General features: G+C 43.7%; 1 protein-coding gene and 1 long non-coding RNA gene across 3 annotated transcripts; one reads left to right on the top strand and one right to left on the bottom strand.

The window, feature by feature from the left end:
* Positions 1–23,463: 23,463 nt before the first annotated feature.
* On the bottom strand, positions 23,464–48,385 carry SP3 (Sp3 transcription factor). Of its 2 annotated transcripts, XM_033167927.1 has the most exons (7): positions 48,259–48,385; positions 47,590–47,759; positions 47,204–47,308; positions 35,750–37,106; positions 26,581–26,773; positions 26,052–26,248; positions 23,464–25,191 (listed from the first exon to the last, which is right to left on the bottom strand). In XM_033167927.1, the coding sequence occupies exons 1-7, from the start codon at positions 48,263–48,265 to the stop codon at positions 24,875–24,877; spliced, it is 2,346 nt and encodes a 781-aa protein (XP_033023818.1). In that variant the 5' UTR covers positions 48,266–48,385; the 3' UTR covers positions 23,464–24,874. The 2 variants fall into 2 exon arrangements, with proteins under 2 accessions (XP_033023818.1, XP_033023808.1); XM_033167917.1 differs by lacking the exon at positions 48,259–48,385 and having other exon boundaries at positions 47,590–47,769.
* On the top strand, positions 46,981–55,049 carry LOC117057132. Its single transcript, XR_004427789.1, has 2 exons — positions 46,981–47,270; positions 53,716–55,049. It is a non-coding gene; the product is annotated as an uncharacterized LOC117057132 (long non-coding RNA).
* Positions 55,050–56,945: the final 1,896 nt, after the last annotated feature.

Below are 56,945 nucleotides of genomic sequence, written 5' to 3'. Positions count from 1 at the left end.
AATGCCCCTGCTTAAAGTTTTATTATCGTACATGACGTTCACGACATACCCTCTTTATTTACTTATTTCTCCTCTGTCAAGAACTTCCATGGCATTGATCTGAATACCAAGAATATAAAAGGAGCTAAATTGTTTCCCTAAAAAGAGGGGAGAAACACAGCAATCAGCAACAATTCTAATGCTGAATGCCATTTGATGCAAGTCTCAGCTGCTTGGCATCAACAACACCATGCAGGCAGTCGAGGGTTAAATTTGAATGGCTCTTCTTCTCTGGCTCTGCAATGCCAAGATACAGCAGGGATTCTGAACGCTGGATAATTTTGCATTCCATATGTGCTGCATTTCCTGTGCACGCAGGGACTTAAAAGCAGTTTCAGATTCGCAGCTAGACTCTGGCTTCCCTGCTTTCTGTCAGTTTAAGCCTGCCCTCTCCTGTTGTTCATTAGTTTTAAGAAGTTTGCAATTTCGTACGCAATCACACAGAAGACAAAGCCAACTCAAAAGGCAATGGAGGGAAGAAATGAAGATAGTTTTACCAGTTCCCTTCCTGACTCCCTATTTTATTGTACGGTCAGGCAGAGTCCCTCCCCGCAGACCCCGGGCAGCCCCTGACGGAAATAACGACACGTGACAACGTTCTATGGGATTAAAATTGGCCACAACTTTATTAATATTCAGATGTAGGGAGACCTTGGCACAGGCATTGGGCGTTTTCCTTCCCAGGAGGCTACGCACGGCCACGCAAAATGCACACCCCATTTGATGTAGGGAATGGTCATTTTCCCCTCTGCATAGTGCCCCCAATTGGAAAGAGTGGTTCCTAAGAGAAGGAGACGTACTGTATCTATTTATTTATTTTTAACAACACCTGGCTATTACCTGGCTTTTATAGAAGTTCTCTCTGTTGCTCATTTTTATTGCATGTGTAAAAAAAAGGTAAAGGGACCCCCCCCTGAGCATTAGGTCCAGTCGTGTCCGACTCTGGGGTTGCGACGTTCATCTTGCGTTACTGGCCGAGGGAGCCGGCATACAGGACCCTCATTGTTCAGCCCGGACACTGAAGGCCACCTCCGAAGGCCTTCTGGCGGTTCCCTCAATGCGAGAAGTGAAGGTAAAGGGAACCACATAGAGAGCCTTCTCAGTAGTGGCACCCACCCTGTGGAATGTCCTCCCATCAGATCTCAAGGAGATGAGTTAACTATTTAACGACCGTTAGAAGACATCTGAAGGCAGTCCTGTATAGGGAAGCCTTTCAAAGTGTAATTTTTTAAATTATGTTTTCATGTATGTTGGAAGCCACCCAGAGTGCCTGGGGCAACCCACTCAGATGGGTAGGGTAAAAAATATTATTATTATTATTATTATTATTATTATTATTATTATTATTATTATTATGAATGGTTGCCTACGCCTTAAAGCTAAAGGCACCCCTGACCGTTAGGTCCAGTCGTGTATGACTCTGGGGTTGCGGTGCTCATCTCGCTCTATAGGCCGAGGGAGCCGGCGTTTGTCTACAGACAGCTTCCGGGTCATGTGGCCAGCATGACAAAGCTGCTTCTGGCGAACCAGAGCAGCACACGGAAATGCTGTTTACCTTCCCGCCGGAGTGGTACCTTTTTTATCTACTTGCACTTTGACATGCTTTCAAACTGCTAGGTTGGCAGGAGCTGGAACCAAGCAACGGGAGCTCACCCTGTCGTGGGGATTCGAACCGCCGACCTTCTGATTGGCAAGCCCTAGGCTCAGTGGTTTAGACCACAGCACCACCCTCGTTCCTGCCTACGCGTTACAAATGGTATATAAATGTAATATTACATATCGGGTTGATGGGGAAATGGGTTGCTTGCCATTGATTGGAAGGCAAACTTGCTGCTGTCGAAGGCAAACTTGCTTGCTACCGTTGCTGTTGACTTTTTCACACCTGCTCACCTCACTTGTGGGTCTTGAACACCTCTGATATAATATCATAACAATGAGCCAAAGTGAAATAACAAGTGAGGTGAGCAGGTGTGAAAAAGCATAGATATCTTTGGCTCAGAATTTCACTTACCGGTATATGAAATTCTGAGCCAAAGATATCTATGCAATTGAAGAGGCCAATGTAGCTCAGCTCTGTGCATTTATGAAGTGATGGAGCAAGCCTCTGAGCTGCATGCCTCTCCCCACTAGAGACATCGCTGCTGGTCAGGTGGGGCTGGAGCTCTCTGTAGCATCCCGAGAGCCCTTCCACCACCCAGCGCTGAGCCAAGGACAGTTCCCTGACAGCTACCTATAACCTAGAGTGAGAGAATGGCACTCAGCTTTCAAACTCCAATTTTATAATGTAAAACCGGTATTCCAAAAAATGCAGAGGTTAAATATATTGGCTTTTGCTCATTGCAGGCAGTTGGCAAGTTGACTTGCTAGGACCCTATTGGATTTTATCCATCAAAGGTGTCCAAAATCATTTGTCACACTTGAAAATCTTGATCGTAAATCTCTCTATGGAGTTTAACATTTTTACACCTGTGCATTTATCTTGTTATTTATCTTTTATTATCATGAACTTATTTTTTTTTTAAAAAAAAAATCAGGTCAGATTACCAGATTTCCAACCACCTGTGCCGCAAGAATAGACAAGCTACTTTAATGAAAGCATTCCAATACTAAACGCACAAAAGTGATATATTGGCAGGTGGTACAAGCATTCTTTTTTTAAAAAGCAATGTTGGTTTTTCAGCGAGGCAAAGCACAACTTGGACCAGCAAAGAGGATATGATTAAATAGTTTGCGCACACTAACTGGGACCCATAAAGTGCAACTTAATATGGCAGATGTCAGTATTTAAATCCTTTATCAAAGAAACATATAACTTGCTAACTGAAATGTGTAAAGTACATTTTCCTTACCCTGTCAATTAGAAGATTGCAAAACTCCTGTAGCAGCACAACAATTCTGTTGGTGAAGCAGTAGTATTTGGAATGGGTCCAGATCAGACAGATGGTATGGAAAAGGGGAGCAATGAGTCGTTCAATATTGGAGAAGCTGGATTCTTCCAAGTAGGCAATATAGCATTTCAAAGGGCCCAGATACAAGCAAATATCTTGAGCTTCAGAAACAGCTGAAAATAGTTTAAAATACTTTCAACATCATCATCATTATTTTATAGGCCACTTATCATCAACAGATCTCAGTTTACATTTTAAGACATCATCCAGGTACATAAATATAGAATAAACATAATTTTAACCACTTTTAAAGAGAAAAGAAAACTCAAGAACATAGATACACAATACTACACAGTATCAACAGATGTAACAATAATAATCACAATATAAAATTCTAAGGCAGGCATAGGCAAACTCGGTCCTCCAGATGTTTTGGGACTACAAATCCCATCATCCCTAGCTAACAGGAACAGTGGTCAGGGATGGTGGGAATTATAGTCTCAAAACATCTGGAGGGCCGAGTTTGCCTATGCCTATTCTAAGGTATAGAGCATGGGTAGGCAAATGGGAAGGCCCAGGGGCTAGATCTGGCCCAATCGCCTTCTCAATCCAGTCCATGGATGGTCCAGGAATCAGCATGTTTTTACATGAGTAGAATGTGTCCTTTTATTTAAAATGGGTTATTTGTGGGGCCTGCCTGGTGTTTTTACATGAGCAGAATGTGTGCTTTTATTTAAAATGCTTCTCTGGGTTATTTGTGGGGCATAGGAATTTGTTCATTTTTCCCCCTTCAAAATATAGTCCGGCCCCCCACAAGGTCTGAGGGACAGTGGACCAGCCCCCTGCTGAAAAAGTTTGCTGACCCCTGGGTTAGAGTGATTGGGATGGGGGAGATACAGAAACCCAGAGATACACACACCTTATTAGACATAAATCAAGCTCTCAAAAACTTACACCCTCCCGGAAACTATTTTAACAGTCTCTCACTTTCATCAACCACTCACACAACCGTTACAACTTCAGCAGGGTTTACTTTAGCTCCTTACACACAATAGCCAGTGATCATCAAACACACCAATTGCAGTAACAGCAGTCAACAACCAATCATAATCAAACTCACCACACTCCAATACACCCAGTCCACCCCTACTGAACAGGTCTCTCCTGCCACTTCTCCCAGCTCAGGATCACAGCTGAAGCTAGTTCCTATCATCTACTTTCAGCTTCCCAGTTTGTCCAGGGAATGGGGGGAATCACTTCCACCTGTGTGAACCTTCGCTAGATCTCAAGCCCTTCTACAAAGCGAAGCTTGCCAGATCCAACCCAAATCAGTGTGCACTATGGTTGTCATCATCCTGTTACTGCTTGAGGTAGTGTGCTAAACTAAACACACTTATTGCCTGATTAATCAAAGCAAAATTAATAGTAACATTCCCACCAGGTGTCAAGGAGATAAGTAACTTAAGAAGACACCTGAAGGCAGCCCTGTACATAGGGAAGTTTCTAGTGTTTTATTATGCTTTTCTATATCCTGGAAGCCACCCAGAGTGGCTGGCGCAACCCATTCAGATGAGCAGGGTACAAATGATGATGATGTAGTAACCTCAGTGGCTAGGAGTACTTTTGACCAGCTTTGACTGGTAAGATGGCTATGGCCATTTCTGGACTGGGGTAACCTGACAACTGCATGCGCTGAAGCCACTGCGTCTCTCCCAGGAGACACACATGGCTCGGGCACGCTGCAGGCCCAATGGTGAGTGCCACCCGGCATTTTGTCACCCCCCTCAGAGGTGATACCCGGGGTGGCCCGCCCCACCGCACCCCACTTCCTCCCCACCCTGCAAGCTAGTAAACCTCCAGATGGGATAACTGCAATGCACTCTTTGTCCTTGAGAGGCTGTCCTTGAGGTTTAGTCCAGAAGATGCAGCTGGTACAAAATGTGGCGGCTCAACTGCTCTCTAGAGCAGCATATCGCCAACATGTTAGTCTACTCACTGTTGAAAGAATTGCACTTGCTGCCAGTTTGCTGATAAGCTAAGTTCAAAGTGCTGGTTTTGATGTTCAGCACTGTACAACTTTTGACTAGGTTACCTGGAAGATTGCCTCATGCCTTAGGTAACCCCTGGACGGTTAAGTCCAGTCAAAGGCAACTATGGGGTTGTGGCGCTCATCTCGCTTTCAGGCCAAGGGAGCTGGTGTTTGTCCACAGGCAGCTTTCTAGGTCATGTGGCCAGCATGTCTAAACCGTTTCTGGCACAACGGAAGACCGTGATGGAAGCCAGATAGCATGGAAATGCCGTTTACCTTCCCACTACAGCCAGTGTTGGAGCTTCATGTTCCGGCACCGGGCAGGGGGTGGAGAGCAGGCAGAGGTGTGGCCTGGCGCACGTCCTGGGGGCGTGGCATGGCACACCGCCTGCGGGGGTGTGGGGCCCAGCGCAGGGGGGCAGCCGCAATGGCACCCTACTGAGATAGCGCTGTTAGGGCCTGTGTGCTCCCCCCGCACTCCTCTTCCTCCGCCAGTGGCTACAACAGTACTTATTTATCTACTTGCACTGGTGTGCTTTCAAACTGCTAGGTTGGCAGGAGCTGGGACTGAGCAACAGGAGCTCATTCCATTGCAGGGATTCTAACCGCCGAACTCCTGATCAGCAAACCCAAAAGGCTCAGTGGTTTGGACTACAGCACCACCCGCATCCCAGCTGGTTTACAGGCAAGGGACTTCTGCAGATACCATCTTATTAGGGCACCCATCCCACACGCTAAAGGAATTGGGCCTTAAGTGTTGTGGCTCCCACCCTTTGGAATTCCCTCCTCTTTCATTTTTAAGGTGCCCTCCAGTAGGTTAAAAATATTTAAGAGATTTACATGCATATAAAGCCTCATACCTTCTTCAACTTTTAAGGTGAGCTGATTAAAACCAGGATAATAGCTGCTTCTTTTCCTGTTTAGAATCTCTGTTACTTTGTGAACCTTTGGGTTTTGCAGCTGCAAAGAGAGAGAGGAGATAACACTCAGTATAGATCCTGACTGCTCTGCTTAATTCTTTTCATAAGGAGCATCTGGATATTTCAGAACCATAGAATGCAGCTGCTTCAAGTTCCTCTCTGAAGATTCCCTGGCCCAACACTGTGTTGAAGTTACTTTAATTCTCAGAGCAAGCACTGGCTGAAGTGATGGCTGTCCAGTTTCAGATCATTTTTTTAATGAAGGGTTGCTGGGAAGCTGGATCCATAGCAGCTGGGATCTTCCTTTTTATAAGGAACATCCAGGCAGGGTGAGATCCAGTTTTGATGTAATGAACCACTTGGGATGGGTGAAATTAAAGAGTCCTCCTGAGAACCATTTGTCTCTTTATACCAGGGTTTCCCAAACTTGGGTCTCTAGCTGCTTTTGGACTACAGCTCCCATCATCCCTGACCTTTGGCCCTGCTAGCTAGGGATGGTGGGAGTTGTAGTCCAAAAACAGCTGGAGACTCTTCTTTTCCTGTCTCTGTGGCTGTGATATCCTTGGTGATCTGGGCGCTGTTAGGCAGCTGAATGCGCGTAAGTACTGCATCCATTTCCCTCCCTTCCACCAACCCCCTCCATGTGGCCCTGGGCACTGGCAACCTACACTATGTCACTGAGAGGAGACAACACCTGAGCAGTCTGACTTGGTCAACGGCAGCTTCCTACTTACCATACCATGCACATGCCTGAAGTTACCAATTGGTTTCAGTGTTTTAACATCTCCTGCTACATCTGTTTTACCTGCTCATAAATTCCCAGGAGATTTTCCTTTTGCTGCTGCCAAAATTGAATTTCTGCAGAAGGCCCCGGGTTTTCTCCCTGTAAAATCAGCTGAGCTGAATCCAGTCTTAGCACATCAGATATAAGATGGGTCCACTGAACTACCATGGTTTCAACTGTATACAGCAAAGCTGTTTCTGTGTAATGTGCCCTATGGTTAAAAAAAAAAAAAGAAAGGGAAAGAAGAAATAGAAATTCAACACTGATCCTGGAAACGTGTAGCCGTTTAATTTTATCTTCTATTATTTATACTTGGTGACAGTTCAGATTTCATTCCTCCAGTTACATGGGCATGAAAGTGAGACTTTCTATTAACCATTAACAGGGTAAATGCACACAATAGCAAATAATAAATTAGATAGACAGAGCCTCAATCTTATATCCATTTAGCAATTGAACTTAATAGGACTTATGAGTGGGCATGTATAGCCAGCAAGCAAGACATGTATAGGATTGCTCTATAAACTGCACTTCTCACTTACTGCATCTTGAAAGTGTGCTATTATAGATTGAAATGCTCAAAGCAAGACAAAACCTAGGGCTGGGTGTAGCCATCCAACCACATTGTAATAATTTCAAAGGCTTGAGCGTAAAGGCATGCATGCATCTGAATGCAGTTGTTCATTTACATTTGGCCCCAACCAGTCATGCCTAAGTACAAACTGAATTGGGACCAATGTTGTGCCATTCTGAGGCTCCTTTTTTTTTAATGGCTCACTGCTGGGGGACACAAATTGGACTAATAAAACCCAATAACAGCCCATCAATCTGGAATAATATGAGTAAGTAATCTGGCCTTGGCTGCAAGACAGAGAGTTGATAGCTATGCGCAGAAATAGTATGGGGTTCACATGAAGGCAACAACAATGCATTGAAAGCATGTGTGGGGAGATTGTGGGGCTATACCTCAGCCCAGTATACCTGAAGGAGTGTCTCCACCCCCAACGTTCAGCCCGGATACTGAGGTCCAGCTCCGAGGGCCTTCTGGCAGTTCCCTCCCTGTGAGAATTGAGGTTACAGGGAACCAGGCAGAGGGCCTTTTCGGTAGTGGTGCCTGCCCTGTGGAACGCCTTCCCATCAGGTGTCAAGGAAATAAACAACTATCTGACTTTTAGAAGACATCTGAAGGCAGCCCTGTTTAGGAAAGTTTTTTAATGTTTAATGTTTTATCGCTTTATTGATGATGATGATGGTGGTGGTGGTGGTGGTGGTGATATGTTGGGAGCCACCCAGAGTGGTTGGGGTATAAATAAGTTGTTGTTGTTGTTGTTGTTGTTGTTATATCCCAGCAACAACCCAGATGCTGACCATTCTCGCAGGTAGCAACCATGTGAAGATTCTCCCTCACTAGGGGAAGTCCTACATAGGTACCTCTGTAGAATCACTTCACACAGCTGCCAAATGTCCAGCTGTTGGGGAGACATGACTAAAATGTGTATTACTGATTGTTGCGGAGCTAGCCACCATGACCCCACAACCCCCTCAAAATGTGCTTTCAATATATGAAGACTATGGCAGTGCACACACTATAGCCTACCTTTTAAAGCACATTTAAAACACATTCTTTCCCTCAAAGAATTCTGGGCACTTGTAGTTAACCCCTCACAGAGTTACAATGCCCAGTGACCTTAACACAACTACAGCACCCAGAATTCTTTGAGGGAAAGGATGCGTTTCAAAAGTATGTTAAGGGTACATACACAGCCTAAATATGAACCCAACGCGAATACTTACATTGCCACGTCATCAAAATTTTCTGTCAGTGTGGGGAGCGGTAGGAATGTCCTCCTTGCCACGTGCCCTTGCAGAATGTACACTGTGTTTTTGAGCATCTCTACATGCTTCCTTGCATCCTCCAGCACAACTCTGGGCCAGCCGCAGAAATTTTCCGGGTTGGAAAGAATGACCAACAGAACCTGTCAACAAGTATAGAAGTAAATATGTCTGAGGTGTGGTCAGGGCCAGATTTAGGTTTGATGAGGCCCTAAGCTACGGAAGGTAATGGGGCCGTTTATATGTCCAGCTGTCCTTTGTCAACAACAAATTGTCGCTGTTTTTGTGTTGAATATATGCTATATGGTAATTTATGGACCTAATAGGTATCTAAAGCCTTTTGCCCATAACAAGATATGTATTTTATCAAAGTAATTGTTGAACTGAAATACAATTAAGAACCAGTGATATTTTAGGGAGCAGGCTAGCAGGCGGGGCCCATTACTTACATCATAGGATCCTATACAACACAAAACGCTGTTGCTGTATGTAGGTTTTATTTTATTTGTTTTTTATCTTGTACTTTGGAAATGTACATCCAGGGTTTTTTTCCTTTATTTTTTGGGGGCCCCCAAGAGAGTGGGGCCCGAAGCTATAGCTTGTTTAGCTTATATGTAAATCCAGCACTGGGTGTGGTCAGAAACCTGAAACCTGAGAGAGATTTTTCAGTGATGCGAAGTCCTACCAAATAATGTGCTGCTGCGGTTTTTATTTTTCCGTAAGATAAAGATAACTGCAAACCATTTCCCCCATCAGCTTTCTTTCTTTTTTGCAAATAAGCATTAAATTTGCTGAGCCACTTAATCAAACAAATCTCATTTTAACTATTCAGCAAAATATTTGCTAGCTGATGACATATATTTGCAGGTATAGCTAATTTTGGCAAGGTAGCTGGAAAGATGAGATGGCCCTCTCAGCACTCTTTATAATGAGCTCCTCTTATTTCACCAAAGACACCTCGAAAGAATTTAAAGAGCATTAAGTAGATAATGTAAGTTTCAGGGGACCCAATAGTTAGCCACTCACCTTCCTAGCCCTGCTACCCAATTAAATGCAGGTATGTGGAACATGGAAACACAGGGAAACAAAAGTCATGTTGAAATTTTTGAATATAATCATTGGCATTCAGTCACATCTTTGAGATTACCTGGCTGATGAGAATGGGAACTTGGTCAAGAAGTCGAGATGAGACCTCTCCCAATTCTGTCTCCTGCTGGTAGCCAAACTGGGATATTTTGGTTACTGTCCTTTTCCGCAAAACATAGAGAAGCTTTGTTTTCCAAGAAATTGGTGTCTGGGGGACAAATAAGGTAAGAAGCACCAGCCCTTAAAACTATTTAAAACGTTCTATACACATTTATAAAAGCTGCATTTTACACTGTTAAGTCTGCCCTTGTTGTCATAAACATGAGAAAGTGGAGCAATCTATCCGAAGCTGGGAAAACCCAGATTATTTATCATCATCATCATCATCATTATTATTTTCAGATTTCTCAGAGTTGTGCAGAGTTGTGCAGAGTATCAGATGAATTATGAGGATCTTACTGCAGCAGGATTAACACAAACACTAACTTGATTTAATAACGCTCCATCAAACAGCAGAAATAATGTGTATGCATTGTTCATGTACAACAATTTGGTATAAGAAAGTAGGAATACACAAATGGACATTCCCCAATCCCCCGTTTTGTTGTATTTAGTTGGTGGATTAATACATACATTTGTTAAAAGCTACATATCAGTCTCATCAGCTTTTTCATGTCAGTATATTTTCTTGAAAACCAACTCCTATGACCACCATAGTCTTTCTTATCAATGGAACAGGAATGTGTTTGCTCACTCAGACATGTGCATAGGCGGAGGGCCTTCTCGGTAGTGGCACCCACCCTGTGGAACACCCTCCCATCAGATGTCAAGGAGATAAGTAACTATACAACCTTTAGAATATCTGAAGGCAGCCCTGTAAAGGGAAGTCTTTAATGTTGGATGTCTTATTATGCTTTTATATTTGTTAGAAGCTGCCCAGAGTGGCTGGGGTAACCCAATAAGATGGGGTGTTGTTGTTGTTGTTGTTGTTGTTGTTGTTGTTAGATGCACACCCTTTGTGCATAGCAGCATAGTGAAGGAAACTATTTACCTCCTGCAACACCTGGATTCCCTGTTGGAAAATGTACTTGGCCAAAAAATTATTCCTATTCCTACCTTCATGCTGAGATGTGAAAAATGTTATAAAATAGCAGCACAATCCTAACCATGTCTACTCAGAAGTAATTCAACGGGACTTAAGTGGAGTTAGGATTCCAGCATGATTCTATAGGGCCCAAATTCATTTTTTCAGTGTTTGGCACTGTGTCATTCACCTTTCTGCAGTTCAGTTAGGGCATCAGAATCACACACACACACGTTTGGAAATGAATCTGCATAATATTTCTTCTCTATATCCTGGCCAACATTTTAGCAAAAAGCTCACTTTATTCTTGAGAGCTGCCTACTCATAACCACCACATACCACAAAGCGCACTGAATTAATTATTCCTATCCTCCACTCCGAGCTTCGCACATCTGGAAACAACATCACCACCACTTTAATAGATGACTGACCCATCCTTAGCTCCCCAAACCCACTTCTGAACACGCCAACACTTTATGTATTTTGCTCCTACCTGCCCATCACTTGCATACAGATTGCCCCCAGGGCTGGTGAAAAGGACCAGGGAATGATGTTGACCTTCATCCAAGAAATCCAATAAAAGTCTCTGGTTCTCCTCTGTCGAGACGAAGCGATTCCACTTTTCAGCCTTCAGCTTAAAGGACTTGAAAGCCTGCTCCTTGATGTGATCAATGCGCTCATCCTTGGTCAAAGTAGAATTCAAGTTGATGGGAAGGTTTAGGGCAGTGTTGGGGAAGGAATCAGAGCTACTGTGTGCTGCCGATCCCAACATGCTGGACCTTTCTAGCCGACGGCTGTGGCTAAGGGGAGAAGGAAACATTGTACAACGGATGCGCAGCGAGGAATCGTTCTCTCTCCGCAGGAAAAATCCGAAAAGCCAACACGTCAGTAGCTTCCATGACAAGGTCTACCGGTAGGGGTTAAAAATGCCATGCTGTTCTCAGAGGCTTCCAGATAGCAAAAGCAAGCAAATGGGTGCAAAAGCTTTCAAACTCCTAAAAAACCAAGAACGATCCTCCTTTGCCCATCCATGTAGTGTCACCTATTCCAAGAAAGGCACAGCAGTAAATGGATATTTCTTGTGTGTGAGAGAGAGAGTGACAGCTGAAAAGCAAAAGGCCTCTTGGTAACTGCAACCTGAGCTAAACAGCCGCCTTGGGTTGCACTGTTTCATTTATAAGTATTGTGTCATTTGTTCATGAAAACAATGGAGAGGCCTTCTGCTCACCGATGGGTAATTATTGCAGGATCCTCCTGCAAACAGAAAGCCAGGACCACGTTGAATCCATCGCACAGAGAGCTCAATAAAAGTTTGAAAAACCGTCCTGTAATTAGGTGAATTGGATGCACAATGTGGCAGCCAGACTGGTGACTGCCGAGACCACATAACACCCGTCCTGAAAGACCTATATTGGCTCCCAGTACATTTCCAAGCACAACTCAAAGTGTTGGTGCTGACCTTTAAAGCCCTAAACGGCCTCGGCCCAGTATACCTGAAGGAGTGTCTCCACCCCCATCGTTCAGCGCAGACACTGAGATCCAGTACCAAGGGCCTTCTGGAAGTTCCCTCACTGCGAGAAGCGAGGTTACAGGGAACCAGGCAGAGGGCCTTCTTGGTAGTGGCATCTGACCTGTGGGACGCCCTCCCTTGAGATGTCAAGGAGATAAACAACTATCTAACTTTTAGAAGGTGTTATGTATTGAAGTTCTCACCCTAGGCCACTAGGGGGGGGTGTGTATATAGTTCATTCTGCTGCAGTTTTCACTCAGGTCCGCACATGCAAATAAAGGATTGAAAAGTGACGTTCAGGGATTGGGTAACTACAGAAAGTTGTTACTGTTGCATTGTAGCTGAGTTCTATATAAGCAGGCTGCTGAGCCCTTCAGCTCACTTCTGTTCCAGCCTGAGAATAAACAAGAGCTGCCTGAAAATCACTGTGTCATCTGCTGTGTCCACCCACAACTTAACAGAAGACATCCGAAGGCAGCCCTGTTTCGGGAAGTTTTTTATGTTTGATGTTTTATCGCACTTTCAATATTCTGCTGGGAGCTGCGCTGAGTGGCTAGGGAAACCCAGCCAGATGGGCAGGGTATAAGTAATAAATTATTATTATTATTATTATTATTATTATTATTATTATTATTATTATTATTACACATTAAAAATGGGGTGGAGGGAGGTTTGGGGGCAAACAGGACTCTGCTAATGAGGGATGCATGCAGCTCAGGTCAAAATGTATGCTCTTAATCTTGGCTATTAAGCCATCAAGCATAACTGCTGGAAACCAACACAGACATGAATATTTGCACAGGGGGCAGAAATTCCAGGACCCATTTCAAAACCATTATTTGTCACCGCTCATCAGCAAAAACTCACACGTCCAATAGAGAAATATTTATCCCGATTCAATAGTCGAGTGACAGATCCCAGAATAAATTTAGGCTGCGATCCTGTACCACTTCCCTGGGAGTAAGCTGCACTGAACTCAACAAGACTTCCTTTTGAACTGAATTGCACCATAAACCAGGCATTGTTCTGTTCTCCCCAGCCCTGGCCTGAATGCTTTTCCTCAACCTACAACCTGAGTGCTTTCTCTTTTGAAATTTCACACAAACAAAATTCCACAGAATTAGGTGATTTGTGTCAAATTACCAGTATAGGTTCCTCAGCAAACATCTTACTGGTACCTCTTTTTTTTAAAAAAAAGCCAATTAATTTTTATTAGTTTTCCAAATTTTAAACAAATTAACAACGAATTAATTTGAATTGAACACCAATTTAAAAATTGAATTTCTGCCCCGCCTCCAAGATGCTTCTTTTCCCTCCCTCCTTTGCTGCTCACAGTAAAATACATTTTCTTAATTTCTAATACTTTCCCATCCGTTCCTGTTTCCATCGACTGTGCATGTCCAATTCCTGTTGAGACCTTTACCTGACCATTTCCCCAATTAATCAAATAGAATTAATCTTCCTTCATTGATCCATCTAAATCATTATTCATAATTTTAAATCTTATTTCCTCTAGTGCAGCTTAAGTAACTTGATTAAGCAAGTGTCTTACCTCGATGGTTGCAATTATGTGAATACAATTGTCACCGAACAGGTGTACATGATTGTATAAAGGTAAAAGAGCTCCCGGCACTTAAACTCTTATTCCTACTTAGTAAGGCACAGACCTTTGGGAAAGATACTTACATGGGGTAACATCTTTGGGACCCTTCAGAGTAGTATTTTGTGGGGGGGGGGTATATTCTGTAACATGTCCTTTAAAAAAGGAATTAATTGATTTTTCAAATATTATTATATATTAAATGCATGTCACATTTTTGCCACGGCAACTCAAAACTTAACAATATTCTAAGCAAAAACCAACAATTTAACAATAACAAATAACCTTTGTTGATTTTCAGATTTTAGAAAAGAAAAAGAAAAAAACTTGTAAAACACAAAACATAAACAATGTAACAAAACAAGAGGCGCTCATAAGCATATTGTACACCTTTCATGTTTTTCAAGGGCACCAGCAAACACCAAATGAATAATATTGTTCCCAAATGTTTTTTGTTTGTTTGTTTTTTAAATCAGAATCATATATTCCAAATGTCCAACAAAGATTGTTGTAATTGTTCCAAAGCGGTGTATGAAATAAAGTCTCACCATGTAGCTTGAAATTAAACTGCTTTCGCTGTACAGCATAAGGCTCTCAAGTGCAGTATTATTTTTTCTAGTACAGTGTCCTGAACCGCTGGCCTACCTGGCGACTAGTCAGTATGTCAAGTCCCCAGTCCAGGGTCAATCCATGTTTCCAAAGTCCAAACTGAGGCACAGTCCCACAGAGATGCTGGAACATCCAAGCTGAGGCCCATCAACATGGGCAGTTGAGGAGACACAGCCCCTCAGCTCTGCTTCACTGTTAGACATCGCAGGCTGATTGCAGCAACCTGGGCCTGATGAGGCAGGTGACCCTCACCTGCTCCAAGGGAGGAATCACACTCCCTCCTCCCAGAGCTAGTTAGCCCCACCTGGCCAGCTAGTGAGATGGGCTGTGGGCCCTTGTCTGCTTCAGCTTCCTGGAGCACCCTGCCTGCTTCTCCTTATGCCTCAGAGCCCACCATGTTCATGGAGACAGGGGCCTCTCTGGCTCTGGTGACGGGTCCTGATGCTCTGGTTCCTGTGCATTGACCCCCCAACCCCTCACCATCTTCCCATCACCATATGAGTACTTCCTACTCCCAACATCTCCTCTCCTATCCCCAGCTTGCCTTGGTGTGTCCCAGTCCCGGATACACCCTTCACTGCAATCCTTTCCCTCCTCCCCGTTGTCCTGCCAGTTCATGACATGGAGCCATATTCTAAACAGTATGCAACCAAGAAGAAACAAAGTTTTTCATTTCTGTACAACTGAGAGGCATGCAGCCACGAACCAAAACAAGTCTGTTTGGGGGATTTTATGTCATTATGAAGGGACCCAGGTGGCGCTGTGGGTTAAACCACAGAATCTAGGGCTTGCTGATCAGAAGGTTGGCGGTTCGAATCCCTGCGATGGGGTGAGCTCCCGTTGCTCGGTCCCAGCTCCTGCCCACCTAGCAGTTCGAAAGCACATCAAAGTGCAAGTAGATAAATAGGGACCGCTCCAGCGGGAAGGTAAACGGCGTTTCCGTGCGCTGCTCTGGTTCGCCAGAAGCGGCTTAGTCATGCTGGCCACATGACCCGGAAGCTGTCTGCGGACAAACGCCGGCTCCCTCGGCCTATAGAGCGAGATGAGCGCCGCAACCCCAGAGTCGGACACGACTGGACCTGATGGTCAGGGGCCCTTATGTCATTATGACCCCCCCCCCCACCTCAAATAAAGAAAGCAGTACCAATCGTGCAACGTGCCATTGTTGCAAAAATAGTGCATTAGTGATGGATTTGTACTGGACTGCCCATATTATTATTCTGCTTTATTAGTGGCTCTTTGATACATCCCAAGAGTTATTGCATTATTGCCTTCTGGAGAGACACTCTTGCACTACAGTGCAGTAAAAGCGGGACTGAAAACAACAGCAATCAGGAACATTTGTGGTATAAAGTTACCGTACAAGGTTTCAGCAAGATGCTACAGGATTGGCACTGACAGAAAAGGAAGCAGATGTCCCTCCAAAAATATTGGGGTGCATATAACAGTATTAAAAGCACAATCATGTCTTAGTGTGCCAACAGCAGCATTAGCACAACTCCTCATTTGTTCACAATAAACAAGATATATTGAGAACCCCTTATACTGTTTCAGGGCTAGATTTAGGTTTGATGAGGCCCTAAGCTAGTGAAGGTAAGGGGGCCCTTATATCTCCAGCTTTCCTTTGTCAACAACAAATTGTCCCTGTTTTTTTGTGTTGAATATATGCTATATGGTAATTTATGGACCTACCGGTAATAGGTATCCAAAGCCATTTGCACATAACAAAATATGTATTTTATCAAAGTAATTGTAGAACTGAAATACAATTAAGAAGTACATTAATAGTGAAAAAATTACCAGTGATATTTTAGGGAGCAGGCTAGCAGGCGGGGTCCATTACTTGGATTATAGGAGCCTACACAACACAAAACACTGTTGCTGTATGTAGGTTATATTTTATTTGTTTTTTTATCTTATACTTTGGAACTGTACATCCAGTTTTTCCCCCTTTAATTTTTTGGGGGGACCCAAGAGATTGGGTCCTAAGCTATAGCTTGTTTAGCTTATACATAAATCCGGCACTTTACTGTTGAACTGAAATGGATCCCGAATTGGTTTTGTTGCAAGGGATAGAATCTAGTCATCCCCTAACCCTGCACAAAGCCCTGTTGCGCTGTTTATTTCTGAGAGCTTGGCAAGCAGCTGGAAGCAACAGGAAACTCTGAGTCACAAAGAAATGATGTCTGAAGTGTCGGATGCTATGATCATGCACAAAGTGACTTGCCATGTCTGTGACGCTAAAATTCAGAGAGGAACTACTCTTTTCTAGAATCCTTGTACTGATTATTGGGGATGTTTCTCTAAGGTCCTTTGATTGCAAATCCATGTAATACTTTGTCTTTTATTTCTCCACAATTCTGTCAATTTTTTTTGCCTTCTGCGATCTTTATTAAGCTGGATATTTTGTGAGTTGATCCGATTACCAGCCTGATTACCAAACTGCTGAATTTCAGTGTGTGTATTTATTGTCCCTATTTATCTGAGTTACTAACTTGCTGCAAAAAATTGGAACAAAGATAATTTTAAAAAAAATTAAAAAATCCTTCCAGTAGCACCTTAGAGACCAACTAAGTTTGTTCTTGGTATGAGCTTTCGTGTGCATGCACACTTTTACTTTTTCAGATACACTGAAACAGAAGTCACCAGACCCTTATATATAGTGAGAGGGTGAGGAGGGGTATTACTCAGAAGGGTGGTGGGAATAGGTGATTGGCTGATAGGTGTGGAAAAACTGTTGACGACTGCAATTGGTCTTACAGGAAAAAGCAAGGGGTGAGATGGCTAAAAAATAGCTTTATCATGTATAATGAGATAAGAATCCAATGTTTCTATTCAGACCTGGTCTCTCCATGTTTTTAAGTTTGGTATTAAGTTGCAATTCAGAAACTTCTCTTTCCAGTCTATTTTTGAAATTATTTTGTAATAAGACAACTACTTTGAGATTTTGTATAGAATGTCCTGGGAGATTGAAGTGTTCTCTGAATGGTGTCTCTGGGCTTGCCAATCAGAAGGTTAGCGGTTCGAATCCCCGCAATGGGGTGAGCTCTTGTTGGTTTTTTTATGGGGGGTGAGCTCTTGCTGTTCGGTCCCAGCTCCTGCCCACCTAGCAGTTCAAAAGCATGTCAAAGTGCAAGTAGATAAATAGGTACCGCTCCGGTGGGGAGGTAAATGGCGTTTCCGTGTGCTGCTCTGGTTCTCCAGAAGCGGCTTAGTCATGCTGGCCACATGACCCAGAAGCTGTCTGCGGACAAATGCCGGCTCCCTCGGCCTATAGAGCGAGATGAGCACACAACCCCAGAGTCGTCCGTGACTGGACCTAACGGTCAGGGGTACCTTTACCTTCCTATCCTTTGGCGTAGGACATAAATGGACAGGCGTCTGCAGGTTTACCACAGCTATCAGCCAATCACCCATTCCCACCACCCTTCTGAGTAATACCCCTCCCCATCTTCTCACTATATTTAAGGGTCTGGTGACTTCTGTTTCAGTGTATCTGAAGAAGTGTGCATGCACACAAAAGCTCATACCAATAACAAACTTAGTTGGTCTCTAAGGTGCTACTTCACTTTCTTGGGTTCCATGATCACTGCAGATGGTGACAGCAGTCACGAAATCAGAAGACGCCTGCTTCTTGGGAGAAAAGCAATGACAACCCTAGACAGCATCTTAAAAAGCAAAGACATCACCTTGCCGACAAAAGTCCGTATAGTTAAAGCTATGGTTTTCCCAGTAGTAATGTACGGAAGTGAGAGCTGGACCATAAAGAAGGCTGATCGCCGTAGAATTGATGCTTTTGAATTATGGTGCTGGAGGAGACTCTTGAGAGTCCCGTGGACTGCAAGAAGATCAAACCTATCCATTCTCAAAGAAATCAGCACTGAGTACTCACTAGAAGGACAGATCCTGAAGTTGAGGCTCCAGTACTTTGGCCACCTCATGAGAAGAGAAGAATCCCTAGAAAAGACCCTGATGTTGGGAAAGATGGAGGGCACAAGGAGAAGGGGACGACAGAGGATGAGATGGTTGGACAGTGTTCTTGAAGCTACCAACATGAGTCTGACCAAACTGCGAGAGGCAGTGAAGGATAGGCGTGCCTGGCGTACTCTGGTCCATGGGGTCACGAAGAGTCGGACACGACTGAACGACTGAACAACAACAACAACAAGGTGCTACTGGAAGGATTTTTTTTGTTTTGTTTTGTTTTGACTACAGCAGACCAACATGGCTACCTACCTGTATGTATAATTTTAACATTTTGCCTTATAACAATACAGTATCTGTCCAACAATTTTTTTCCATTTCAGCTCAGCATTTTGAAATTTGTACATTTGTGGGTCAGTCTGCATGTTCCCCACTCAAAAACAAACCTAATAGAAAAAGAGTTAAATATGATGCAAAACAATGCTCAGAGCTGGAAAACTTAGTTGGAAGAAAATGTCTAACATATTCCATTCTGAAGCCACCTTGCCCTGAAGGAGATCTTACTTATTGTGGTGGCTTTCAATCAAAGTATGTTGTTTGTTTGGTTAAAAACAAACAAACCAGAATGGAGGACTGGCATTGCAAAATATTCAAAACAAATATGGGGTCTTACAGTATTATACATAGTTCAATCCAACAACAATAGCGAAAACTAAATAAAGGAAAAGAAAAAAAAATATGCTTATTAATCTTCAGGGTTCTTTTCCAGCTGTTTCATCCTTTTTACAAGGTTCAGCAACTGTTTCAAAAGAAGATGGACCAACATAGTGACTGTAAGCCTATGTTCTCTGGAAATCACTCATTCACAGGCCTGCCAGAGCATTCATTTTGCACAACTGTTCAACTTTCTGTCCAAAGTGTTGCATAATGATATGAAAAAGCAGCGCATGTTGATCTGTTCCCTTTGCACAGCTGCCACTATGTCTTCACCCTGCTGATGACACAATACGTTTAGTGAATTCCCCAGAGACACAGGCAATTTTATCCTAGCTTTTTTAAAAAACAACAACAACAATCAGGCCCTTTTTTCTTCTTCTGTTTTCCATTATTCTGTGTCCCAAAAGCGTTTTCTGAAAATGGCTGTACTATAAGTAATACTATATATGTAATAAGTTGTATGAGATCTCCTACAACTAGTGGATTCAAACTACAAGAAAGAAGATTCCACCTAAACATTAGGAAGAACTTCCTGACAGTGAGAGCTGTTCGGCAGTGGAATTTGCTGCCAAGGAGTGTGGTGGAGTCTCCTTCTTTGGAGGTCTTTAAGCAGAGGCTTGACAGCCATCTGTCAGGAATGCTTTGATGGTGTTTCCTGCTTGTCAGGGGGTTGCACTGGATGGCCCTTGTGGTCTCTTCCAACTCTATGATTCTATGATTCTATCACATTCCTACAGTAATACAGAAGCAGGACTCCAGTGCGCAAGCCCATGTTAAATCGCCATATTGATGTTTGCAAGTGTAAACATCAGCTATTCTGCACTTAGGAAACTCACGACATACAGAGTGCTTTAAAATGCTCCGATAGCATAGTTATTTGGCTGGGTATTGCAGACTCCATGAATAGCTAATGTTTACACAGTACTTACAGTGCATAAAAAACAGGCGTGCACCAAGACCCGTGACCTACCCTCTTCAATTAATTTCTCCTTTTATAAACATATGGATCAGCCCAATGCCACATCAGAATGTGTATTGCAAGCCACCTCTGTGACTTCTACATTACATTTGCTCGGCATCTTCTAAACTTGGCTCAGAACTTATTTCAAAAGGTTAGCTTAATTCTCAGAGGTGATGTTGCAAAATGGGAGCCCAACCTCCTTTCAAAGCTTCTCGTGGTTATCAGCAATTCTTTATAAGGAATTAGCACAGTATGGTGTTGTAGACTAAAAACTAGCCCAAATAAACCAGACTGCAGTACCTTCATTTCTGAGAGATGCATAAAGAATTAGGCTGTTGATAGGCTGTTGAAATTGCACTATGCTTGTTTTTAAATCAGAGAACATTACAATCGAAAGAGGCCTTAGAGGGCATCTCATCAATCCCTCATGTCAATGCAGGATCTCCAACGGATGAACAGCTCTTATCATTTGGATGTTTCTCCTAAGGCGGGGATGAGGAAACTGTGGTCCTTCACGTGCTATGGGACTTTCTCTCAGCCTCAGGCAGCAACAGTGATGGCCAGGGGTAATAGAAACTCTGGAGGGCCACAGATTCTCCACCGCTGCATCAGGTTTTGCGTCTGCCTCTGGGTTTGTACTGCTAACCATTCTTACTGTACCATTTCTGGGAGTGCAAAATTTAAAAAAAAAAAAAACACGGGAAAAGTCAGCTCCCCTAGTGCAAGTTATTGATTGAATGGCTCTGAGATTTTAACATTTTAAATTAAACCTATATAATAATGTCATGGACTCAGTCTGAGTAAGTACATAATAACGTGGCTAATTAAAAAATTAGAATTAATTAACCTTTTCAAAAAAAAAAAGTAGCCCATTTTAGTGCCCCAGGTAAATATTCAACTAATTAAAGTAAAAATAGGGCAAGAAACAAAGCTATTATTTGCAAATGCATGTTTTGTGCAATGGGGGCTCCTTCAGTGCCATTCCAAGCTGTTAAATAATTATATATTTAGGACACACTGCCTACATCAAAATTGGTATGAAAACATATGGAAAATCTGACAACGTACCACAGTGCAGTTAATTATTAATCACAGCACCTCAGCTATTTCGCTCCTTTACCTTTTTTTTTAAGGGGGGGGAGAACAATCGTATTAAGGACTAATCATCAGCCCTGTTTTTCTTTGTTTTTTTTTGTGGAAACTAGGATCACATTAACACATTTTAAAATTGTTAGCACCATTCAGCTCCGCAAATTCCACACCCCTGGGGCTGTCACAAGCCCCCAGTTCCTCTCTTGAGATCACAGGCTGCTCAGCAGTCGTTAAGTACTATAGAATCCTAATGCACAACATGACAGAGAGGGATTGTACACCGAGGGGACAAAATGTACCTTCCCTTTGCCCTGTGTGTTTTGTGCTTCCGCTTGACTCGCCAAGTTCTGCTTGCCACCAGCGCCGCCATTTTGTCTTCCTGTAGGGCACTCTCATTAATTTTCCCATTGATAGCGACTCACGCTCTTTAGTGGCCTTCTGATTTTGGGAGGTGGGAGTCCATTTTGCCTCCTCTCCCCTTGCTGCCTAAAGCCCTTTACTTCATGTTATAAAACTTGATGGGAGATATTAAACAACTGTAAAGGTAAAGGTAAAGGGACCCCTGACCATTAGGTCCAGTCGTGTCCGACTCTGGGGTTGCGGCGCTCATCTCGCTCTATAGGCCAAGGGAGCCGGCGTTTGTCCGCAGACAGCTTCCGGGTCATGTGGCCAGCATGACAAAGCTGCTTTCTGGCGAACCAGAGCAGTGCACGGAAACGCCGTTTACCTTCCCGCTGGAGCGGTCCCTATTTATCTACTTGCACTTTGACGTGCTTTCGAACTGCTAGGTGGGCAGGAGCTGGGACCGAGCAACGGGAGCTCATCCCGTGGCAGGGATTCGAACTACCAACCTTCTGATCAGCAAGCCCTAGACTCTGTGGTTTAACCCACAGCGCCACCTGGGTCCCTTTTTAAACAACTGTATCTGCTCCCAATTGCACAGAAGGCTTTGATTTCTTTATCCCATTAGAATACGAGGCAGGAGTGTGACCTACGTGGAGCTAAAGAACAAATCTTATTATGGCGGGTGGCTGGGTGCATGGAAGTAGGAAAGACTTATCTGCTCACATACATACCATACATTTCCATGTATAAGACACCCCCATGTATAAGACACCCCCTATTTTGGGGGACTCAAAATTAAGAAAATAAGGGGGGGGAATTGCCCACTCACCTGGCTGGCCAACACAACACGATGCAGAAGCTGCCAATCACATTTCCGATCGCTGCCAGCAGCCGCCAATCACTTGCCCAAATGTTCGTGGCAGGAAACAATCCACCATCCCCCCTCTTAACTACCCATGTGTAAGACCACCCCAATTTTTAACCATTATTTTGGGCTAAAAAAACCTCATCTTATACATGAAAAAGTACAGTAATTCCCAACCTACTGGGGTGCCTGTTGGCCAACACTATTCAATCTATGGTTGGGAGTGTTGTTTGTTTCCCCTGCGAGCACTTTTAACAGCAATACACTGGCTCATGTTCTTACGCAGAGCCTAATTTTTCACTGTAAGCACCTCAGGACTGGTAGTGATTTCTGCTTAAATATAACACCCTCCTGGGCATTTCAGCTTCCAATCAGGCATGGAACCTGGACAAATGATACCTTGATGAAATTGAGGGTTCAGATCTGGTCAGTGCATCAATATGAGGCCACCTGAGAAAAGGTGGCATCATCATCAACAACAACTACTCAAATTATTTTAACTTCCTACAGATTTATTGCTCAACAACCAACTGTGGGGCTCAGCAGCCCAGTTATGCCACCCCTTGCCTACAGAGCTGCACGCTTTTCCGAACACCCACCCTTTGGAGTGTTCTCTCGGCCTCCTCTCCACTCTCATTGGGAGTCCTTTGGGCAGCCGCAGCTGCCACCTCTGGTCTGTGAGCTGTCCCACAGGGTCTTGAGAAGCACCCCACAGTCAGCCCAGAGGTACCATTCGCCTTGGTCAGCTTGAAGCCAGGTCTGCTGCAACCAACAGCTGTGCAAGCCTTTGGGAGGCAGAAGGCATCAGGGAAGGGAAGGAAACGGGGACAGAGGCCAGTGTTGCCCGCGGCACCCCTGACCCTCATTCAAGGCACCCCAGGGTGCCACACGGCACACTGGTTAAAAACCACTGGTGTATCTCATTAGTGTTTTTGGCTTGAGTAGCACAGCATAATTATTTGAAGTACCTTTTCAGTTAAGATATGCTGCTTTAAAAACATTCAAAACACCTATCTCCAAGTGAATAAGGTGTGAGGGAAGAATTGTGTGGGTCTGTTGTCATCTCAGAGATTAGTTCCATTGGTAAACTGCAAACACAGATACCTAGTGCAAATGAACCGCAACAGGTCATTTTTCATTCTTACGGAAAAGGCCAAGAAAAACCAGAAATCCCAAGTCAAAAGGAAAAAAAAATAGTGTTTTATTAACTACCACACTGTTATAATACATTTTAAACGTACAATAAGGTAGCCTTTAAATCTGAGGTGGTTTGAACAAATAAACAGATTCCCAAATGTTTGTAAATAGTGAACAGGTGTTAATTATTGTTCTTTTCCTTGTAAAATGGGTAGCGCACTTACAGACTGGCTATGCAAATTATGTGTGTACATTTTTTTTTCTATTATTGAAAATATAAACAGTAATTAAAAAATAAAAAAGAATTCAGCGTAATAAAAAACATATATGTTTATCACTTAAATGTACTGGATACATACAATTTAAGGAAGAAGCATAAAGGAAAGATGTGGACATTTAAATGTAGAGCTAACCAAAAGCTTGGCAGAAGAAAGCCTTGTAAAAACCCTTATTTCACTATTGACTAATATTAATATAGTTTGGAGTATTGTCCCTGTAGGAGTGATTTCTATTATTTGCATATGTTTGTTTTTTAACTGGAAATTTACATGATGGCTTTTAAGGCCCTGGCAGACAGATGTTTTTAGAGACAAGATTAGATAAAAACCAATGTTGAAACGGAAACCCCTTAGTTTTTGGTCCTCCAATATTCAAGAAAAGGGCACCTTTAATTTTTGCTTCACCACCCAAAATGCTGCAACCTATTTTCTTTTAAGCCTTCGAATAATTTTAAATATTGGTTATATTGCCCAAATTAGTTACTGAAAGAATATTAACAATACATTATTTTGGCAAAATTAAACCTTTAAACATGGCTTTTCAACAGGATTTAAAAGGTAACTATCCCTAGAGTTCCATGTTAAAATGTACTTCTCAAAATCTTACAAGAGTAATGCTTAAAATATTGTACATAGTTAACCTAATTAAAATAATTAGCTTCAAAATGACAACTTGATGAGCTAAGTAAAGCCTATACAATGAAACATTTGCTTGGAAACTTGATTTGTCAGTTATGCATAATAAAAATTCCAGTCATCAAGAAAATTACAAAATTTCTTTTTTTTTATCATAACATGATTTCTTTTCACCAATCAACTTTTATCTTACAATAGATAAATACCAACATGTTCTCATTTTTACACTAAACCACAAAGGATTGATGCATTTGATTAGACTACCATTTCCATCGTTAAATTTTTTTTTTATACAAGTTGGTAAAATTTAATCTCTTCTAGATTCCAAAAGTACCTACAAAACCCATGCAATTTTACCATTTTAATATACTATGGAATATCATACAAAGTAAGGCATTTCAGTGTCATGTATAACCAAGTTACTGTCAATCCAAAAATTTTTGCACATCAATAAAAAGATATCTAAGAACTTAGGAACAATATTCTTCTCACTACTGTATAAAAATAACCACAATTAATAGGTATCTTGTGTAATATTTATTCCATTGTCTCGTTTCCAGAAACAGTAACAAGCTGTAAAGGTATTTCAGCGTTGGTAAGAATATCTTGATTGCTGGTGCCAGAAGGATTAACAGTCCCTATCCCTGAAACAGAACCTTGTTGAATATTAGCAAGGATAAGCGTTGTTCCGCCCGCAGTAATCAAAGTATCCTCCGGCGTTGCTTCTACCGATGCCAGCACTGTACTGCTAGCATGAATAGCCTTTTTATTTTGATGCGTTTTAATATGTTTGGCAAGATGGTCACTTCTCATGAAGCGCTTTGAACATTCTGGGCAGACAAACTTCTTTTCACCTGTTGAAAACATAAAAGTCAGAAGCTCACACACAAAACACCGTCGAGCACATTGTAGCCAAAAAAGCTTATCTCCGAACAGATTTGCTCCTTGGGTTGAAAATTGTGCACCAATTTAAATGCAGTGCTGCAAAAAGGAAGCGACGGCAGGCTAAATTTTGACAGGCAGTCAGATGTTAGCAGCAGTGGTTACAAGCCATATTTTAATCTGGATTGGTGTTTTGCTCTCCCTCCCCATCCCTGCTGACAGGTGCGAGTCGCACAGATTAAGTGAAGTGAACTCTTTATTAGAAAAACAGGATCTGCACAGGGGTGCCAGGTCTTGCGCCTATGAGGCAGTTGCGTAGACTGAAGGTCCCTGCCTTCCCACAGCTGCCTAAGTCCCCTCCTCTCCAGGGTTTTCCCTAAGCGATCTGAGATTGTGCTTGCATGACGCTTAATTTATGCTCCGCCCTCTTCATGCCTCTCCTGGTTCTGGGACACTAGCAGGGATGGGAGCTTGTTACAACAGCAGAAGGAGGCACCTGTGCCTCTTCACCAGCTAGACTCATCTCTGCCTCTTTAGCCTCCCTCATCCCACTTCTGCCTCTGATTCCAGACTGCTCTCTGCCACAGACTCCCCCTGCTCACTAAGCCCTGTTACCTCTTCAGCTTCTGACACCTCCTCCTCCCAGACTTCTCCCTCTGACCACTCGTTGTCATCCCACCACCAATCCCCTGGGGCTCTGAGCCTTCTTCCCTTGGGGGTTCCCCAGAGGGTTCCTTCACACCATTCCTCTGCACCCAACCACTCCACGTCATCCGCGCCCTCAAAAGGAGCGTGCAAACAAACAATTGTAAAGACGGCAAACGTTGGTAACCTGTATGTGTCCTCCTGTGCCGCTGTAGCTCATCGCTGCGGGTAAACCTCTTCCCACAGAACATCCAAGTACAAATGAAGGGACGCTCTCCAGAATGCCAGCGAAGGTGAGCTCTCAGGTGCGATGTCTTTCCGTACACTTTCCCGCAACCTGGTATGTGACAGATGTGCTGTTTCTTCTTCCCCAGATTGGTGCCTCTGTTAAAATATGAACCGACACAAAAGTTCCTCAGCACGCGCAGATACATAAGGACAGTTTTGCTGAACTGTAAAGAGGTGCGTTCCAAACATCTTGGTACGCACATTGACAAGGATCAAATGGCTCAGGAAGCCGCAGGAGCTGTCGCCGCTGAAACCGAGAATCGTAACACAAGCCACACCCCTCAGTCAGTCATCTGTCCGCTCGCACTGAAAAGTACCAGAGGTATGCATTCCCCACAGCTACAGGTGCTGAAATTAATGAGCTCTCTCACTTTTGCCTCATTTATTTTAAAGACATTTACTACGCAGGAAGTCAAGAAGTGCGTTACCTTCCACCCCCTTCTTTACAATTAGGACAGGTGCAAGCGACTCTTCGCAATCTTTTCCCTTCTTGATGTGGCTGGTCCCCTTCCTCATCCACCACCTGCACTCTCAAATGTGTCAGATCATTGGTATTCAGTGTAGAATCACCACCAAGCTGCCATTCTTCAGGATCAGGCTCCTCTTCTTTAATCCTGATATCTAAGAAGAAGAAACAACACAGGGATCAGTTATCTGGCCTATTAAAAACCGAAGGAAGCAACACATAATGATCTCACCCTTCAACGTACTTAGCACTATGTGCACGCCAGTTAAGAAGTCAGGGGCTTTTACTACCTGCCATTGTTATGGCTGTCTATACCCCCGTTGCCCATTCTGCATTTAAGAGTCACCATGATTAGCCACAGGTTTCAGATCACCAATGCAGAGAAGTTTCACAACACCATTAAAAGTTCTTTCTGACAGGAGGTGGGGGGGGAATACATGTTGTATATGCACACCGTATTTGATTTGCTATAAAGGTTATTAAGCCACCCAATATGAAATTATCAGGGGGGAAATCTGTTAATTATTTGCACGTAAATGCCTTTTGTTGAAAGCAGAATGGAATTTCAAAAAGGCTGAAAGAAAGTTTCGAGAATGCTTGTTTTTTTGTTTTTAAAACCCTGCAAATTGTTCTTTGCAACTTCTATGGGATGTGAAAACAACTGAAGTGGAACTGTCTGTCGTCTAAACAGCTGCTGGATACAACATGGCATTTCAAAAGTATGTTATTTCAAACTGACTGACATAAGCAAGCAAAATCAGAAACTGCAGATATCCTGAAATTAGATTGAAGTTGTCTTGAGCCACTACTTGCAGTAACAAGGATTTCTGCGTTTCAGGGAGCAGTGTTAGTAACTCAGATATATAAGCTAGGTGCCAAATGGCTCCTTAAACCAAGATTGCAGTCACCAAAACAGTATGTCTAGTTAACATTTCTGGGCAAGACAGCAAATATTTTTCAAATGATGGGACTGACTGTGATTGGTTATCAGTTAAACATCTGGCCAGTTCAGATGTCAACCTTGAGCTAAGTTAAGAACTTTGAGAAGAAAAGTCACTTGACCCACGGACAGTTCACATATATATCGGCCTATTCCTATCTCTTTTTCTTAATGGTGACATGGACCATACATAATGTAAGAATATTCACAACTGTGAGCGGGGGGGGGGGGGAGTAAGTGAAGACAAGCTACAACAATTAACTACAACGCTCACTGCTCTCCTGCTGCACAGAAAAAGCATTTTGGTTCCTGAAATTCATTCCAATTGTGCAGATAAAATATAACTAATAGAATTCTACAGGATGGGGTAGAATCAAGATCCAATGAACCCCCAGGCATGCACCTCCAGTTAGTGGTGCCCAGGCATCTTCACTTGGTTGCAAGTGGAAGACAGGTGCAAAATGCTCCTGGCGCCTGGCTAATTTCTAACACTGCTAGGGAGAGCAGGGAAATGCCAGAAGCCAGGCTAGCTAAATATGAAATCACGACTTCATGGGAAGATACGGCCAAAGCAAAGCTGCCTCTATGGTTGTGGCACTTGCACTGGTAAAAGAAGGGGCAACTTGCATGCATGCCAAGTTTGCTCCTTGCTTCCTATATACAGTACTTCTTGTGCCTGGCGTTTTAGGTTTAGCACCTGTTCAATTCTTCCCTGCTAACTGAATATTCAGAACAATGTTAAACCCCAGCTTAATGCTTTATCAGTGATGATTGTGGGCTTGAGCTCTACTTCTTTCAAGACTCTGCACTGTGGAGTTGGGGAAGAAGTGAAGATTGAACCAATGCTCATCCAATCCACGGCAAAGCCAAACACAGGAAAGATATGCTGTTGTTACTCCTAACGAAGAACAATAATGTAGATGCCAGTAGCAGATTTTCGGTTGTGACGATGATGCCTAGATTTTTCCACCCAAAAGGCTTTTTAAAAATCTCATTGAGAAACCCAGGCTGTTCCCCTTACTTGCATTTATAAGCAGTAAGATAGCCATGAGACTATTTTTTGTCTATTGCCAATCACATTTACCACTAGCCTCAGACGCAGCTTCCTTGATAATGCACTCTCTGCCATTAAATGTCAGTTGCTTAGTAAGTTACTTTCTGCAATTCAAAGCTGCTGAAATTTTGAAAAGTACTCAGAAATAAAAATAATCCTAAGAGCACTGCTAATTTATGGTACCATTTGCTAGCAAATGGCCTGCAAATGGAATTCCAAGAAGAAAAATTACAAACTGACAAGAAACAAAGTCCAAGAAATATAGCAGCAATAATTTTGGGGAGGGGCGAGAGATAATATAATTGTTACAGGCATTTGTTTGGTTAACATATGGCAAACTGGTTCACCTCAATCTCTTACCTGGAGAGGCAAATAGTGCTAATAATCTTCCTGTTTGTATGTTTGTTTTGAAGCCAAAAACTCCAGAGATTGTTCAAAAATTAGATACTTGGGCTGTTTCTTCTGTAGTGCAATTCTACACACAGCTACTGAGAAGGAAGTTCCATTTTATTCAATGCGACTTAACTACTGAAGAATAGTGTACTAAATTGCAGCCTTATATGTGGCAACAGAAGTCCTTTCTGCTCCAAATACAGTTCCTACAGAAGGTCATCAAGGGCTTAAAAAACCTATGTAAAGTGTGCTGGTTTCTGATATTCTCTTCGTGGGACAGTTCCTCACAAGACATTGCATTTCGAACATGACCAAAGAAAGCACAGAACGGTTGCTCTGTCTCCTGAATCTGCCTTAACGCCAGGTACAAACTACTGACATATGGCTACCCCCCCACAACCCCATAAATAAATGGAATTCATTTTAGAAAGCCGTAATGTGTCTCGTTCCATTCGTTTGAAATATAAGAGTGATTCAGAAAAGCGGTAGCTCAGGGGTCAGCAACCTAAGGCCCATGGGCCGGAAGCAGCCATGGAGGCCGTTTAACCGACCCATGAGCCACCCCCAAACCAAGCCACCTGCTCAGTGAGTCCCTGCGCACTGTGCTAAACCAGTGCAGTGCAGGGACTCTCTTCCGCGGCTCCAGAAATTACTTCTGCGCATGCCCAGATGCCAGAAATTGCGCCTGTGCATTTCTGTGGTGCCGGAAATCGCTTCTGCGCAGGCACGATATTCAGCGTCTGGGTATGCGCACAAGCAATTTCCGGTACCAGAGACACGCGCAGGCACAATTTCTGGTGTCACGCTACGGCGGCCTGGCCCACGGAGGATCTCCGCGGGATTGAGCCAGCCCATGCCCGGTAAGCCTCGCCAACCCCTGCTGTAGCTCAATAAAAGTTACAAACATTCATCAGGGGAAGAGACACGGCAGGTTTCATACTAGAGCAATTAGGTAAAACTGTCATTTGCTCCTCTGAAAGTGGGTGCAGAAATACTATTCTAGAGGCAAAAGTTCATTTCTACTCCTCAATTTGTCAAATTTTATTAAGAAAATTCTGGAGATTCACAATTAGTGTGGGCAAACAGCTGGGACTCAAAATAAAGCAACCCTAGGCACACACCAGGCTTCTGAAACTTATCTCCTGACTGTAGCTCTTTGCGCTGATTCAAATAACGAGGAGGAGGACCTGAAGTTTCAGGGGTGGTTTTTCAGCTGCTGCGGAAGTGCAAAGAGAGGCTCATCCTGTGTGGCTCGAACACCGCTTGCACACACCGAACATCTGTACGTTTATCACGTACTGCGGCCACACTCATTTATTTCGCAGTTTATACCTTGGCGGATCAAGGCAAACCCAGAAGATAGAGCAGCCATTCTTTAAAACTTCATTGCTGTATTTGGCAAGGGTCCCCAAAGTATGCATGCACTGAAGTTTCTCATGGGACCAGAACAGAATGCAGCATGTTGGGAGGGGCTACAGACGCAAGGGGAAAAACCAGCAACTCCTCTGGAAGCATCTTGGAGGCATATATGAACCTTGCCGTTTATTTCACCTTCTGAGCTGTCCATTTTTTAAAATTTTATTTTAAGGCTAGTAAAAGTTGTGCTTCTCAGAAGGTAGAACTTGCAAGTGATGTAGACGAAAACAGGCAACGCGAAGCCTAGTGCTGCTCCTCATGCCTACCAAGCTGTTTTCTTGCTCGGACAGCCTGCACAGACTTTTGAGACGCCCCTTCGCTTTACAGGCAATTCTTCTGGTAAAATTTAGCCTTACTGATAGTTATCTCGTGGCCTTACGATGTCCAGGTTCAGATTTTTTCAAAGATTAAACTGAAAGGAGAATTTCACTAGGTGTTGCTTATTTTCATAGTGCTTCAGAGATCCTGTCAAACGATTCCCTCCATACCTTACTCTTAATGGTACTGGTACTCTCTTTAGATTTGGACCCAGCGATGCTACACATCTTGGGCTCCCTGTTCCATGTTGCTCTCTTGCCTATGCACTACCTAGAAACAGCTCAAAGCCACAGCAGTACCTAGGCCCCATATAAGCCCAACTTTGACTATAGCCCTCTTTCTTTTCCAGCCTCGTGTCTCTACTAAATAATATTGTAGCCCTTTAACATTTTTTTTTTAATAATTAAAACAGGCCCCCAAATAATAATCACTTCCTACCATGCCTAATGGGCTCTTCACGTTTTGCTTTCTGCACTTGAGGGCAACTCAATTTCTCCTAAGAAATTTAGGGTTGTATTCACTTACAAATCCTAAATAGATGTAAGACAGAGGAGTTTAGTGAATAGGTGGGTGAAGAAGGTTCAGACCAATAGGTAAATCTATAGCGTAACCGATAGAATTGTGTTGTTCTGAGTAAATAAAGACAAGTTGAAATTAAACACAACACTGCATTATGTTTTAACGGTCCCAATTCCATGGAAGTAGGATCCATACTTGTGAAATTTCCAAATCCAGAACCGGGAAACAGACGGCAAGTCAGGGAAACCTATGTAGAGATAAATGTCAAATGTCCATGCAAGTGACAACTGATTTGAATTAAGCATTCTAAGCACTGAACTGAACATTTATACCTTTCCAGGGTTAGTTTGGTCAGAAACTGAGCAAGTACTTTAGACAATTAACTATGATTGGATAACCCTTAACTGGGCAGGATGGGAAGGAAGAAAGCTACGGTTGGTGACAATGTTTGCCCTCGTCAATGGAAGTTACGTAAAGCTGACCAAGTCTTGACAATCATGGCCGATTTAAGCCAGGCCGATCACAAGACCACAGACAATTCAGTACAGTAATGCTTCCTTTGATTGGCTAAAGGCAGCCCAGAACTCTTTCCTATCTATAATATAGTGTCTCCTGATAGCCTGTTATCTCAGCTCATTTCTGGAAAAAGACTTCATCCAAATAGCTTATGGTGTTTGATCAAAGACTGGCACAGAAGCACCCATAGTTGCTAGGAGCTGTTAGCATAAGGGGAGAAAAGTGCCCCACTTACGCTAGTGTTAGGGGCTGCACAGTATTACAGTCTTGATCAAAGGATTCATTTCAATGAGTCTGATCTGCTACGGAGGATTTTCGACTATTCCTCTCCCCCCCCCCCCCATGCAACCTAAAGGGTTGGAAGACTCTCCAGAGCAACATGGGAGGTGATGCTCAGGACTGCAGGAGAAATCAGTGAAAATTATTTCCTCCAACTCTCTCAAGTGCAAGGATTGGAGATCCTTCTGCGACTGGAATGAGCCCTTCCATATATTTTTTTTTGAAAGGGCACATTTCGAACCAACCCAATGTGCACATTTCATTCTTAGATAGGTCAAAGAGTGAGACAGTTCGCAACTCTTTCAACTCGTCATTTTGACCCTGATTAGAGTTCTCATTTCAATTTTCCACCCAGAACCAGCTCTATTATTATTGCCTGTTATTGCTCCAGGAATGCATACTTACGAAGGACAACAATCAAGCAAACAGCAATGTGCAAAGGGGTAGGGAAGAGATTAACATTTCCTTTGTAGAAAAATCATTTACACCACTAATAATTTCGGGTTTGCTTAGTTCTTATCTCTATAGTAGTGCTGGGGAACACCAACATGGCACTGGGGGGACACTAACCAAGGCCTTTCCTTGGGCCCACAGCATCCCTTTCTTGTGCCCCTTCAAATCTCCTATCTTATCACAGGTAAGCTTTTGCTCCTCACCTGTGATGTCCCCTTCCCTCCAAAACACCCCTTATGTCACAATACAATTAGGCTTGAAAGGAGCCTTCTTTCCCTAGCTTTGTGTTGCACACACCTCTGTCCAAAACGCCCCCATGGCAAAAATTTCACTTGAAATAAGCATTTTATTGGTTGCAATGGGCTTTATAAAAACCTAATTGTTGCACTGGGATATCTTCCTAGAGTTTACAAATGGCGATGGGGAGTTACACCCCGCCCCCGCACAAGTTGCACTCTGCAGGACATTCACTTCCCAATAGGCCTGAAAAAAGCTAAAATACTTTGTTCAAATTTAACTGCCAGGAGTTGAGGGGAGAGAGAAAGAGCATGTGGCGCACATGCCAGCATTGTGGCAGGGTGAGCCTGCCTGTGCAGCTGCAGTGCGTATGCATGTTTGGTGCCCATGGCACTTTCTTAGGTTTCCTGCTACATCGCACCAGGCAGATCATCCTTATTCTTTATTTTGAAATTCGTTTTCAAAGCAGTTAATGCAATATGGAAAGGAATGAACACATTTCCCAAGTACCACTTAATGAGGCTATTTGTTTTCACTATCCAAAAAAAGAGGTGGCTCTGACATAAAACACTACTAAATCTAGTACAGTTGTTAAAGAAAACACCATAGACTATTCTCGTAACTGCAGCTGGTTTATATGGCAAAGGGATACGCAACAGTAACTCAGCACTGAACTTCCATCTGTAAATGATCTAAGTCAGGGGTCAGCAAACTTTTTCAGCAGGGGGCCGGTCCACTGTCCCTCAGACCTTGTGGGGGGTGGACGGTGGACTGTATTTTGGAAAAAAATATGAACGAATTCCTATGCCCCACAAATAACCCAGAGATGCATTTTAAATAAAAGGACACATTCTACTCATGTAAAAACACCAGGCAGGCCCCACAAATAACCCAGAGATGCATTTTAAATAAAAGGACACATTCTACTCATGTAAAAACACGCTGATTCCCGGACCGTCCGCAGGCCGGATTGAGAAGGCGATTGGGCCGCATCCGGCCCCCAGGTCTTAGTTTGGGGACCTCTGATCTAAGTGTTTTACCGATATATGTTTGCCAGGCACCTGCAGAGAATTCCAAATTCTACCTATCTGTGCATATCCAGGCCAATAGCTATGCTGTTAGGTGGAATTCAGAAGAAACGGCTTTAACTTAAGCGCATGCAAGGGCTTGAATATGCCCAGTGCTTAGCTTGTTTTAACTTTCTTTATATAAATGAAAGGCTTTGCAACAGTCTGCAGAGGTTCGAAAGTGGTTTGCCATTTGGCATTGGGGGGCGGGGGCTGCTAATCTAGAAACGTAAGCCTGGGTTACTATTTACATATGCAAGGTAAAGCAAGAGCCACAAATCAACTAGGGGTTCATTTCTTCGTATTTAACGATCTTCAGCCTCTAAATGATTTCTCAAGGGGGTGTGGGTTATGTAAACCGCGCATTAGGTCTCCCGGTTCATAAGATTACTGAAAATTTGTACAGTGTTAATTTCTCTGGGCTGTATCTAATTGTGCCGTGGAAGGAGTAAGCGTCTTTGACCTGGCAGAGACCCCAGTGAACAGAAGGGGGTGGCAAACTTTACCAATTTCCCCTTTAGTCTCCTTCCTCACCTTCCTCTAATCCCCCCCAAAGCGAATTGCGGTGGAGGGTAGAGAAGCTGAAGGGAAGAGCAAAAGAGAACTGGTAAATAAATCACCTCCTTCTATTAGCACAGGGCTTCGCAAACTTGGGTCTGCCGCTGTTTTTGGACTACAACTCCCAGCATCCCCAGCTAGCAGAACCAGTGGTCAGGGATGACGGGAGTTGTAGTCCAAAAACAGCTGCAGACCCAAGTCTGAGAAACACGGCAATTAGCAGAAACATTCCCTGGATGGAGGGGAACGAATGGATTCCACTCTTCAACTGCAAGAAAATTGTCTCTCTGCTTATCAAATTGGAATGGCACTGGCACTGGCAAGAGTAATTGATTTGCTCCCACTCTTAACCCAAATTATTGTGCCGCTGTACTGAAACCCAAGGAACTGAATTGTACTTTTGTCAAAACTCAAGCCTTCGATCAGTAAATGAACCCATTAACCATCAGTATTTCCTTCTGGATTTAACACCTTCTTCCTTGTACAATATTGTACATTCTTTGGATTCAAAATTTACACTACAGTTTGCACTGCACTTTGCTTAATGTAGTACTGCCGATGAAAAATCTGCAGTCTGAACCCATGCTTTAAAATGTGTTCTGTTAAAGCCAGCAACAAGTATTGCAAAGTTTGAGTCTAGTATTTCAGCAACTCTTCTGATATCAGGCTCGTTTTGAAAACACGTCAAAGCTGCTTCATAAATCAGTAGAGCAGCTAAGTTATATGGCAGATCCTAAACTGGATACAAAATAGCATCATTTGTATTGTTTAGCCCAATTGAGCATCTTCATCCCTCGAAACTTGTCCAAGGTTTTTTGAAACATGGCCTCTGTACTACAAGCCGATTAACAACTAACCTTATCCGTGATGTCTTGCCATTGTTATAGATCTATTAAAAAGTACTTCATACAATTGGATTTATAAAGTAAGTGACTAAACCATGGGAGGCATCGAATGATATTCACTGGTAGGTACTTACAGTTTCTCTTCTCCCCCCTCCAGCCCCCATTGGTCCCCCATAACCTCTTATAGAGGGTTCCTCCACTCCTCTGGAGAAACCCTGGTGCATCAACAGAAGCCCACTCACACTCATGTTGCATCACACCTCTGACATTTATAATAATTTGAAACATATAGTTCAGAAAAATGAACTTCAGACATCGCGGGCAGCGATATAACCAGTTGAAGGACAAAATAGAACCTGACATTTCATAAAGTGAACTACTGTATTCCCAGCTGTTGCAAAAGTATTTCTTTGAAAAATAGCAGCACAAAGCCTTGTGTACTTCCATGAACCCCTAAAAATATTGTGAACGTTTATCAACGTTAAAAGCACTAAAGGGACTAGTTTCACAAAGGAACATTATAATGATATAAATACCTGCAGGACTGTCGGCATTTTCTCCTGAGTGCAGCTGAATGCCACCAGAATCTATGGAATTTATTGTAACTGTCTGTAGATTTGGCAACTGAGCAGTACTTAGGCTAACAGGAGTCGAAGTCAAACCCCCACCTGCTGCAACTTGTCCCAGAGTGAGCGTCTGCACAGGGGTCAACGTTATTTGTTGGCCAGGGGCATTCTGCAGCTGCAAGTTCTGCAAGTTCTGGACTCCTTGCACTTGAAAAGTCTGCCAGGTTATCTGCCCAGATGGGGTCACTGTCTGTGCCTGGATTAAAAACGTCCCAGGGTTCAACTGAAGCTGAAGATTCTGCAACGCCTGTTGCGATATACCTTGGCCAGCTTGCACCCCATGGATTGTCTGCTGCGTAATACCTTGTACAATTTGGGCTTGACTGGTTGTTTGCTGAGACTCCTGAAGCTGTATGTGCTGCACAATAGGCTGTGCTGTGGAGACCTGAATATTCTGAGCCTGCGTCTCTTCCGAGACAGATGTTTGGATATAATTTCCCTGAAGATCAGAACTGTGTACTTGTTGCCCAGTATTAGTAGGCAGGCTGTTTGCATTCTGCTCCAATATACTGGTACTGTCTATAGTTACAGGCAGTTGTGATGAAGAAGATGTTGGCACAAATAAGTCTGTATCGGTGGTGGTTTCCGTCATTTCAGGAGAAACCTGTTCAGCAGTCCTATCAGAAGTGTCCGAACTATCCATCGCCTGTGAAGTACTTATCAAATGCCCGTCGGCGTTAATGCCTGCAGTCATGGTTTGAGAACCACTTAGTCCCAGAGAATCTAGATCAACACTATTGATGGGAACAAAAGCAATATTTCCCGGCAGTCCAAGAGGAACGTTAGCAACTACCTGTGCTTGCCCAGGGAAAGACGAACTGCCAATGGTAACCCCTTGGACTTGACCAGTCTGTGATAATATATTCTGAATATTACTAGAAGATGTTCCAGAGGCAATGATGGTTTGATTGGAGCCAGGAATGATTTGAATTTGACCGGTTTCTTGATTTACACTACCGTTGTCAGAAGAGGCTGCAAAACCAAGCTGAACTTGCTGACCATCAGCCGTCTGAATCTGGGGTATTACTTGATACTGGACATTGGACACTGTGCCATTTGACGAATCCGATCCAGATGCAACAGAAAATATCTGTTGATTCTGCAAACTCTGTAGGGGAAGAACATATTGCCCACTTGAAGTTACTGTGGCGGTCCCCGGGATCTGTACTATATTGCCAGCTTCATCTTTGATAGTTGTTGGCGTAGCAGACAGCACCTCCCATCTATTTGGAGTTCCTGCTAACTGTACAGATGACAAATCCCCTGCCTGGACAGAAGCAAAAAGAACAGAAAATCAAGACATGCAGATTTTACATGTAAATCAATACAATGCAAACATACATGCGATTTACAACTTCCATGCAACCTGGACTCAAATGCACTTAGAACTAATTTACCTCAACAGGCCTGAACACACGCAGTTCTGTGATGCACTGTGACCTTTAACTACCATTTCAACATACTGTTACATTAGTCTAGTACACTGAAGGTTAATCGCCGGACAATCAACAGTTGAAAAATCAAGAAACTCACGTCAAGTATTTTATCTTTTCAACACCGGATCTTCCAATGCTAATTCATTGTGCTGATCTTTTATAAAATCATTCTAACAATTTAATTCCCCACCGTACTCCAGTAAACGTGTCATACATGAATTTTAGGTTGGCTGCTATGACAGTTACACAAACATACATACATAGAATTCAGTTCTCATGGTCAAAAGCATATTTTGCATGCATACAACATTTCCCCTTTTCTGTCCTCCAGCCACACCTCTTTGACCTGTGCTGGATGCCCCTCTACAGAGCCCTTAGAGTCAAGGGCTACACAAAAAGAACTAATATATATAATTGATCCAAATAGGGAAAAGCCATTTATAATATACTCAAATAATAAACAATGAGTAAGTGTTGAAATTTTGATATATAACCTTATTTTCACATTGTTAACAGCTGCCAATTCCTAGATGCTTTACGGGACCAATTCTATCCTCTGTGGCAGAGTGGTTGAGGGGCCGTTGCGTCTCATGGACTTCCCTCTCCACGAAGGCCTTCTTGTTGCAGTGGCAGAAAGCTCAGCTGCCACTGTTCCTCTGCCAGCTGTACTGTGACTGCAGTTAGGGAGCTGGGGAAGGTTCATGTCAGGGAGACTATGGATTCACAGGCCTGTCCATTTCCAACAGGTTGATGAGAGAAGAAAACCTACACACCATTTACTATACAGTCGTAATTTGGAAGTCAAACGGAATCCATTCCGGAAGTCCGTTCAACTTCCAAAATTTTCGGGAACCAAGGTGCAGCCAATCAGAACCCGCGTCACACGTTCAGGTTCCAAAGAAAATTTGCAAACCGGAACACTCACTTCTGGGTTTGCGGCATTCGGGAGCCAAGGCGTTTGACTTCCGAGGTACGAATGTATACGTTTACAATTTACTATATACATTTCTGGATGAAATGTAGTTCTATTTTTAGAAAGCAAAATGCGGCACCTTCTGTGCCCTGGCTGGCCCAAGCCCCGCAAGGCAGTTTTTCTGTCACAGACTCTTTCCTTCCACCCAACCACACCACTCACCAAGATTGCTTTGCCCAATGTTTCATGAAGAACATGTGCTGATCAGCACTAGAAGGTGGTAATAATTCATTTTGGAGATTATGGAAAAGGAGTATTAAATTAATTTGTGACAGACAGAAAGCATTTACCACGTGCTATCATTTCGGCTTGAAAGATACTCAACCTTCTCTACTTAAACAGCAGCAGTGAGGCAACAACAGAACACTTTCCCAAGTATCCCCGCAGCATTGTGGAATGTTGTGCTGGCTTGGATCCTAGCTGATCAGATGTCTTAAATCATCTTAGCTGCTTTTCTTGTCTTCCCAATGCACGCTTTAGAAGTTAAGGAGGTTTGAGATAATACAATCAAACTGTTTGATTGCAAAATCAAAAAAAGTTTAGGCAAAGTAATAGCGAAGGAAAAAACAAACAAGTTTAGCACAAAAGATCTAAAGCTTAGTTACACTGCTACAGCATCCTAATAAATAGCTGCTGTATTCATTAGAATGCAAAGTGCTCCAAGAGCAGATTCAGAAGCAGCAGCAGCTGCAGCTCAACCACTGAAGTGCTTCGAAAGACAGGGTTTTTTCCCCCAGTTGCGGCACCTACCCTAATGCCTTGCTGAGTGAGGTCCATCAGGCCCTATTGCGGCACTGCTTCAAAAGGCGGGTGAAGACCTGACATTTTTTTTTAAGGCCTCTGGTTAATTGTGAACTTTTAGATGGCTCAGTTATTTTTGTGCTGTTAAGATTCGTTAAAATAGTTTGCACATTGTTAATATTAATTTTAGTGAATATGGAAGGGAGGTAAGGTTTCATTCTGTTTCTACTGGAGAAATAGGTGAGATAGAATTGTTTAAAAGGATGTCGTAGAAAACAGAGGATGCTAAATTTTCAAAGGCCCAAGTCTCCACTGTAACGAACACATTACAGTTCACATTACAAACGATCCATTTCAGATCATTTTCCGAAGAGGATTGGCAATGGGCAAGACTGGAAATAATAACAAACCATTTCTGGTCTTAGCCATCTGCCACATACTTTTATTTCTTTAAATTCAGTATGCTTCTTATCCTCAGCCCCGTCAGAAGGCGGGCTTTTTTTTATATTCTTCATGCACCGACAACGAAAGTCAAGAAAAGGACATGCACTTTAACAGTGAATCTGCTTTCTCTCTCTCTCTCTCTCTTGTGCTCCTTGCAAGATTTAAAACATCTTAGGGACACCCTGTGCTCCAAGGAGCAGAATGGCACTTCCTTGCACTAAGCAGCAGCCATAACGCAATGGTTTCATCATAGCTAAGCAAAGCTGCAGAGTGCTGTGATTTCAGAACACTCCAGCTAGTCACACATCTTCCAAGACTCCTCGGATCTTCTCAAGTGTCTTTAATGCCCCATCAAGCATCGGATATGGCTACCAACCCACTGTATCTTAAAAGTCTGAAATGTCTCAATATTTTTCAGCAGATGAATAAACAAGGAATCAGTTCTCACAAACGTCAGATACAAGTCCCAAGGAATTCCTGTCGCAAAGGATCTGGCCGCGTGCCTCTTACCCAGGCATAGGCAAACTCCGCCCTCCAGATGTTTTGGGACTACAACTCCCATCATCCCTAGCTAAGAGGAACAGTGGTCAGGGATGATGGGAATCGCAGTCTCAAAACATCTGGAGGGCAGAGTTTGCCTATGCCTGCTCTTACCAATCTCAGTGTTCTAATGAATTATTTTCCAAAAGTCAACGTATAAAATAATGGAAAAGAACCAGTCGGTCAGGGACAGGTATCTACACCAAAGCATTTTGCTGCCACTTCTGAACACAAGGAATTGCCTTCGTTCCAACTACTAGTTAAACAAACTAGGATGAATCCACGCCTTGACATCCTGGTTTTCTTTCAACTAACTAGTCCTCAAAGATCAGAACCTGGTGTGGTCAAAGGTGGATCTGAAAGCTTTCATTCTTCTCCTCTTCTCATGTGAAGGAAGACAGAGGAGTGTGTGAACCTGGGAGTCACCACAGCATGTTCAGGCAAACATCTGTACCAAGCCAGTAAAAGTAATTTGTTTATGTTAACCTCAGTTAATTTGGAAGGATTAAAAGTGCAACTGGACTTTGTTCGTGCATCTTTTTAAGCGGTGGAGCGATAAGAAAAAATAACTTCAAAACGAAAAGTGAGAAGCCATTCTTTTTGGAAATTAAGTTTTGAAAACTTATTTCTAGATATTTTATAGTTTAAACAGCTTCTAAACAAATTGGTTCTACGGTGCTAAACAACTTTTGTCTATTTCAGACCAACCACCAAAACATGAATAACTATTTTCAAGCCAAATTCAAGAGTTTCAGCTGTATTAATAATATTTTAAAACTCTCAGATTCCCCCCCCCAAAAAAAAATTATTTTTCAAGGATTAATTAAACCATTGGTCTTACAATGAGATGAAAAGCACTCCCTACATTTACACAGTAAGTACTTGGGGTTATGTTTACACTACAAGCAACTCTCATTTTGCGCAGGGGTTATGTTCCGGACCCCAGTGTGCATCGGCAGGGCCTTCATAAGGTGTTCCTTTCCGCCCCTTTGGGGACGTTTTAGTGATGTTTTCAGGTCAATTCTGGGTTCAGTGCTGTACACGCATGATCACATGTAAATCGGTTGTTGCCTGTACTCCTATTTCTGATTCCTAAGCCTACCAGAGATACCAGCAGTCAGATTTAAGTTACCTACAGCTCCTTATGACAATATGTAATTAAAATGCCTACATATTGCCACTATATAATTGAGACATGCAGATAGTATTGAATTTTTAAAGTGCGCTGTAAACATCATTAGATTTAACCTCAATACTGAATATATTTAATTAGAAGTAAATCCCATCAAGTTAAACAGAACTTAACTTCCTGGTTAAGTGTTCTTCAAATCACAAGCACAGGGAGCTATTTATATAAACATATTAGTTTTTCATATAGTTATAGTATACAAATGCTACACCAGTACACTTATAATATTTCCAGTTCAAAAAGATATAGTCTTTCCCCCTAACATCAACAAGTCCTACTTCTGAAGATAATTCAGTTTCAGAAACATAAAATTGATTTCTAAAACTTCGCTGATGTTTTTATTGCTACAATCGCTCAAGCTTTTGCTTACATTTTCAGTGGAACATTAGTCCAACAAACAGGAGGGCAGCCTACCCAATTACAGCAAAAAGCTTATCACGGGTTTCAAGAAAGGGCTACGCACCTATGTAAAAGCTGGCATTTATTACAGAGTGAAGCAGTTCTATATTGATGTAAGATCTGTATTACACCTTCTATAATTTGGGAACCTGCGAGGCATTTCGAGAATTATTGGGAAATCCCCTGCTCCCGATTGTGCAATAGCACAAGACTGCTAAGCTTCGGGGCAGTAGGAATACTCTGGTGCAAAACCTCATACAGCATTATTACTGATGCTCAGGGACCAAGTGAGCAGGAGGCTCAATGTTCATCAAGTCTTGAAACACGAGCAAAAAGTGCCTTCCCTTCGCCACATGAGCTTTTTTCTCCCTCATTCCAGATACTTTAAACCGCAGAGCCTCAAGCAACTTAGAACATTGATAATTATGACCAAGAAATTGTTTCCCCCCTTGTCTTAGTTAACCCACCCACCCTGACACAAAATAATCCTTTTAGCTTATTGCATCCTAGGCGACGGGGGAAGTGAAGCTGCAAGATTCACACCTCACAGCAAGTATTTCCTGACTGCAATTCCTTTCCCCTCATACTAACCTTTTTTCTTTTGGGAAGTCCCCACAGAGCATGTAGAAACTCTTACCTTGTCTCTTTATGGATCCTTCTTCTGTACCCTACTAGGTGCCCTGGGGCACCCAGTTTGCTATTAGAAGGAATAAGGTGGGGTCGAGATGAGGAATTTGGAAATCCCCTTTCAGCTTTCATCTAGCCCTGTACCTCAGCAGTTTACCACCACAGTGCAATGCAATTTTTCTATTGCACTGGTGAGCAGGAAGCTAGGCTGCATGGCAAATACATGCCATGAGGCACATGTTCCCTGCCTCCAACTGCCTCATCCAGTTAAGATTTTTTTTTAATGTTTGATGTCTTACTGTGTTTTAATTTGTTGAAAGCTGCCCAGAGTGGCTGGGGTAACCCAGTCAGATGGATGGCCTATACATTTATTATTATTATTAATTTGTTCTAGATTCAGGTAGGTAGCCGTGTTGATCTGACGCAGTCGAAATATATATATTAAAAATTGTCCAGTAGCACCTTAGAGACCAACTAAGTTTGTTCTTGGTATTAGTTTTCGTGTGCATGCATCTGAAGAAGTGTGCATGCACACGAAAGCTTATACCAAGAACAAACTTAATTGGTCTCTAATGTGTTACTGGACAATTTTTTAATATATTTATTTGTTGATGTTTTTACACTATTATATGTTAGCGGCTCAAATGGGCCAATTCTGTCCCCTCCTTCCTATCACCCTCACCCCAATTCAGCTGACACCCACAACACAATTTCAGTCCTGCTTATCTTGGCTGTTTCATTTCCATCCCTCCTTTAAATGTACAAAACCATTTGGTTCAGCAGATCTGGAAAGTCCTGCAAATATGCACAAGCCAGAACACTGTTTGTGGATGTTGCCATATCACACTGCCAATCTGATAGGAATGGGACCACTAAGTTCACCATGGGGGAAAAAAGTAGAACTACAGTCAGGAACACCTAAGAGTGCTGTTTGGTGATCAGTTCTGTTATTTACGCACCTTCTGAAAGCTCCTCTTGCTGTGTTATGTACTGCTCAGGAACAGGGATGGCCGTCAGCCCCAAACCTGAACTCTTAACACGGGAGGTGAGTTGGTTTCTGGAGAAAGACTCATTTCTTCCTTACTCAATGCTATGTCTCCATGTAGCACAGAGGGAAGGTTTACGACGTGGGGCACATACTCCCCACCCGTTATCCCTACCCACTTCTGAGATGCTATATGTTGTTCCAAACTCAGATAGCTTCTGCTCTCCTAGTTACCACCCTCAGCATGACTAACCATGTTTTGGGGGGTTTATTTACAACCTTGTATTGTTGTGAATAGCCAAGGAAACCCCTAAGCATGCGGAAACCCCTACTATGCGTGTGAATTGCTGCCAAATATTTAGGCGCAGGGCAACAAAGTTCAGTATTCGGAAGGATGGTAGTGATGCAATCCAGGGGGAATCAGTAGAGATCCTAGAGGTTCAAAAAGGTTGTATTCTTTTTGCAGAACTGGCAGAGACACCTACGTGGAGATAATGTTTAGAATGGGACAATAATTTGGGCTTGCTATATTTGCTATTGTTTGACCAATTCAGATACAGCAACTGGCCTTGTTCGCATGCCACATTAAACCACCGTTTAAAACAAAGTGCAGTTAATATCAATACTCTCTCATTCCTGGTGCCATGCCAGAGATAAGCCAGAGTCTTGGGCTGGCATGCCATCTAAACCACTAGGAACAAACAAGGTTTGTCCTTGGTTTTGGGAAAACAAACCATAAAAGCAATTTCAGATGATGCAACAAATCAGACTTTGCTTGTTTTGTCTGTGGTGCATACGCAGCACCAGGAGAGAAATACCATGGGAACTTTTGAGTCGCAGGCACCAGCATATTTCCCTTTCACATTAAATCATAACTTGTTTTCAACTATTGTGATGGGTTAACTAGGAATCAGAAGTGATCGCATGAGGAGGGAGCACCATTTCAAATCCTGTTCACAATGGCCGAACTGCTGTGATACCTGAACTAGACTAATTAAATGGCCCAGTAAGTCAGGGAAGGAAATATTAGCATTATATCTGCGGCAAAATTCTAAATTCTGGAAGACAATTCTCATAATTTAACTTCCTGTTAAATATCTGGTTTGGCTAGACTATAGTCTAATCCAAAAATCAACTTTGCAAGTTACTAGGGTGAAGTCTAAAGTAAACTAAATTTAGGAATGCAAATATTGTGACTTGATCCTCGCTGCATTGGAAAGTTTGATAAGAAGTTGGACATGCATAATTTAAATCTTAATCTTAAAAGGCTTGGGGGAAACCCAGTTCCTTTTTCCAATTATTATAAATGCTGACAATTATTTTTAGTGACATCTCATTGTGGATCAGAGATTTGTGGTAGATGGCTTGCTTTCTTATCTGAGTGTGTAAGCATGTGTTTGCAATTTCCTTCCCATTCACAGGAGAATTCATTGATACCAGAGATGAGACATAAAGATGAGATCGTTTTGTTGCTATTTAGTTAGCACTTTCACTTGCAATTATTCATTCCATTAAGGAACATTCCATTAAATGCCATTAAGGAAGTATCTACTCTAGAAGATGGAAGATTCCTTTCAGGAAAATTCATGCCAAAGCTTCTTTTCTCCAACTATTTTCATCTACTGCCATTATTTATATATTTGATATGTAGAAATACCATCAGAATTACCAGTCTCAGAATTACTAATATTATTAAAAGCACGAGAGAATGCCATGTGTGATCAGTTACATCCTGGATTAGCTATAGTTGGAGAATGGCACACTGAGAGAAATGGTTAGAAAAAGGGGTGGGAACCATCAGTCTACAGTCTGGATCTGAGGCCTCTCCTCTTTGGCCCTGCCTACCCCCAGATGGAAATTAGGCTAAGAAAAAAGCTCCCAATGGTGCCAAACTACCATTCAGAGTAAAAAGGGGTATTCCTTCCCCATTTTTGGCTTTGGCCACGACATACTGTCAATAAATGGTACCCAACCAATTACCACCAAGGGAATCTGACACTCAGCATAAAAAGGATGACCACCACTGATTTAAACCATTTATGCCAACATATAAATATTTGCAGGGAACCATAACATTTTGTGGAAAGGTCTTTCTCATTTGTGCTCTCTTTTTCACTCTCCTTTTTTTCCTGTCACCATCTCACATGCCTGCTTCTTGCCTGCCCACATTTCCTGTACCCAATTCCCTTTTAAAATCTCACCCCATTTATAAGGCTAAACCATTATCAAAATAAGTGTTTAACGTTACCTGCATGCCATTTTAGATCCTATTTTAATAAGCTTATTGTAGGATGGAGAATCTCACCAATGTGAAAACCTTGCTTCAGGCTCTCTGAGAACCCGAGACTACATTGCTGCATTATTTTTCCTTTGCGTCACACATTTGGAAGGACACAGATGAGCAAGTTAAAATTTGGCTCTATTCCAGGCTCTGACACAAACTCACTGAGGCTGTGGACAAGTGATTAGCTTCAACTACATCATAGCTTCCTGGTGTGCAATGAAGATAATAAATACTTTTCGTTCTGCTGTGTGAGGCTAAATTCCTTAATCCACTCACATGGCTTTTAAATGCCACTGAAATTGACAGGGCTCATAAGCACTCCAAGGGGCCACAGAAGCATACATTAAAATTAAGAAGTGACCATCAAATGCCAAATGACCTGGTTCAAGTTATCTAAGATGACACTGGAACAGTGTATGACTGAGTCCTGCTGAATTCAAAGGGGCTTATGCACAAGTATGCAAAGGACGAATCCAAACAGTCACTGAAGCTAATGAAGCTTCTCTCATTCTACACACATACAGAAATGCCTCTATTCCTCTCCACCACAATACTCATCTCCTATTCACACCATAAACACTTAACACTATATTGAGAGCAACGAGGAAGTCACAGAAAAGGTGAAGGTTTTCATTCTGCATGGAACATACAGTTCCCTATATCACCCACATACAGACGGATTCGAAAATTAAAGAGAGTACCCATTTCTAGCAAACCCATGGAATAAAATCTGAAAGGCTAATGTAAAATGCCGAATCATTCCACTGCTTAAAACTTGCATTTCAATTACCCCCCTTCAAACCTGCTCCTTTTTAACAGTAAAGCACTGACACGTTGTTTTCGGTCACATCCTATTCCTACTAGGCTTCTCTAAAAACTAGTGAGGGTATTTACAGGGCGGATAACACACAAGAAAGCAGGAGTGGTGGTGGTTTGAGTGTCAAAACTTCCCGTTTTTACACACACACACCAACAACTGATCTGCAGTGCACTAACTGCACCCAGAAACAGCGTTCAAAACAGCTTGCTTCCGCTTCGCTGCCTTTTCTTTTCTCCCCCCCCCCCCCATTCCCTCCAACCAGCCATTTTGCCCTTAAAGTGCCTTCTCGCTTCCTCCTCTCCTTCAACCCAGCCTACATTTTGTGCTGCTGCTGCTGCGGGGTTCCGGGGTGACAGCTGACATTCAGGAGCAGGAAGGGGTGGGGGGGTGGATGATGGCTCACGTTTTTTGAATGGTGGGGGGTGGAAAGCCCAGATAGACCTCCCTTTGCCTTCGGGTGGGGAGGAGGAGGAGGAGGAGGGGTGAGCGGGAGAAACCAAAGCTTCCCGCCTCTCTGCCTGCCTTCCCAACACCCCACCTCCCAAAACCTGCGCCGCCGCCGCCGCCCCGTCAAGCCCCGTTTAAAGATGTAACGAGAGGCGCCGCGGCATTAGAGGCTCGAGGGGATGTCCCGGTGCCGCCTCCTCCTCCTCCTCCTCCTCCTTCCTCCCCCCCACCCACCCCAGGGAGCCCGCCCGCCCGCCCGCCCGGCTCCTCCCGGAGAGGCAGGGGGAGCTCGGGGACCCCCTCTCCCCGGCAGGTCGGCCTTGCGATCGTCCCTCCCCCGGGCGGGCGGGCAGTGCTCTGCGGTGTCTCTCCGCGTCCCTCCCCCCGGGCGGGCGGTCGGTCTGCGGCGTCTCTCCCTCTCTCTCTCCCCCCCCCCCTTCTCCGGCAGGCCGTGCGAGCGCGGCGGGGCGGGCACTTACCGCTCCGGCAGGCGGAGAAGCGTCGTCGTCGTCGTCCTCCGGCGACGGCGGCCCGATCTTACTGCAGGTAGCCGCCAACAGCGCCAGCGGCGACGGCTGGGTGTCCTGGGGTGGGGTGGGGTTGGGGGGGGGAAGCGGGAGACAGACGGGCGGGGGAGAGGTCGGTTAGCGCGGGGCGCGTCTCGTCGATTCCCCCTTCCCTCAGCCAGCGCAGCAAAAAAGCAGCGGCGCCGCAGCCACCGAAACCCCGCGCTCGCGACGTGTCACCGCCGGGGGGTGGGGGGGGGAGGGGAAAAGGGTTCCGGGCCCGACAGGCGCCTTTGCCTGCTGCTGCTGCTGCTGCTGGCTGCTTCACCCTCCCTTCCTCCCTCTCTCCGTCCTCTCACCTGCGGGGTGCCGGACTCGTCGGAGGCGTCGGCCGAAGCGGCTGCAGAGCCGCCGTTCCCGTGCTGCAGATATTCGCCGTGGGTGCCGCCGCCGCTGTTGCTGCCGCCGCCGCCGCTGCTGTCCACGTCCAAGGCAGCCATTTCCTCTTGTTTCACGGGCTTCTCGGGAGCTGCGCGCATAACGGAGGGGGGGGGGAGTAGTTGGAGGGGGGTTAGGAAAAAAAGATACCCCGGGTTGTTTGGTGGTGTGGGTGCGGGGGGGGGTAGTTGGAAGGAGAAGTTGGGCGGTGGGGGGGGGCGGAAAAGAATCGGTCGGAGGGGGGAGGGGAGGAGAGTCACTGGCGGGCGCGCTCGCCCCCTCCCTTCCCCATCACCCCGGCGCTCGCTCGCTCGCTCGCTCCCTCCCGCGCAAGGCGAGCCCGCCCTGCTTTCCCTCCGCTCCCCTCCCTCTGTTCCCTCCTCCTCCTCCTCCTCCTCCTCCCTCCCTCCGCGCCGCTGCCGCCGTCCCTGCTGCCCCTGCCCCTCTTTTCTCCCTCCTCCCCCTGGCTCTGCTCCTCCTGCTCAGCCAGTGCCGCTCCAGCCACACTCGCAGGCAGACACGCGCGGCGGTGGCGCCGGACGAGCAGCAATCGCGGCGGCTTCCCCCCAACAACAGGGCCCCGTACGTACCGGTCATGGCGGGAGGACGAGCGAGCGGCGACCAGAGCGACTTGGCAGGCGAGGAGGGAGGGGAGGAAGGAAGGAAAAGCGCTGGCTGGCCCGGCTGGTCTCTAGCGCGCAGGCCCCGCTGGCGGCCGCCGCCGATGCTACGGCTAGGCAGCCGCCGCTGCTGCTGTCTCCACCGCCGGGGACATGCTTATTGTGCGCGCGGGGTTGAAGCGGCGGCGGCGGCGGCGAAGGTTCTGCTGGTGGTGGTGGTGGTGGAGGAGGAGGAGGCGGCGGCCTGGCTCTCACTCCGGGGTCCCCCCCCCCACTTGTTTTGATTGACGGTGCGAGGAAGCCGAAAGGTGGAGCTTGGAGCAAAAGGGAAGAGGGGGCCCGGCCGACACCGCCAGTACCACCACTACTACCGCCGCCTTGCGCGCGCGCGCCCGCCCGCCCTGCGAGCTGGCCCGGAACTCCCGCCTTCCCCCCTCCACTTTACTCTCGCGGCTTTCCAGCCAGCTCATTGGCTGCGGCGCCGCGCGGCCCGCGCTCTCACTGGCCCGCGCCGCTTGTCGCTCAGCCCGCTTGCGGGAGCGGCCCCCCGCTCCCCTCCTCCCTTGCCGAGGTGGCTTCCTGTTTGCCAGGGTTTGTGTGAGAGACAATGAGCGAGGCCTTGCTCGGGTGGGCTCGGGCTGAGGGGGGGTGGGGAGGAGAGCCAGGCCGTGGCGGCCGCCTAAATCAAGCAAGGCCCGGCGGTTGGAAGGGAGAGAGGCCCTGAGGCAGCCGCGTCAGGGTTGTTGTGGCTGTTGGCCTTTTCCCTCAAGAGAGAGCTTTTTATAAAGCGCTTGAGGCCTGCCCGCCTGCACAGCGGTTCTCTCCCCGCGTCGTTCGGGGCGCGCAGACGGGCCTGCTCGATTTCCGTGGGAGACTCGGCGGGGTTTGAAATCTCCCTCGTTCCGGCTGCCACTCAGCGTTTTGTGACAGCGGCTCTAGGGAAGAGGAGGAGGAAAAGTTGGAGGCTGCGCTTATGAACCGAAAACAAAACCACCCCCTCCAAAATAAAAAAAATTAAATCACCCTAGTTAAAATGTCGGCGCTCTGCGGGCCAATCAGGCCTCGCTTACGAATGTTTTGAAGGCCCTGAAGTGGCAGACCCGGGCCTTGTGCCTACGTGTTAATTTCATCTGTTTAACTTTTTTCTAGAAGCGGGTTTTTTTTTTTTTAAGTATTGCAAGCCTTAGTTCCCACGAGCTAAAACGACATTGATTTCCAGTATTTGATCTCTGGTTAAGAGAGTTTTGAACATGGATGGGGCTTCGTCTTGGCGAATGATGAGCTTAGTAAAACACTTTTGAGTTTTAAAATTATAAATAGTTGAGCATCTCTTAATTTCTCTCTAGGTGCTTTTAAATAATCAGCTTTTACATTGCTTACTGTGAGTTCATAGAGCAACATTAAAAAAATACCGCTTAAAGCACAAAAGCAGTAATCCACATTTCTCAGTGGCAAAACTCCCGTGATTATAATGGTTCTGAATTGTTTCCCTGAAGAAAGCAATTCCATCTCCCACTGAGATCAATGGAGAAATATCCATTGATTTAATTCGAATGGATTGGGCACTAATCCTCAAGCATTTCTTGAATTAGGATCTGTATAAATTTGTCAAAATTACATGGGTCTTTTTAGATGTGTATTGGATTTTTGTTATTGATATGTGTCACACCAAAATGCACTTCAACTATAAATAGCATAAGGATTGTTTTATATATTTTTGTGTAGATCCCTTGTTAAGTTTGAGGTTGGCTTGAAGGCAGTGTTGAACTCTTGAAGACGTGTTCTGATACTGTCCATGTTTGCTAAGAATTAACTGATACTGTTAAGTGGTGCTTACTTTCTAGTAAGTGTACTCACAAGATTCCAGCAGCTATTTTACTTTGGGGTGGGGGACTAAGTAATCTGTGGTTAGTTCAGGTCTTTTTGACATTTTAGTGAAAAGCATTTAGTGAGCATAATAACTGACACAGCACATGACGGGAATAAGTTGGATGAAACACAGTCTGTTTGTTAGGCGTGGAAATTGCCAGGATTTGGTCATTATGTTCTAATTGCAGGTACAATAGACCAATATATATGAGACTTCCTCCTTTTCTATGTCTATTTGTGGCTGGTCAAGAACGGATGTAGTTCATGTTATCAAATGGTGTGCAGTTATAAAACTCATCAAAGCAGAAAAAAATTCTGTTTCAGTTTTGGATTACTTTCAGTTAAGGCAAGGGAATAGTTATGAATTCATCAATATTTAAAATATTGCACACAGTATTTTCATTTTAAAGCACAAATGAGTTTCCCCCTTATTTTGGTTCTGGGCGCAAGAAAGCTGAAAGAGGAGGCTTGCAGCAGAAGAGGGAGATCTGGCTTGACAGCACCATCACCACAACTACCTCCACCTTGCTCAGACTTCCCACCACCCATTAGTGTTCCTAGACACTCATTGGCTCCAGTGCTCTGTGGCCTAGACACTTTCTGCCTCAAGCAGGAAACCATGTAAATGAATAATGTGAGGTTTCTTGTACCCCTGAACATACTACATTAACCCATGATCCTGACTTAATATTGTAAACATGAAAATTAATATTGATTTATGAGACATTTTGGGCAACTAATGTGAAAGTAGCTGTTGGGCACTGTTGACAGAACTCCAGTTCATCAGTGAAAGGGGACTGTGGACACACACAGCTTCAGGGGTTATATGTAGTAACTACTCTCAGCAGAGGGAACACAGAAATCCAAAGCTTGCAACCAATTCAAAACACTGAAAATCTTTCCAAAAAAGGCTGGTCTTGTTAATATGGTGAACTGCCATTAAGGAAGCAGCAAGGCAGGCCTTGGGAGGGATCAGTTCAAGCCACAGCAGCGAGAAAGGCCTTTTATCCCAACCAGATGTATTTTCAGGAGACGGAAAAGGGCTTCCATTGGTAGTTCTCTATATGTTTGAAAGGTTGTGTGGGAGAAGATGGTCCTTCAGATAGCATGTTCCCAAACAGTAACTGTTAATTGATGTTTTTACAATCTTTGAAACTGCCAAGAAAAATATTGTCCCTGGAATATATAAATAACTGTAAGCAAACAGTGTCATGCCCCAGTTTGTTCTTTTAGATAGAACTTATTCAGGTTTGATAAAAGGTCATGGATTCAATTTTAATGAAGAGTGAGAGTGGATTTGAATATGTCTGTTTGTATTATGTTTTCTAGGGGACACTATATATACAGTGGACCCTCCAGATACAAATTAAATTCGTTCTGGGGGTCCGTACTTAACCTGAAAAGTCCGTAATGAGGTGCCTCTTCTGCGCGCACACACACGACGCGATAGAGCGCTTCTGCGCATGCGCGCGTGGCGAAACCCGAAAGTATACACTTCCAGGTTTGCTGCATATGCAACCCAAAAGTTACATATCCAGAGCGGTACATAACTCAAGGGTCCACTGTGTGTATGTGGACTGTATGTATGTATGTATGTATGTATGTATATGTATATATATGTTTAGTCATGCCCAACTCTTCGTGACCCCATGAACCAGAGCACGTCAGGCACTACTGTCTTCTACTGCCTCCTGCAGTTTGGTCAAACTCATGTTGGTAGCTTTGAGAACACTGTCCAACCACCTCGTCCTCTGTCGTCCTCTTCTCCTTGTGCCCTCAATCTTTCCCAACATCAGGGCCTTTTCCAGGGAGTCTTCTCTTCCCATGAGGTGGCCAAAGTATTGGAGCCTCAGCTTCAGGATCTGTTCTTCCAGTGAGCATACAGGGCTGATTTCCTTATTTCTGGGGGACACTTAATATTATATATATGTGTGTGTTAAGTGTCCTCCAGAAAGCATAATACGTACAAAGAGACATATTCAAACACACACACACACACTCAAAATATCTGATTAAATGGAAAATGGCTTTAATATTTTTTTGTAAATTGCCTGTGATCTATCTTGTTAATGTTTTGAGCATAGTGCCTTTCTGACTGCAAATCTGTCTGTGCTACTGTGCAATGGTATTGTGTTACACACCACATAGATGAAACTGTCAAACTTGTGTTTTGAATACATTTTCAGGATTTGATGAGTAGGGCTTTTCAAATTGGGTTGAGACACTGCATGTCTGGTGCATGCATACTCGTTCAACGCAGGAGCAACAGTTTTCAAAGGTTGCTTATAGTCATACACGCTCTATATATGTATAATGTTGAGAACCACAGTCATTTGCGGATATCAAACAAACACCAAAGAACAAATTAAACTCCAGATCAGAGAAAAGGTCCAACAATGACATGAAAGCAGAGTTCAGTTTTTATTTAACCAAGTGAACCCTAGGCCTAGCCTGTGCTGTGGTATAGAATAATATGGAGCCATTAAAACACTTAAGCTTTAAGAGCAGCTTTCAGTACAGTGATGTCACTGGCAATTCACGGTATCGGTTTCATAGGTATTTTTACAGCCATCCCTATAGTAAAGTTTCATTGTGGTTTACATGAAAAGAGGCCAATGGCTCATTTAGTCCAGCATCCTGTTTTCACAGTGGCAAACCAGATGCATGTGGAAAGCATGCAAGCAGGACCTGAACACAGCAACACTCTGCCCACTCATGACTAAAGGCAACGAGTATTCAGAGGTGGAACACAGCTATTGTGGCTATGATAAGCTTTATCCTCCATGAATTTGTCTAATTCTCTTTTAAAGCCATCCAAGTTGGTGGCTCCCCATTTATAGAATGCTCTCCCCAGGGAAATTCTGCTAGTGCCTTTATTATACACCTTTAGGTGCCAGGCTAAAACGTTCCTCTTCAACCTGGCTGATTAATACCCAATGCCATTTTAAATGTGTTTGAGGAGGGGAGGGGCGTTCATTGGTTTGTGTTTTTAATTTTCTTGTTTTTATTATGTATTTTGTATTATGTTGTGAACCGTCCTAAGATGAAGGTGGATATACAGATTTAATAAATGAAATAAAAATAACTGCTTTGGTAGTATTTATAAATCTTTATAAATATTGTATGTTTGTGTCAGTTGCAGAATAACAAAAGAATTTGATTTTTTTAAAAATAGGAATGGTTTGGTAGTATGTTAGGTGATAATGAAAGCTGAATAGTAAAGCAATGTCACCAGTTAAATGGGACAAAGGTCTGAAATCTAGTCCTTAGAGTGGAGAATTCATCAGCCAGGCTGAACCTCCCTTCCCCCCTCAAAAAATTAACGAAAATTAGCTAGGTGGAAAAGGATAGCAGACATTTTCCCTTATCAAAGACCCAGTAAGATGTTTTTGATAACTCAAGTGGAAGTATTTGTGATAAAGGAACCCATATTGTTTGACATTAAACAAGTTGGCACTGCTAGATCCCCCAACATTTTTAAAAAAAGCTTTTATGGGTTATTGTGAATATATTTTATTTGAAATGTTTGTAATTTTTTATTTTTGTACTTTTTTACAGTGGCGTATAATGTATGCAAATCTCCCAGCAGCCAAACAGTGCTAACCCCTGTACTGAAAGTAGTTCCAAGGGCTCCGCCAGAAAGAGGAGATGAGAAGACTTGATGCATGGCCTGTGTATATTAGGTGGTGAACAGTATAAGGATACCAGAAGTGCCTTTCACATAGACTTGTGGAATAAAATGAATGAAGAGTCAAGCACTGGAGCACACTGTATAAATATGGAATTCGTATAAGAACGTGGATTGGGATAGTAGTCCAAAAGGTAATGTATTTTCACAAAATATGCAAGGCTGCCTTTGCACCTAGAAGAAAGCTGCGACAAGGTGTACCTAGGAACAAAAAAGAAGACAAAATGATAGTGCCTTGTGCTGAGCGATGCAACAAAATTGCCATAGTCCATCACCACTGGCTGTATCAAGAACCAGATGTGATGTCCTTCACAATAAAAATGTATGTGTATTTAAGGCGCAAGGAACCCAAGTCGTGGCAATATTGTCTATATATCACCAAGTGATTAACTCCAGATACAGCAGAGGTTCCACAAATGTTTTTCAAGCACATTCATTGTGCTGCATTTGGTTGAAAGACCCAATAATATTGGAGGGTTTTCTAAAATACTCTCAGGTTTCTTACGGGCTTTGTTCATGGAACAAAATTAGCCACACAAAAAAGGTTTCCAAACAAGCAACAAGTGGAAGTTTTCTTGAAACAGCCACTTCCTGGGGTGTCGGTGATAAATAGTTATTCAACAGGGTTGCAATGTGTTTGCATGCTATTCTGTTTACTGAAGCGGGGTTGATGTGACAAACAAGCATTGACAAACAAAATAATTCAGAAGAACCCAAGGCCCTATGCAAACATATAATGTGGCTCTGAAATGCTCCTGTTAAGGGCTTTTGAAATGACTGTGATGATCCAAACATATTATAACATGGACATCACTGGTGTTCTCCATCATTACTGGGAAGCAAATATTTCAGGTTCAAGTTTAAAACACTATTTTAGAGGTCTGGTAAGAATTTTATTATCTTGACAGAAACAGATTAGTTGACTCAGATACCCCTATATTCAGAGATCAAAAACAGCAAAAGAAAACATATTTTTCAACTAGCAAAAATTTTCTCCCAAGTTTTGGGGTGTGTCACCTTGGCCCAATATACTCTCCACACTTTTAAGGTATTAAAACAACTTTCAAAACCTCCTTATCCTTTTGCTCAAAACAAGTACAAGCTGGAAGCTATTTGAGTGCACAAGTCAGAGATCCCTACCACTTTGTATTGATATTACTGCTTGATACATTCTACTCAATAAAATTATATTTTTATATTTACACATTGTTTTTGCTGTGATGTGCTTACCTGTTTTCATCCCTCCGCTCATTAGATCTGTGTTTCCCAACCTTTTTCCGATCGTGACCCCCTTCTGACCTTCCTTCCTTCCTGTGGTCCCCCCATGGGCGTAGCCAAATAAGTAAAAAAAAAAAAAAATCAATACAAATCTGAGGTTCTGTCCCCACCCCTAACAAAAATCCAGGCTATGCCCATGGCCCCTCCCCCATCTTTACTGGTAGAAAGGTAGCTATTTAAACGTTTGGTTTGTAAATGGAACATGCTTTCTTTGTAATTTATACAAAATACAATTACATAAAATGATAGGAACATAATGAAACGTTGAAGCAGAAAAACAGAATCATGGAAGGGACCCCATGGGTCATCTTTCCTAGTGCAACTCCCTGCAATGTAGGAAACTCAGCTAAAGTATCCATGATGGATGGTCATTCTACTTCTGCTTAGAAATCTCTAAGGAAGGAGAGTCCAAAACCTCCTAAGGGAGATCCATCTTCCATGTATTAAAAAAAGTAAACCCTATAGTTATTTGACACACATGGGAAAACCTACAGATACAGTCCAAAAGGTGAACAGGGAGTTCTGTATATATGGCAGAATTTTAAAAAGCAAGTGGTCCTCACTGATCTACTGCAAAAAGATCTTGACATCCGGAGGAGCCCTGGCTGCCTAGATAAAACTATAGCTCCACACACTCCCAGCCCCTTACTGGGAGTAAGGCCCACTGAAAATGTGGCTTCTGAGTAGATGGCTATTTACTAGATGCACATCAGCAGCACCAGACTTGGCTAGGTGCTGGGGTGAATTTAACCCCACGCCTTGCAGAGCCAGGCTAATGCTACTGATGGGCCCTTTGACCCTCTGCAACATCCAAAGGCCCTGATCCACTAAGTGCAGGGGTGGATGGCGCCTTGCAGTCAGGCCCAGGCTGCCACCGGGCCCAGCACTGGCGGCAGCAACAAAGGGCTCTGGCTTGCCCAGCCCTACCCATACCCCAGCACCGAACTTACCTGACCTGGGGGCTCTGGATTGTGGGGTGTACTGGTCATAACGGGAGCCTCAGTGATCGCCCTCTCCCACCGGAAACAAACCAGGACTGCTCCAAGAAAATGCACGTGGCAAAAAGGAGCACCAGCCTCTGGTGCCCCCCCCCCTCTTACCCACTTACAATTGGCCAAGCGGAGAGCCAGCCAATCAGGATTTTTTTAAAAAAAAACTTTTTCTGTGGCCCCTCCCCCATTTGCATATTTTTTCACCTGTGGCCCTCGGAATATCCTGGAGGCCCCGAAGAGGCCATATGGCTTCGGGTTGGGAAACAAGTGCTCTAGATCCTTTGTCGCTGAGTGTTCTTGGATGGCCATTTCTTCACTTGAAATAGCCTCCTGGCAAACCAAACTGCCACTCCCCTTCATCTGAAATGAGAAGGTGGGACACAGCAATTAAGGAGAAATGCGAGTGTTGCAGCCCAGCCTTCATTCCTTCTGGTGTGACTTCCCTGAAAGAAGGTGACGGAGAATAATTGGAGCGCACCAGTTAAAACGTGAAGTCCTCCTCTTGCTCACACACTCAGATCTATGTCTTCCTCCTTTTGAGCTGTTTCACAGCTCAGATAGGAAGGAGAAAAGAGATAGGGGCTGGACAATGCTGCTTTGAAGACTGGATCCAATCTAAGGGCTACCGGTTGCCAATCTCTTCTTTACATTCATGTTTTTTCATCAGGGAGGGTGACGATATGCTATGGAAGACGAAAGGCAATGAAAAACCTAGAGCTGAAATGGGCGTCAACATGAGCTAAGAAGCTATAATTGGTGTAGGGTTGTAAGGATGCTGCAATGGGTAAGGAGGAAATAGGTTATTTGAACTTCATTTCTTAGTTTCAAAA

The sequence above is a fragment of the Lacerta agilis genome, chromosome 1 (genome assembly GCF_009819535.1).
Source record: "Lacerta agilis isolate rLacAgi1 chromosome 1, rLacAgi1.pri, whole genome shotgun sequence".
Lineage (NCBI taxonomy): Eukaryota > Metazoa > Chordata > Lepidosauria > Squamata > Lacertidae > Lacerta > Lacerta agilis.
Note: the sequence above shows the minus strand (reverse complement) of the source record. Positions and strands in the feature narration are given on the sequence as shown.

Coding starts and splice junctions, on each gene's coding strand:
- SP3 (XM_033167917.1), bottom strand. CDS start 47,769: ATGCGCGCAGCTCCCGAGAAGCCCGTGAAACAAGAGGAAATGGCTGCC. Junction 37,107..47,203: donor CTTCTCCGCCTGCCGGAGCG/GTAAGTGCCCGC, acceptor GCTTCTGTCCAG/GCAGGGGATTTGTCATCTGT. Junction 26,249..26,580: donor TGTAAAGAAGGGGGTGGAAG/GTAACGCACTTC, acceptor ATATTTTAACAG/AGGCACCAATCTGGGGAAGA.